Source organism: Momordica charantia, assembly GCF_013281855.1.
Source record: "Momordica charantia cultivar OHB3-1 chromosome 5 unlocalized genomic scaffold, Mcharantia_2.0 BLBB01000005.1, whole genome shotgun sequence".
Lineage (NCBI taxonomy): Eukaryota > Viridiplantae > Streptophyta > Magnoliopsida > Cucurbitales > Cucurbitaceae > Momordica > Momordica charantia.
This window is the reverse complement of record NW_028275163.1, coordinates 4,970,087-5,037,828: the sequence shown is the minus strand read 5'-3', so window position 1 is coordinate 5,037,828 and position 67,742 is coordinate 4,970,087. Positions and strand designations below refer to the sequence as shown.

At 33.7% G+C, this 67,742-nt stretch overlaps 8 protein-coding genes and 1 pseudogene across 13 annotated transcripts; 3 read left to right on the top strand and 6 right to left on the bottom strand.

Moving 5' to 3' along the window:
- Window positions 1–6,862: 6,862 nt before the first annotated feature.
- Window positions 6,863–10,073, top strand: LOC111009498 (COBRA-like protein 7). The gene is made up of 2 exons (XM_088124587.1): window positions 6,863–7,678; window positions 8,250–10,073. The coding sequence occupies exons 1-2, from the start codon at window positions 7,138–7,140 to the stop codon at window positions 9,671–9,673; spliced, it is 1,965 nt and encodes a 654-aa protein (XP_087980713.1). The 5' UTR covers window positions 6,863–7,137; the 3' UTR covers window positions 9,674–10,073.
- An 829-nt stretch (window positions 10,074–10,902) lies between these two features.
- Window positions 10,903–15,098, bottom strand: LOC111009269 (two-component response regulator ARR2). 3 transcript variants are annotated; one of them, XM_022282310.2, is made up of 7 exons: window positions 14,590–15,098; window positions 13,952–14,104; window positions 13,482–13,862; window positions 13,197–13,273; window positions 11,916–13,091; window positions 11,629–11,656; window positions 10,903–11,518 (listed from the first exon to the last, which is right to left on the bottom strand). In XM_022282310.2, exons 1-7 carry the CDS (start codon window positions 14,735–14,737, stop codon window positions 11,475–11,477), a joined length of 2,007 nt encoding a protein of 668 aa, XP_022138002.1. In that variant the 5' UTR covers window positions 14,738–15,098; the 3' UTR covers window positions 10,903–11,474. The 3 variants fall into 3 exon arrangements, with proteins under 3 accessions (XP_022138002.1, XP_087980326.1, XP_087980327.1); XM_088124200.1 differs by having other exon boundaries at window positions 10,903–11,656; window positions 14,590–15,090; XM_088124201.1 differs by lacking the exons at window positions 10,903–11,518; window positions 11,629–11,656 and having other exon boundaries at window positions 11,910–13,091; window positions 14,590–15,097.
- A 9,684-nt stretch (window positions 15,099–24,782) lies between these two features.
- On the bottom strand, window positions 24,783–29,079 carry LOC111009428 (heat shock protein, putative (DUF789)). Of its 2 annotated transcripts, none has more exons than XM_022282505.2 (6): window positions 28,451–29,079; window positions 27,708–27,919; window positions 26,309–26,582; window positions 26,137–26,222; window positions 25,963–26,054; window positions 24,783–25,504 (listed from the first exon to the last, which is right to left on the bottom strand). In XM_022282505.2, the coding sequence occupies exons 1-6, from the start codon at window positions 28,766–28,768 to the stop codon at window positions 25,245–25,247; spliced, it is 1,242 nt and encodes a 413-aa protein (XP_022138197.1). In that variant the 5' UTR covers window positions 28,769–29,079; the 3' UTR covers window positions 24,783–25,244. The 2 variants fall into 2 exon arrangements, with proteins under 2 accessions (XP_022138197.1, XP_022138198.1); XM_022282506.2 differs by having other exon boundaries at window positions 26,309–26,579.
- A 5,691-nt stretch (window positions 29,080–34,770) lies between these two features.
- LOC111009455 (major allergen Pru ar 1-like) lies at window positions 34,771–35,894 on the top strand (annotated as a pseudogene). Its single transcript, XR_002601224.2, has 2 exons — window positions 34,771–35,239; window positions 35,355–35,894. The product of XR_002601224.2 is annotated as a major allergen Pru ar 1-like (transcript).
- A 334-nt stretch (window positions 35,895–36,228) lies between these two features.
- LOC111009316 (major allergen Pru av 1-like) lies at window positions 36,229–38,571 on the bottom strand. The gene is made up of 2 exons (XM_088124644.1): window positions 37,551–38,571; window positions 36,229–36,701 (listed from the first exon to the last, which is right to left on the bottom strand). Exons 1-2 carry the CDS (start codon window positions 37,741–37,743, stop codon window positions 36,409–36,411), a joined length of 486 nt encoding a protein of 161 aa, XP_087980770.1. The 5' UTR covers window positions 37,744–38,571; the 3' UTR covers window positions 36,229–36,408.
- Window positions 38,572–39,046: 475 nt separating this feature from the next.
- LOC111009317 (uncharacterized) lies at window positions 39,047–41,166 on the top strand. Of its 2 annotated transcripts, none has more exons than XM_088124643.1 (4): window positions 39,047–39,192; window positions 39,260–39,344; window positions 39,424–39,785; window positions 39,986–41,166. In XM_088124643.1, exons 1-4 carry the CDS (start codon window positions 39,175–39,177, stop codon window positions 40,727–40,729), a joined length of 1,209 nt encoding a protein of 402 aa, XP_087980769.1. In that variant the 5' UTR covers window positions 39,047–39,174; the 3' UTR covers window positions 40,730–41,166. The 2 variants fall into 2 exon arrangements, with proteins under 2 accessions (XP_087980769.1, XP_087980768.1); XM_088124642.1 differs by having other exon boundaries at window positions 39,048–39,192; window positions 39,965–41,166.
- A 578-nt stretch (window positions 41,167–41,744) lies between these two features.
- LOC111009229 (Pectin lyase-like superfamily protein) lies at window positions 41,745–46,170 on the bottom strand. The gene is made up of 7 exons (XM_022282244.2): window positions 45,805–46,170; window positions 45,568–45,692; window positions 44,531–44,851; window positions 44,315–44,435; window positions 44,040–44,214; window positions 43,848–43,918; window positions 41,745–42,944 (listed from the first exon to the last, which is right to left on the bottom strand). The coding sequence occupies exons 2-7, from the start codon at window positions 45,577–45,579 to the stop codon at window positions 42,268–42,270; spliced, it is 1,377 nt and encodes a 458-aa protein (XP_022137936.1). The 5' UTR covers window positions 45,580–45,692; window positions 45,805–46,170; the 3' UTR covers window positions 41,745–42,267.
- Window positions 46,171–54,796: 8,626 nt separating this feature from the next.
- LOC111009220 (Chaperone DnaJ-domain superfamily protein) lies at window positions 54,797–56,629 on the bottom strand. Its single transcript, XM_088123640.1, has 4 exons — window positions 56,113–56,629; window positions 55,980–56,031; window positions 55,822–55,889; window positions 54,797–55,587 (listed from the first exon to the last, which is right to left on the bottom strand). Exons 1-4 carry the CDS (start codon window positions 56,248–56,250, stop codon window positions 55,036–55,038), a joined length of 810 nt encoding a protein of 269 aa, XP_087979766.1. The 5' UTR covers window positions 56,251–56,629; the 3' UTR covers window positions 54,797–55,035.
- A 9,179-nt stretch (window positions 56,630–65,808) lies between these two features.
- On the bottom strand, window positions 65,809–66,986 carry LOC111009221 (ethylene-responsive transcription factor RAP2-3). The gene is made up of 2 exons (XM_022282233.2): window positions 66,719–66,986; window positions 65,809–66,411 (listed from the first exon to the last, which is right to left on the bottom strand). Exons 1-2 carry the CDS (start codon window positions 66,900–66,902, stop codon window positions 65,966–65,968), a joined length of 630 nt encoding a protein of 209 aa, XP_022137925.1. The 5' UTR covers window positions 66,903–66,986; the 3' UTR covers window positions 65,809–65,965.
- Between the last annotated feature and the right edge of the window lie 756 nt (window positions 66,987–67,742).

Below are 67,742 nucleotides of genomic sequence, written 5' to 3'. Positions count from 1 at the left end.
TCTCCTCTTGGATTATATATTTGAATTCTATGTTTTTATTTGTACGATAGTAAGAAAAAGAAAAAACTCAAGTTTTTTTATACGCATATCTTAATTGTTAATACAAAATTTTCTGTTCAACTCAATATATTTTACTTTAAATATAAACCTTATTTTACTCTTTAAACTTTCATAATTTTATGTCAGTATCTAATACTTTTATTACATACAAATTTATTTTCATCTTTAATTACCATTTAATTTCTATAGCGTTTTTATGTAAAATATAATACGACATATCTTAATTTTTTTTGGTTTGCTATAAAAAATTATGACTGTTATGGGAAGATAAAAAGAGAAGAGACTAAACGACGGGAGGTCAAAGGAACCCGAGAAGAAAGCACGAGCCAGGAAAGGAGGCCGGCACCCGGCGACCTGAGCCGGCCCAGGCCGACCAGTGGCCGGCACCAAGAAGGTCTCGGCGCCGAGCCGTTCTCGACTACTCGACCGAGAACTATAACGGTACATCCGACTATTGCGCAGTTACACCCGTATTAACTCACCTTGATTCTCAATCCAACCGAAAACCGACAACGAGGTAACGGACCGAGAGATTTAAGATTTGGCTAGGGCAAATCTGGAGAGGATGGGGATTGGACAACTATAAGTCAGAGATGAACCAAACCCCAAAGGGTATGTTGGAACATCTTATTCTCCGCACTCGACTTCTGATACTAACTTAAGCATCAAAGCCCATGCGGTAAAGCCACACCGGTCCTAGTTTTCATCTGTTTTGCAGGTCAGGTTGATCTGTCGATCCCTTTTTGTATTTAGAGGATTGGTGTACATTTGGAGAGATCTCCGGAATTCAAATCTCTGCATCAACAATGACTATGATGGAGATTAAATTATCTTACGCAGATAATTAATATCTTATCCACTAAGCTATATTCGAATTGACAAAATTAATGATAATAGTACGAAGATATAAATTAAACAAAATTGCACTCTAAAAATCATAGCATAGTTCAACGAGCAAGACAACTACTCTTTCTCTGGGATTAAAGATTTAAATTTTCACACCCCAAATGTGTTGTAGTGAAAAAATTGGACTCTAAAAATATTTGAAAAGAAAATTGAAAATGAATTTAATAAAATAGAAAAGAAAAAAAGAGTAGATGCACTGTTAAAAGAAAAGAAAAGAAAAAACTCTCAGTTACTCTATTATTAATAAAGAAATTAACAGTTGTGTAATTAATTTAAATTAGAAAATGAACAAGAAATAGTAAGTTATGAACTATGATGATTTACTTGAATATTTATAAGTTTTGGTAGTGACAGGTGTTTAAATCCAACTGTATTGAGTTATTGCCATAGAGAATAAGCCAAAAAAAGAAAAGTTCCACGCATTATGTTGGAAAATAAAAACTCATTTAGATGTAATTATTAAAATTATCTAAAAAAATGTAATTATTAAAATTAGCTTGAGAAATTTTGTATTTTTGTATTTTTTTTTTCTCTAGGCTACATGCACTGTTTTCATTATTGTTTTGTGATTACAATTATTTCTCTAACACAACATAGAAAATTTTGGTGCATGATGAAAGAAATTATTTGATGGGATAATTAAAGAGATGACAAATGACAGGTTAGGGTCCCAAATCACCAACTTGATCTGTAGTTTTTAAAAGGACAATTTGGCAGAAAATGAAGGGAAAAAGGCTGAAAATCTGAGGAGTGATATGGGCTAGTTGGGACACGATATCCAAGCAACCGAAAACGGACTGTACCCGGAAGGTATGTGTATTGTCCTCATACCCGTACACATGCAAGGAGTGTTATTGTTTGAGATCCCAAGCCATCCAAACTATCTCTTGAAGACGAAAATTTCAAAATTGTTCAAATAAATACCTAAGCTCTAACCATATAACTTCAAATTATAATCATTCTAAACCTAATTTAACTCATTAAAGTATGTACCTCGGAACAAAAGGTTTTGTATTTGGACCCTAACTTCGGGTCGAGTGTACCTAATCTCGACTCGATTTGCACCGGGAGGACGGGGTGGGGCCCACTGCTTCCAAACAACAAAAGTGGGACCATTTCATCTATGGACTTGGTGGGCAGCCCTCCAATTCATTCCCCAATTGGCATGTTTATGGGTGTCTTATCTCATTATCTTTATCTACCCTCACATGCCCTAAAGGTAGAGTTGAATACCTTTTCACATTGCTTTGGGTAGAATGTTCTATGAACACCTCTCAAATGCCCACCATTGTTGAGAGCTTCAAAAAATAGAATAAAATCTCTATATTTCATATTTTTGATTTCTAAATTTTAAGGTTTTACATAATCTGCTCATTTAACTTTGAATACATGTCTATATTGACATTGTTTTACGAGGTAAAACTAAATTATACATATATCCAAATAAGTTTCAGTAAATAATTTATTGACAATTCAACAACAAAACTTAAAATGTTTTTTTTAGGCGAAGTTTAGAGATTAGAAAGGTGTGATATATATAGTTTAAAAGGGATTAAAATAAACATAAACATAAAAGTTGAAGAACCACTGAAGTAAGCTTTAAAACTCTGCTTTTATGTCTTTTTAGAAGTTTCTTGAAAATATATTTTTCTATTATTATTTTTGCCATCAAGACTTTTAAATATGAACTTCAATCTCATTCACTTAATCACACCTTAATTTGATTAACATGAGTTTAGTTGAACGGTAATTAACATTTGTCTCTAACCAACAGATCACGAGTTCGAATCCGCCACCTCTCCGTGTTGCCCTAAAAAGAATATTACATTTTAATTTGACTTAAATTTGCCCCTTTTTTTTCAGTTTTAAACGCAAACCATACAAATGGGCCGAAACTTGGCAGTGCCAACTTGGGCTTTCGTGTTGGGCTCAATTCGAATGAATAGGTCATTTGTTCCAAAGAATCATAATCATAAATATGTGGTACCAGCTTTTGGATTTACAAATATAATAAAATATTTAAATTTTGAAATTTAATTTTTTTAGTTATTCTGATCTTTTAACCCGTATATCAATGATATATGAATAATACACAAATTAAATTTATATTAGATATATAAGGTATATAGGTATATTGTTGGTATATAAGCACTTATAATTAGGTATATAAGTAATATATTAAATCAGGTATATAAATGACATATCAAATCTAGTGCTAATTATTCGGAATCCAGATTCGGCACCTCTTTGCGCTCCGAGTCAAGCACGCTTAATTTTAGAATTCTTACGATTGAGTTACCGAAAAGGAAGGTGCACCTTGTTGGTATATGTAGTAACTATCAATTCTTTTAAGCCTTTTTCTTAACCATGCTTCCATGGTCTCATGATCCCTCTCATTCGGATGTGGTATCGGTTCATTCATGTACCTCTCCTCTTTAGTCGGGCGTCACACTTCAGTAATAGAACAAATCAGGTATATCAGTAATATGTCAACATTATAAAAGTCAAATGTGATTTAGGTTATAAAAGATAGGTATTTCATCTAAATCTATAAATAAAAACAATATATTTCAATAAGAGAAACTAAACCTACACAATAAATATAAAGAAATATATCAAGTATATCAATGGTTTATTAGAACTCATAATTAGATATATAAATAATATATTAAATCAGGTATATTAAATGACATATCAAACCTAGTATATCAATGGTATATCAAATTAGACATATATATATCAAGTATATCATTGTTTGAGTTGTTTCGTGTTTGGTATATTAGATTTTTGCTTGCTTCCGAATGAGTTGTACTTCCAAATTTGCTAATTGAAAAGTGATTTCTACTTTTACAAATTCCTATTATTTTTTTATTGCTAATTTTGTAAGCTCCCTTTATATAAATACAGTGAATTAAAAATAACTTGTAATCCATATAAATAAAGGGTGAAATGTTTATTTGTTAATTTAAATATTTATTATGATTTTTTTTAATTTTTCAAAAAATATCTATCCACATTGACATTTGATCGAACTCACAACCTCATAATTGGAGATATATGTTAGTTACTGTTCAACTATGCTCACTTTGACTCGAACTTGATTTGCACTTTGACAGGAAATGCTATAATTTAGCATAAAATTATGAAATAAGACCTAACAAAAAATATTAGATATGAAAATTAGAGTTACAAATATGTAAAGAAGGTAGTTGCAAATTTACCTAAAATTTTGACTTTTTAGAAAATTGAATACACCAATTCTACTCTCAGACAATTTCAAGATGTCACTTTTAGATTGGTTTAGTAAACAATTTAATTCGGTGATTTTTCATTCCCCATCATGGGGCCAATTCCAATTTCATAAAATTACACTTATAATTTAAAAAGGCAACATTATTTTCAAAGTCAAATTAGAGAATAAAATAAAATCAAGACCAGCCAATAAAATATGAGCAATAATGGAAAAAAAGATATCTGGGGACATCCTATAATCACATACAAAAATGCTATCCTTCATCTTAGGGAATCTCGGACACTATGCGTCCCTTTATGTGATCCTATCGAGATAGATAGACTTACTTCTCTTTCGATTGATCTATTGATCAAAAACATCTAGAAACGTCACGTCAGTTTAGAATTCGATTCCCAAGGCCGACTTTATTGAGAAGATTACTTTTTTTAGGTCGAGACGATTCAAATTGTCTCAACATTTTTAGTACAGGTCAGAGTCAAATAGTAATTTTTAATTTCATAGAATTACAGCTTAAATATGAATAATTAAAAAGTTAACATCATTTTCAAAAGCTAAATTAGATAATAGATTAGAACTAAAACCAACAAATAAACCACTCAAAAGCTTACCACCAAAATGTTCAAAATCTAGTGGTAAAAAAATGACAAAACATTCAAAATCCAATGGTAAAAAAATGTTCAAACTTATAATCAGATAGCAAAAAAACACTCAAATCTACTATAAAAAAAATGTTCAAATCTAACCAAAACAATTTCTTGCTCTATTTTTTTTTTCTTTTTGAATGCGTAATCCAAAGAAAGTCCAAAGCCAACTTATAAAATAGGCTCATCCAATCACAATAGGACTTATATTATAATATGGAGAAATATTAATTTCAAACTCTTTTGAGTATATACGTTTAATTCCATTAAATGAACACCAAATTTAAAAGTTCATAAACTCAATACCAAATTGCTCAAATTCAAATAAAAAATTATCTAAGACAACAAAAAGAATCAATATCCACAACAATAACCTTAAATCACTCACAACTAGCCACAAATCTTCAAATTCCAACTAATAGGAGGCTATGTTAATTTCACTCCTTAAAAACAAAAACCAAAACATGTTTGGTAACTATTTTTAGTTTTTAGTTTTTAAAAAGTTAGAAAATTGAAAATACATATTAGAGAGAGAAAATTTTATGTAGGGTAGAGATGACAATGGTGTGGGTGCGAGTGAGGATGCTCTCCCCAATAATCGAGCTCGTGAAAATTTGTTGTCTCCGTCCCCACCTCGTTCTTGGGTCCAAGATGTTCTCGAGAAAAATTATCGGTTTTATAATTGTTTTTAATTATTTTTAGAATTTAAGCATAAAAAGTTTAATAAATATAAATTAATTATTTAAAAAATGAAATCGGGTTAGAAAAAAAGTAAAAATACAGGAAAATTTGGAAAGATACCAATTAAAATAAAATATTCAAAATATGAAAATTTTAGAGAGAGAAAAATAAAATTTGTAGAGAGAAATTTAGAAATAAAAAAATTTTAGAGTGAAAATTTTTTTTAAAGATAAATATGAAAAAAAAGTTGAGTATTAGAAGAAAAAAAATGAGATTTTGGAAAACAAAAACCTGTTTTTGAAAACTAATTTTTTTTTTAATTTACATAGAATTTCAAAATAATCGTTGAAAAACAAAAAATAGAAAATTGAATTAATTATCATATAACTCTATTTTTGAAAAACCAAAAACCAAAAACCAAAAATCAAAACTGTAAGATTAAATTTGACTTCTTCAATTGAGCAGATAAAAATTAAAATATTTTTGTAAATAGTTGAAAAGATATATCTTTGACCCTACGCTTAGTTTAATAAATTTATTTTAATTTTAAACCTTAATTTCATCCAACAAATCATGAACTTGAGTAGAATCAAACTAGTTAAAAGTGAGCCAATTAAATTGGTGAGAAATCAAAAAAAAATTCCCCTACTATTTATACCTTAGTGTTTCTTTTTTCTTTTTTCTTTCTAACAAATTTTTTGTTTTCTAGGGTTGTGAGATCCATTTCTTTTACAATATACACAACATTATTTTTAAAAAAAAACCCTCTTTTTAAGTTTTTGTCTTTTACGTTCATTTTTGTTCTGATGCTTTCAAAACATTTTGACATCTATACTTTTTGTTTTTATTTATTTAGTCTTGTATATTCAAAATGTTCATTTTTGTACGTGTAATTTTAAAAAGTGACCAATTTAGTCTTTATTTGCAAAATTTTAACACAAATTTCTATACACAATAAAAATAATTTAATACAAATCTCCGACTACTAATGAGTGAAGTGTTATGCTAAAAAAGTTCCTTTTTAATATTACATTAATTAAAGTGGACGTTTTGAAAATATATGGACTAAAATAATAAAATTAGAAATATAATAACTAAAATAAACATTTTGAAATTACATGAATCAAAATAAATCAAAATCAAAAGCAAAATGAATCAAAATAGTATTTAAACCAGTTGCTATTACGGGTGAAAAGAGTCCAATTGAGGGCTCTAAAATTATTCAAATAAAAGTAGCAGAAAAAAAAAAACAAAAACAAAAGATTTGGCCCACCAATAATCAAAATAAACATACAATGTAAGAAAGAACTCAAAAATCAAAATGATTCAACGGATAGTCTGCCTTTGCCGTTTGGCCAAGTCCTTATGAACAGCTCAAAGACGGCCATATAATATAATTCTTTTTTTCTTTCTTCTTCTGCTCTCTCTGCAAACAAATTCCCCAAACAAGGTGTTTTGAATTTCTTTCCCATCATTCTCACAGCTTCCCTTTCGCTGTTTCTGCTTTTCAACGCGTTTCCTCTCTCTAAAATCAGTATATTTGCTTTCGGACACTTTCAAAATTCAAACCCAGAGAACCCCAGAAGCCAAAAAGTCATGGCCATGGCCGCCGCCGCCGCCGATCTGGTCTTCTTCCTCATCTTCGCCTCTGTACCCTTTTCGATTTCTCAGCAAACCGGAGAAGCTCCGCCTCCGGTGGCCGATTCCTGCGATGGAATCTTCTTGTCCTACAGTTTCATCACTGGGAAGAAGCTTCCCCCAAATCTCCCTGATCCGGCTCGTCAGCCCTTCCGATTCGAGTCCACTCTCTCGATTATCAACAACGGCCTTCAGGAGCTCAAGGCTTGGAGGGTTTTTGTGGGGTTTCAGCACGATGAGTTCTTGGTCTCCGCCTCCGGCGCCGTCCTCGCCGATGGAAATACCATCCCTGGAAACGTTGGCAATGGGACGCTATTCGCTGGCTTTCCGATGACCGACCTCAAGACGGCGATTGAAACTGCCGGCGACTTGACCCAGATGCAGGTCCAGGTCAAATTACTCGGGACTCAATTCGGCGTCGCCCCGCCCAGCAGCCCCATGCCTTCCAATATATCTCTGGCCAATGATGGATATCGCTGCCCCAAGCCAGTTCTACAGGGTACTTCTCTCTCTCTCTCTCTCTAGATTCTGGTGCAATTTCTCTGCAGTTTCTGATCAGTTTCTCTATGGATAATCTTACAATCTGGGTTTATGCTTATTTTACATTTACCCTCTCTCTCTATACTCTCTGGTGATTTATTCCAATTTTTCTTGTTGATGATCAGTTTCTCAGTAGTTGGAAATCTTACAATCTGGTTTCTGCTTAGTTTACATTACCCCCCCTTTCTGGATTCTAGTGATTTATCCCTAATTTTCTGCTGTTACTGAACTGTTTCTCGGTAGTTGCAGCGTCTTACAATCTGGGTTTGTGCTTCTTTGCATTACCATCTCTCTCTCTGGACTCTCTTGTGATTTATCCCAATCTTTCTGTAGTTTCTGATTAGTTTCTCAGTAGTTGCAAAATCTTACAATCTGGGTTTCTGCTTATTTTACATTAACCCTTTTTTTTTTTTCCTTTATGATTGGGATTTCGATTAGGGGGCTTTCTTTCCCCTTTGATTCTATCTGCAATTTCTAGAGCTTAGTTTGAGTTTGAGTCTAAATTTGAATTTGATTTCTCAAAATATCAGGAAAGAGTGAGATGCACGTCTGTTGCACACCCGATCCACGCGTTAAAACAAACATCACAACCAGTGAAGAGTTCTTGCCACGTCAAAATGGCGATTTAACGATCATGTATGATGTAACAAGGACCTATGATTCAAGTTATTGGGCACAAGTCACAATCTCTAACCATAATCCTCTGGGTCGTCTTGACTATTGGCAATTGAGCTGGGATTGGATGAGGGATGAGTTTATCTATTCAATGAAAGGGGCCTATCCTTCTGTTGTTGATTCTACTGATTGCATTTTCGGTAGACAAGGCACTTATTATCGGGATCTAGACTTTGCCAATGTATTGAGTTGTGAGAGAAGACCGACAATTATTGATTTGCCTCCGACCAAGGCCAACGACACCACTCTTGGAATGATCCCTTTCTGCTGTCGAAATGGTACTATCTTGCCCTCTCATATGGACCCGACCAAGTCGGTTTCTGCGTTTCAGATGCAAGTGTTTAAAATGCCACCGGATCTCAATAGATCCCAGCTTACACCTCCCCAGAATTGGCAGATCAGTGGCATTCTCAACCCCACGTATAAATGTGGCCCTCCAGTGAGGGTAAGTCCTAGCCAGTCCGCTGATTCAAGTGGTTTACCATTGAATTCGACTGCAGTTGCTAGCTGGCAGGTTGTTTGTAATATAACACAGGTCAAGGGTGACAGCCCGAAGTGCTGTGTTTCGTTTTCGGCTTTCTACAACGATTCTGTCGTCCCATGCAGAACTTGTGCTTGTGGATGCTCGCATAACTCGGCCAATACTTGTAATGCAACCGCCCCTGCAATGCTCCTTCCACCTGATGCACTTCTTGTTCCTTTTGAGAATAGGACTGTCAAGGCTGTTGCTTGGGCTGGTCTTAAACATTTCCCAATTCCTAACCCGAAGCCTTGTGCGGATAACTGCGGTGTCAGTATTAATTGGCATTTATATACCGATTATAGAGATGGGTGGAGTGCGAGGATCACTCTCTTCAACTGGGACGAAGTGAATTTTGCAGATTGGTTTGCTGCAGTTGAGATGAACAAAGCAGCACCAGGTTTCCAGGCAATGTACTCGTTCAATGCAACCACCTTGGAATTGGATGGTTTCAACAATACAATCTTCATGCAGGGTAATCCTGGACTGAACTATCTCGTGGCCGAAGCGGACGGTGTTAACCCAGCGAAGGATCCGAGGGTACCTGGAAAACAACAATCCGTGATCTCATTTACAAAGAAGAACTTACCCGGTCTTAACATGGCTGCTGGAGATGGGTTCCCCACAAAAGTGTTCTTCAATGGGGAGGAATGTCTGCTTCCAAAACTACTCCCAGCCAACGACAGTCGTAGAAACATAGCTTCATTCATTCCGAGCATCCTAATTCTACTACTCGTGTTTGTGTTTATTCAGCAATAACCCGGGACGGACGAGACAGGATTACATGATCTTGTAGCTGCTGTTCATTTGTTTATTCTTTGAGGTATTGAAGAAGATATATGGAGTGATGAGATGATGAATACTCTTGCAAAGAAGCTACATGAAGAGAGTAAATCAAGAAATGTTTGTTATTAAATGTGATCATTGCTCTGCCAGTGCCAGCTCTCATGGCTTCTATTTTTGAGCTCTATACTTCTCTTTACAATATATTGTGATGAAGAAGAAGAAAGGGGTGTGTTCATGTAATTGTTTCTGAATGACTTTTGGTGGTCAACCACTTAAAATTTGTTGTGTAATTTCTGTTATTACAATGTTACCCTTACCCCTACTTTTTCCCTTTAATATATCAATTAGACATATTTCTTTGACACATTTAAAATTCTTTACTCTTGTGATGAATATTGACATGTTGCTACTTTCATGATTTTGTCCATTTGAGAATGTCGATGTAGGATTTGGATCAATTTCGACTAACACTTGCACACATAAGAGATCTGCATATCAGTATTAAACCCAACACATTTCCATGTCTAATTTAGATGTAGGGTTTAGCTGAGAGTAGCAAAAAGTAGAGTTGTGTAAGAATTGACCTGGACGGATTAGCTAGGTTGGGTCGAATCGGGTCTGTTTTGGTCATATGGTTCGATTGGATCGCCTTGACTCGAGTGGTTTGACTTACATCACTTCTTTTTGGTCATATGGTTCGATTCGATCGCATTGACTCGAGTGGTTTGACTTACATCGCTTCTTTTCGCACTTAAAGTGAACTCATGTTAGTGCCCATAACTTCTAAATTTCATTGAAGAAGTTTTCTTACTCATTGTTATTAAATTTTTATGTAACATTTAATAGAACTTTTATGTCTTTCTCAGCCACATATCTCTGGAATCAAATTTAAAATTCTAGTGGTTTAAGATTTTTATTATATACAATATACAAATTTAACTATAAGGGGCAAAAATAAATATGAGGAAAGTTTAAGAGAACGAAATATTACACCAATATTGGAAAAAAGAAAAGTGGAATAAGTGTGAAAATTAAACCAACCTCCTTTCACATAATCTCTTATGAATTGCTTGCAAAATTTTCAAGAACAAATTTTGAGCCAATATTAGTACTGCAATTTCTTCATTTCCTTTTCCATTAGAATATATCCAAACTAAAGATGCCTTGTCAATCAATCACATTAGACTCGAAAACAAGGAAACTAGCGGATAATATAACAACTTCATTGCTTTAATATATTGTGAACATGAGAATCACCATCTTCTATGAAGCTTATGTACCTTAGAAACAGAGACAAAAATGGCTGAAACTGAAAATCAATATCTAAGGCAACAACAAAACGGTATTAACGACAATCTCAAAATTTTACGAGTACAAAAAAGGATAACCGAGTGTTTCCTAGACTTGTGTCTTGAACCATCCAACAGAATATATACATGAAAAGTGAACTGCAATTGCTTTGAACATAGGAAGAGCATTATTTCAGTAGGTTATTGGAGTCGTAGACAGGGTTTCCTAAAACCTGCAATTGCGTCAAAAATCTCGATTCCAGGCATCGTCAAGAGCACTGCAGTGATGGCCGATTCCACAAGCAGACTCAAGTTAGTCTCTCTGTGGAAGCGGTCGAAAGAATCTGCACATATGCAAATTTGCATAGTATGCTTTTGTGCTAATCCAGCTTCAGAATATTACAGCTTAAATGATCTGTCTAATATGGTCTCCCCTGCTGAATCGAAAGGTCAATCCCCGTCTAAATCAGCAAGATTACGCCTTTTCACATGCTCTCTCTGCTTACCAAACCAAAGTGATCGACCCCGTCTGATTGCATAAAGATTAGATTATGTTCAGCAGCCATGAGCATCGAAAACTGCAAGCTACAGAGCAAGTAAACAGGGAGTACTATGCATGAAATACCCATTCCAACTCACTTTCAGCTGTTCCAATGCTTCCCTGTTGCTGAGAAATAAAAGATTTACCACATTTGTTAGCAATAACCATGGTAAACTTATATCGCAAGTTCCATATTTTATCCTTCTTTCTTTCTCCATAAGAACTTTTCTTCCAAAATAAAAATTTCCCCTTTTTGGGGGTGTTTGTTAAAAGCAAAGTCATAGGTGTTACTAGTTTAGTCTGTTAACTTTCAATTTTAATTCCAACAGGCCTAAAAGTTTTCGATTTAACTCAAAATGATTCAAAGAAGGTATTGCATTCAAACCTGCTTAAGAAGTGCACTCATTAGATCCTCCTGACCAAAGTGTTCGGGAAAAAGGTCAGTTTGACTGCCGGTATCAGGAGCTACCCTTTCAACTTTAACTCTAACGGAACCATCGACGAAAATAGAGTTGAGTTGTTGACCCATATTTTGTGAATTCCCATTGCCAGTTTCTTCTTCCAACAAGAACATGGCCTTGCCAGCAGTAGCTGCATTCCTGTTTTGTCCGTTTTGTTGGCTAGAGGCATACCCTTGATGAGCAAAAGCTGACGGAGGAATGTCGAGTGCGAGACTACCTTGAGATGCATCGAAGGTCACACCTACGTGTTGCAAGTCCCAATCATGGGGCTTCTGAGGATGCAGATCCCTAAACATTTCGTAGCTTGGCACGAAACCTTCGGATCCTTTAATGTCTGAGTTAACCCCATCCGAGAATCTTCCCTTCTGTACTATACTTGACATCCCTGGGGTACTTTGAAGAGGAAAACTGTTACCCGGCAACTCTGCAGTTTGGTTCATGGGAAAATTTATCATTGTTGAGGCTGGTGTAACTAGATTGTACCCTCCACCTCTACTGTTATTGGTGAATTCATTCCTTGCCAAAACCCCACCGGTGGTTCCGTTTGGCAAAATCGACTGCTGTATTGTTGGTGGAAGCCTCGTTACACTAGTTGAGGTACTTTCGTTAAGGATCTGTGCTCGAGCTTGTGGTTGAGGTGTCTGCATGAGTTGAGAGCTACTTTGGCCTACTTGAGCATTAGCTTGCATTGTCATGTTCCCATGAGATTGTGCAGAATGCTGTAGATTAGCGAGCTGTTTTGGCTCCATTGTTGTTGGAATTCCATGAAGTAGGTTCACCGGTTTACTACTGTTCAGATGTTGCTGTTGCCCGTCACCGAATCTCAACTTCGGATTTTCAAAGCTAAAGATGTGATTCCTTTGATCAACAAGAGGCATGGGCAAGCCCGATTTTGCGGTAGGCCTACCAAATCCAGCTGCTTGGAGTGTAGCAAGGCTTTGTGGCTGGAGTTGACTGGCAGCAGCGAGAGTTTGGAGATCGAGTCCATTCAGGGACGACATTGGCCCAAATGTTGCTTCTTGGGCACTCATGAATGTGTTGTTCAAATTACTCTGGTGTTGTGTGATTCCACTAAGCCTTCTCAGATACAAGCGATATTTCTATGCATAAAAGGGTGCAGCATATTTAGAATCCAATAGGAAAATTTTGAGCCTGGGATAGACAAGCCCTCATGAAAATGAACAACATACTCGTTCGGTCCTTACCTGAAGGTGACTGGCGACGTTTTCTCTAGTGAGTCCAGGAACATTCATCAACTCCAGAATCTTCTTGGGAACAGCCTCTGTAAGAGAAACGTTAAAAGAGAAGGCATACCACAAATGTTAAAAGAATTACTAAAATATATGCTTAAACAAACTCATGATATCTAAAATCATGCTAGAACTCGAAAGAAAAGTTTACAAAAGCCAAATACGGAATTTGATTTATGGAAGTCAATGCTAGAACTCCAAATGGTATTGAGTCTAAAAAGAAGAGAGGAAAATCCATACTATCAATTCCTAGTTGATTAACAGCAGCCACAAACTGTTGATGCAGCTCAACGGACCAAACGACCCTTGGTTTCTTTAGGGTCGATGAATCGTCTCTCTCTTCGGCATCTTCTACATCATCCTTCCTCCTCTTTGAGTTCCTCCAACTCCCTTCATTAGCTGATGACGAATAATCTGCATCTTCATTCGTTTTTTGCTGCCGATCTACATCATCCACACATCCAGATTGCTCCAAATCCTTCCATTCATTCTTTCGCTTGCGAACAACATGCTGCCATATGTTCTTCAATGCTTCAATTCGAACTGGTTTAATTAGATAGTCACAAGCACCGTGAGTCACTCCCTTCATGACGACGTTTTTCCCATCGTCAACCGACATCACTACACAAATCCATGTATCAGAAATAAGTTCATCAAGCCACATCATTCACTATTAGAAACTTCAAATTCATGAAATATGTATTTCTTACTGATAACAGGCAAGTCCATTTCCAATCCAATGTATTCCAGAAGCTTGAATCCATCCATGTCGGGCATGTGGACGTCGCTCAGAACAATATCGAACCCATTTTTATACCGTCTGAGAAGAGACAGCGCATCCTCTGCTCGACTACATTTTGTTACTGCAACACCCAAAAACAAGACAACTTCTCCATTAATGGTTTCCAATTTACATGAGAACAGAACCTCTGGTGTCGGAAAAAGACCACAACCAAATGATAGACATGTTCCCTAATCCACAGATGGGCAACTCAGAAGAGAGATTTTGGATACAAACGAGTCAAAATTAGAGGAAACTCAGAATCTTTAAAGCAACTCACGATCTCAAATCAAGAAAATTTGTAAAGATGGGGGAAAAACAACAAAACCCTGTATCCAAATCCCCAAGCTCAAAATAGACTCTCAAATCCCAAATTGAAACTCGAGGCACAGAAAAAACACAAGAAATAGCAACAGACGTGAGAGTAATTTCACTTTGTACACCCACGAAACCATCCATATCGCATTTGGGTATGCAAAAAACGAAGCGAATAACACAGATTTGAGAGATTCCATGAACAACGAAACAAGAAGCACAATACATGTCACTTGGAATTGAAAAGGGTACCTTCGTAGCGGCAAATACGAAGCATCTTCTCCAAGATCATAAGGCAGGTCGGATCATCATCGACAACCAGGACACGGAGGCCGGCCGGAAACTGGTCGGGGACAGCTTCGGCGGCTTTCCTGACAGAGCTCGAACTGGCCGTAGACATCGATCCCCTCCACTTGATTCAGATTTACCCCTCAGTAGACCAAATCTCAGACCAGCGAAATCAATAGAAACGCCAAAAATTGAGATGGCTGCATTTCATACTGAACTTTTGACCCCAAAAGTGGGAAAATTAAGAGAACCCATCTGGGGTGAGGCGAAATCAGAGAGAAAGAGGGGAAGGAAGTGGGAGTTCGAGAGAGAAATTTTTATATACAGCACACTTTGGGAGACTGGAGGAGAACGGTTGAAGGACCCTGTTCCTGCTTGGAGCTCGATTTCTCTGTTTATTTAGGGGCTTGTTGTTCATTGGTTTATCATAATATTTTATTCAAAGTGGGTCACTCTTGGGAGAGTGGATCCAGCTCACACAGGATTAAGATTAACTAACCCACACACCCAAAATCCCAAAATCTACTCTTAAACATTCAAATCTCGTACAGTGTTTTTCACTTTTCATTTCCCTTTTACAAATATGGTAGAGTAGAACAAAATTGCCACGAAACTGGAACAACAAACAAACGTACTGTGGTGTTGAGATGAGTCCATTCTAAAAGGAAGCATCTTTGACCCATAAGCGTAGTTCTCTCCTCCTATTGCTTGGAGGGAGCATGCTTCTAATTTTACTACCATCATATGGTAGCCATGTGTTTAATGATCTTTTGTATTTGAAGAGAATTTGTCTTCATTTAACAGGATATGATTCTCGATTTTATAGTTATGTCAATTTCATCTTTTTATCGAGAAGGTCATCATATTGAACATGTGATTTTGAATTCTTACATTAATAGTTGCTGAGGTGGAATTAGCTGAAAGATAAGCATTGAGGTTTTATTTATATGCTTCCTTATCCCTTTTCTGAGCAAGACAAGTTTATAATTCTTTCAGATTCACCAGTTTTTGCCGAATCATATTTTTAGACTGGATGCTCATTTGAGCTTTTTAGACTATGATATTATATTAATATTTATAAGAAGTTCTACGTCAAAACTAATTGGTAATGAGAGAAGTAACTCAATTATATTATAAACTTTTTGTTAAGTCTCATACTTAATTACTTGTTGGTAATAATTTGATCTTTCTTAAATGGGAGATCATATGATAATTTAAGACGGCATAGATTAACTGTGTTAATAATTCAGGAGTGAATTAAAGACAAGATGCATCTACTAAAATAAATAGTCTTTATTTATTATTTATATTTAGATAATATACAATTAGATTAAAAAGTTTAGCTCACGTGAACACATAGCTTGGCTGGTTAAGGTACGTGCTAACGATCCAATATTCGAGTCTCCACCTCATATTGTACTTGAATTGAAAAGAAAAATTACAATTAGGTGTAAAGTCCAAACCGTGACAATATCCCACTAGTACTAAAGTTAATAAGACATGAGTCACATGACCTCGGACATATACTCTATACTCAATAATATTCTCTCATTTATCTCCGAAAAGACGAGACATATGTATATGTTGTTATACTAAACTTTCTACATTGTCTTCAAACTCTTTATTCGTGAGAGAGTATTTGTAAACGATCACCAATATTTTCAGTAGAGCCCATCATTACAGCAACCTTGCAAATTCAAATTTGAGCTTGAAATTTTGATATAAATTCTTATATTCTTTAGATTTTCTTGGAAACCTATTCTGGACCATTAAATTCTATATGTCATAATAGATTTCAACCATAATAATGGTCAAATCTATATGTCAACAAAGCTCCTACATATCCACATAATTTTTCAAAGCTTTTTTTCCCTAAATAAAATTTGTATATGTTTTTTGTAGGACAAAAGTTCAAAAGAAACCCTATGCTTCTAATTAATTATAGATCAAGTTCCTAGAAATATACATAACATGATTCATAAAGGAATAATAATTTCATATGATCTTTTGAAAAGAGCAAGATGCAGTCATAAGGAAGAACTTTTCTTGACCAAGTTATTAAGTTAAATTATCACCAAACTTTTCTTGAACTAACTCATACATTTCATCAAACTTATAAAACTTAGTGTGGAACATGCAAACCTAGTACAAATGGGACAATATTTGTGACCTTAGGAGAGTTTGAAACATCCTAAAGAGAGATTGGGGTTGACCCAAAAGGTCAAATAGTGGGGAAATACAATAATGCCATTATTGCAAGAAAGGGGTGTTGGATTTGTCTGCTTCAAAAGAAGAGAGTTTCAATGGTTGAAGTTCTGAAATCTCCTCCCTTTTTTTAAAGTTGCAGAGGGAAGTGCAGAAAGCTTAATAGATAAATAATAATATATCCTATGTTATTGTTTATATTGGGAGATGGGAAAACTCTTGTGAGTGATAATACCAACAAAACCAAAACCAGAATCCCAACTCTATCCTCTCCCTTTTCAGTTGCACGCTCTGCTTTTGAAGTCCCTTTTTGCCCTTTTTGTGTGTTTTCTTAGTGCCACGTCATCTCCCTTTCGCCCACTCGTAGAGTTACACGTGGGAGTTGCGGTAAACAGTAAATGGAAGGAGTATCCTACTTTTGCGGTATTGAAAAATGAATTTTTTTTATCAAATGGGTGTGATGGGAAAATTTGTGATACCTTTTTTGGTTATTTGGGAGTTTGAAAATTCAAACCAAAGGGAGAGAAAAGGAGAAATCCCCACTTGGGTATTTGTTTATTATTGTATTGGAGTTGAATTGCAAGAAAAGAAGTGAGCTTTTGGTAAAGTTTTCAATTTTTTTTTTTTGTTTGGGAGAATTATGCTGCAAACGTATATTCCTTTTTCTTTTCCTCTGCCCCCTCTTACGATGAATATGTGCATGCCATAAGTCCTCTGTCAAAATCAAGTAAACTTAAGAGAGAGGGAAAAAAAATCCTCCAAACTCACTTTTTTTTTTATTTTGTGTGTAAAAAGAATCGAAATTGTAACAAGTTTTGGTTGACTCAATTGTGTTATTCTATGAATTTTATACCGATAATGTTGTTAAATTTATACGGCGTGACAAATAGATGACATAAGGAGGAAGTGGTTAATTATACCGAAGAATAAGGTATCATATATACGAAACCACATATATACTCTTTTAAGGAATATATTAAGTGTTATTATGAATTGTCATTCAATTTAGTTAACTATTTATTTTATTCTACCATTTGTTTTGTTGTTTCGTACCAAATTAGGCAGAAGTTTGTCAAGTATGTCACACATCATTGTTTAGTTAATAGTATTCCCAACAAAAATCGTAATTAAAAGTTTTTTTTCCATAAATACAATTAAAAGATTAAATCCATGATATAACCTAAAAAATCGAGTACTTAGGTTAAGTTACAATTTTCGTCGATGAGAATTTTCATAGTTTTATGTATCTAATAAGTCATTGAATTTTAAAAAGTGTGTAATATAGATTTTTAAATTTAGTCATTGAATGTTAAAAAGTGTGTAATAGGTTTCTAAATTTTTAGTGTTACATAAAACAAGTCTCTCAACTTTAGAATTCTAAAATGTATTTAAACTTTCAATACTTCTAATGTACCAAATACTTTTAAAATTTTAAAAGATACAAAATTAAAGTGCAAGACACAAAATTGCTATATTAAAAACCTCATTAAATATAAAATTAAAAGTTTGAATATCTAAATAAGTCTAGAAACTTATACAAGACACAAACATGAACATTCAAGAAACAAACTCTAGTTAATTTAACTAATAACTAATAAACTTAAATTCTATTTTTATTGGTTTCGGACTATGCAAATTTGATTTGATGATTATGCATGTTTGACATGTGGTATGACATTGAATTGGAGTAATTTTTTTTCATTCAAATATTATTTTGGTCTATTTATTAATATTTATTTTAATCCTTTTTATACAATAGAAACTACAACCCTAAAATCTATATCAATTATCGTTGAAGTATTTGACCAGTGAACTATGAGGAGTATCACTGAGAAAAAAAAATAAATAAAGGAATAGAAAAATGGTTGTGCTTTTGAGAAGGGAAGAGCCACGCGCGGGCGCGAGTATTAAAGAAAGTGGGTGGAAGGTGGCGTGCTTTTGATTGCCACGTGGCGACTGCTGGAGCTTTGACAAAAACTCCAAATTTACTTTTTTTCTGCTCTCAAACTTACCTGCATTGCATTCTCCCACCCCTATCAATATCATTATCTACTAACCATTTACCCCAATAATAATAATAATAATAATAATAATAAATAATTTGTTTCCGTTTAATATCTAAATCTTATAAATTTTTAGTTGATTTTCAATTACGATTCTATGTAGTTTCTATCCTTAACGGAATAAATGGAAGATTCGATGTATTGCTTTAAAAATGTAATAATTGTGTTGGCTAAGTCTATTATATTTACTTTTTTTGAGTTTTAATTATATGTTCATAAACTTTGAATTAGATGATGCACGTGACATATAACTAAATAAATTTTGGTTGATTTGACATGACCAGTAAATAAATGATAGAGAAGTGAACTTTGTTTTGCTTTATTGGGGTGGTAAATGAAAAATATTTGAAAAGAGGTATGTCTTATATGCCATTTATTTTGTCTAGCTATTTACTTAGTTTTGTCATTGATATGTTACGTGTCATTTTATTTTATCCAGTTATTTATTTATGATTGTCATTTATATGTCATATCATACTAGAATCAATCAATACTTGTATTGAATCGATTGTTATTTGTCAATATGAGTTTAGTTCAATCATAATTGGTACCTATTAGTGTATGTATAATCAATGAACCTTTGATGTATAGATTTAGATTTTTATTTATCTAATGTAGAGTTAAGTTCGTTAAAGCTTGATTTATGCACTAATTTGTTAATTATTATTTCATTTTATGGTTAAACTTAAGCGAGGCTTTTAAAATTCTGACATTAACTTCAGCTGATGAAGGTAAAACAAAAATTAACCCACATTACCTAGTAAAAATTAGATTTTTTTTTTAATTTTAAGATTTATTTTCTTATAAATATAAAATTATTTAGAGGTGGCGTGTGGGACGATACAAAACGGGCAGGGAGGGCAGATGGCAACGCGTACGACAGGGAAAAGAGTGGGCCAAAGGGAACTATTTGGGCTGGGCTCCGCCGTCTTACATCAAATTCAGGCCCACTTCTGCCGCACGTGCGCCCACGACGCGGTCGTGTCTATTTCATTTTTCTTTTTCTTTTTCTTTTTTTTATCAAATCTGGAAAATAGTACAGTAGGGGCTTGCCATCTACGGCCGGAAGCCGTTAAAACCAAGTCGGTGCAGCTGGAAGGGCCCAAAAATTGTTATTATTTGAAAAATAAAAACAATTTGTTTTATAATGAGAGGCAGGTGAGGTGAGTAAAATGACAATTTAGTACTTTTGTTGGAATCACAGCCGTCCATCTGGAAAGTACTTGAAAGTGGGACCCACACGTCAATGAAATAGAACCCACCGTGTGAGCTTTTGATTTTAATCCATATATCCATACTTTATCATCCCATTCCTCATTCTCTTTAATTTTTAAATCTAATCATTTTCCTTCTTTTTATATATTTATTTATTTAGAGCGGTATAATTCAAATCTCTAGCCTTTAAGGAGGTAAGATATTTAACTTCCGTCAACATATTGTATTTCTGTATGTTCCTAGATTCGATATTGATAATCGAGACGGAAAACGAATCAACATTTATATAGTATTACACGAAACATGAAAAAATTATATGTCAATAAAATATCTATAGTATTAATATTATTAATTTTTTTAACTAATTCTAAAAAAAAAATTGAAGATAAGTAATGTAGTCATGTTCATGTCGGCTTGTGTCTTTCTCTGATGATGGTTTGTTTTAATGATTGGATAGACATAGAAGCGGTAGGAGTATAATTTACTATTAATTATTCTTTTTGCATGAATTATTAACTTTTTACTATTGTTGGAGTTGAGATTTGAACTGGTTAATGATATATGATTTTACATTTATTTATATAATTTCGAAACTTTTTATTTAATAACTTTATTTTTGGGTGTGACTTAAATCTAAATTAGTTAAAATTTGTTTAGTAGTATTTGAAACTTTAAAATAAGATTAGTTTGTGTATGTTATATTTAATTTGTAGAAAAGAAAAATCTATCTCAGAGTCATTTTCTCTTTCTCATTATGCTTGCTATTATAATTTATCTTGTTATATTCCACTATTGTTAATGGTAAAATATTTCACTCTTAATAATTTTGGTTTTAGTTTTCTATCTTAAAAAGTTATGTTTGGTTCTTAATAATATCTCTGGTATGATTTTTACATTTACTAAAACCTACATGATTTCTTAGCTATATTTCAAAATGAAAACAAGTTTTTTAAAAACTATTTTATTTTAGTTTTCAAAGTAATTTGAAAATATTTGTAAAATTAGAGGATGAGAAACAAGTAACACATCCATTAAATGATATTTATAACTTATAAGTTGACTTTTAAAACGAGTTATAAACTTATAAGGGTTATATAAGAGGAAAGAGATGTATCTTACCTTGAGGTCATGGCGATCGTTGAGGGTTTGAAAGCACTTTGAGAAGCTCATTGTCGACCGATTCATGTAGAATCCAATTCCAATTTGAATCCAATTGAATCCAATTTGACTTTTGAGTTTGACAGAGTCTCAATACGTTTTATGGGTCAGTTAGATTTTAGTCTGGATGAGTCAAAAAAAGAAAAATTGACCATAAGTTAGATTGTAGCTACCAAATCTCTAAATCGTTTAACCGACATCCTACTCAAATCAAACAAACACAATGTAAATGACTTTTTAATCACGCTAAAAAGTCTCGCTTCTAACAAATTTAACCCAAACACTGAAAAATATAAAAGAAACAAACTTGGATACTTAGATTGCAAAAACCCAACCATCCTAGATTCCTAGGCTTGATAGAGTGCCACTAGGTTGTAAAAAAAACAAAGTAGAAAGAAAGAAAAGGCAAAGTATAATTGAGCACGTGAGATTATCATGAACATAAGGAAAAAAAAAAGTATAGTTTTTTTTTAGGAGAATAATTGAAAGAGAGATTGGAAACAACGTGTGAAGTAAGAAAGGGAAGAGGAGGGGCCCTATGGCATCAAAATGGACGTCTTCATCCACAAAACTCCACACCCATTTGCCAACCAAAAACCAAAACTTCATAACTAATTCCTCTTTTTTCTTACACTTTTTGTCTCAATTCACACATTTCTTTGAGCTTTGTTTTTGCTTTTAGGTTTTGGATTACCCAAAAAAAAAAAAAAAACCACTAAACTCCTCAGTCCTTTGCCTCCTTCCTCGCCGGCACGCCTTGCCATATAATTGCCATTTGTGGCTTATGGCCCTTCTCATTGCTTCCAATTAGCTTTTGCCTTCTTTTTAGTTTCATTATAAATAGCCCGAAATGTCGTGTTTCCATTACCTCGTTGGTCGAGAATTAATAGAAAACATCTCCATTTGTATGAGCTCTTTTGTATAGAGTAGGTTGAAAATAAATTCATATAGATTTAAACCCCAGACATACGTACGACTACGAGAGATTTTCTTGTCTCCTAACACAAGAAGTGTGAGATCATCCTCTCACCCATGATTTCCAAAAATAAGTTGTCAAATCTCTCATAGTGGTGTGAAAGAGTTGACTTTTTGCGCATATATTCCTATGCTTTTTTAGAAGCTGATGTCGTGGTACCTATGAAAATAAATATAATCCATCTTTTTATCTTGGTCTAAATAATTGAATAACTTTATATACTCATGTGATGTTAAGGGGGTGCGACCATAATCCGACATCGAGTAAAAGGATGAAATAGACAACAACGTCTCGAATATCGTGGAACGATCATGGGAGGCACCCATGCAAAAATGAGGATTGTTGGAGGGGTTATGATTGGAGTGATTGGGTTGCCATGCACTCTCTCATATGTTACAAAGATCAAGAGGGATTTGGGGAATCTTTCATGAATCATAAAATGTGAAAGCCAATGGTTTCTTAGTTGTAATGTGTGTTCATAATTCTCTGAATTACCCTTCACCTCAATTATTAATTTTTTGGATATTCTCATCATTGCATGATGCTGATCTGTCATTTAAGATAAATAAATAATATATAAATATATTGTCGACTTATGTCATTGTTCGTTGACCATGCCTCGGCTAAAATTCTACCTTGTTGGTTTAGATTTTGTGGGCTGATCTTAGCCCAAGTTACTTTGTGTTTAGGTTTGGCCCATTTTATTAGTGGGCTTGGGCCTGGCTTAAAGTATACACGGAAAATTTTGTAAAAAATTTGTAGGATAAAACTGATCTCGTTGAGAGTCGAACTCAAGACCTCCCGCTTACTAAGCGGGGGCTCTAACCAACTGCGCTACGAAAGCTACGCATGAAGAGTCTGAACTTTAATTTTATAATCCATTCTGTATTTGTAGTTTACGACAATAACATGTATGCTACATACGACGTAGAGAGATAACAAATTTGTTAATTAGTTTTAGTAATGGGTTTTTTGTGTTAAATATAAATAGAGATGTTATGCCTTCCTGTTGATACTTTTTCGATGAATTATGGATTTAGATATTAGGTTTGTAGGTATCATAGTATTCTCTCAGAAAAATCATGATGAAATCTAAACTTTTGTAAATGAGTTTGTGATAACCAATGGTTCATAAAAGTATAATCCTAAGTTCACAATAAATAGGCTTAAATTTTGATATATATATTACATTGAAAATGCATACCTCTAATAATTATGAAGACCTCAATTTGTGGATTGGGGTTTTTATTTTTATTTTTTGCAAGGACTATTGTGCCTTTGAGCAAAATTATGCCATTCAGTGTGTTCCAGCGATAGACAAATTTACCCTGTAATGCTTATTGTCACGTGATCATTCTACAAGAGTTCGACAAAAAATGCTTCTATGTAATTAAATTTCCTATTGTCCTTTAATATGATTATATAATGGGCCATCAAAAAGGCCCAATCCAAGAAGCCCTGACACAGTCCACTTGTGTAATTAGATTTCATGTTGGTTACTAAATCTTTGAAAAAGTATGAATTACATGAAGTGTGTTGAGAAGTGAGGTAGAATTAGTGATTTCGAAAAAAGAGATAAGTATAATTAATTTTTCAAAATCATCTCCAAATAATACCTTAAAAATCAATTTAAAGTGATTTTCAATTTTCCTAAACTCAATTTTTAATTTGCTAAACATCGTCCATGGAAAGAAAAGTAACTGACAATGGCAACTCCCAAACATACCTTAAGAATTAACATTGATTCACGACTCAGCCTAACACAACTCCTTAACCGCCCTGTAGGACCAAGGGACCCTAAGTTATCTTAATGAGCTGCAGTCACCTTCACTATTGCAATTTTTTTTGTTCCTGCAAATTAAATTTACCCGACACAACGTAAAGCAGAGTTGAGACCTTCACCCAACTAACTCAACCAGCACTAGTAATCTCTCTGAAGGTCGAAAGTTCGTGAAATATCAATCTGAAAATTAAAACTACTCTGCTTATAAAACATCCCATAAATGACACCATGAATGGTGGTTAATCTATCAGTTTGGCTATCGGTTCTCTTAAAATTACGGAGGAAAAGAAAATACTAAAGTACTCATTTGATAAGGTTCTCGTTAAAGAAACATATAATTACATTTGATAACTATTTTTTTTTTTCATTTTTTCTAATTGAATAAAGAAGGAAACTTGATTAAAAGCAGAAACAAAAAATAAAAAAAACTGGCTTTTTATGTTTTCAAAATTTCAAAACAATAGCAAAAGGTTTCTAAAAAAATGAGAAATAAGAAACATAAATAATTGTCCAATACTAAAGTAACTTGAAAAAAGAAACAAAAAACATCATCTTTCTTAGCGAATAAAAATATCAACTATGAAGGGAATCCCAAATAAAAAGAATGAAATGACATGACAATACAGAACAAATGCACATAGAAAATGTTGACGATTTGATCACAATAGCAAGTCATACAGAGCAGAAAGATGGTATTCAAAACACTTAAAACCCAGCAGTAAATAAATTATCACATCAACTGTTAAATACGGCGAGATTGTAGTTAACACACTAGATTTACTTTTCATCATTATCGAGGTGCCAGTGAAAGTTACAAATCTAATCCACAATTTAAAGTAAAAAGAAAAAAAAAAGGCGGTGTTGTTATTGGCAGCAGTTTCTCTGCTCGTCCACAACCGCCCTATTCCCATCACCACTCACTCATATCTCAACACATGGAAGAATAGACTAACACCATAGGGGATTGGCCGCTCCCAGAATAACTACTATCCTAAAACCCAATCCCCATGTCAACCGTAAAATATTACTATCAACATCATTCTCCCTGTACAAAACCCTTTATATGGTCAAACGTACAAATTCAAAGAAAAAAAAAAAAGCTAAAGATGCCATATAAATTTTCACAACATTCAGGAGAACCGAGTTTCTTAGGAATTAGATCCTCCTCTTAAGACACTGTAATCCCACATTTAAGAAATCATGCATACTACCCTTGTTATCATCTCCAGAATGAATTGTGAGATGCGAAAAATCTATAATCAGGATGGTTTACGTTTAATAACCTGAGCCAGTTGTCAGCAGCTTGCCACAAAGAGTTGGCCTTCGGACATTCCTCCGCACCAGTCGAATTCCAAAAAGGAATTTTGAACTTATAGGAAGCAAGTCCAAATATTGGCAACTGCAATTTGAGGGGGCAATCAGCAGTGTACACCTCTCTAGCTCTTGACCAATGGAACTGCAAACCATCGGTGCCAATGCCTGTTCCAAACAAAAGCTATGATGCCCCCATTCGGAAATGTTTTTCCTGAACGTCTTTCTTATATATGCAATTTATGAAAATCTTAAACAACATAATCAAATTGTAAACTATGAGCTGATATATTATAGGCATCATACGGCCATACCTGAACAAATAAACACTATCTTAAAAAGTTTTCTACAAAAGTATTTAATACTCAATTCTCCATTTTTTCAAATGAAAAATACTCAGAATCTTTATGTCACAGCTGATGTTTTCCCATATTACAGCTACTACAGGTGATCAAAACTACAACAATACCAAACTACACTTGACTGTAGCCCTTGAGAACATTTTTTCCAAAAAGCAATCCACTCCAACTTTATACCAAAAGGAAAAAATGGCATGCAGAATATACACTGGCATGGAGATTGATTGATGACATATATATTCATAAAAATATGAGATAAGGAAATACCTTGAAATGCTGTTGACAGAGAATGGAAGGTCAAGAAACAAGCATCTAGACTTTGTAGAGTCGGACCCGTTGGAATCCGATAGATTGGATACCTTCGTAGAGAAATTTACTATGTCAGAGTAACAGATTAGGATCATAGTAGTATGGAATCCAGAGGAGGCAAAACAAACATACCATGCCACAGAAATCCAACTGGAAGGAGATAAATCACAGCTCCTATGTGTCTTCAATTCAGGAAAACGCGATGCAAGGATAGTGATCTGTTGAATGCAAGTTAATGTTAGCTAAGATGAAGAGGGAGGGTGTAATAACCCCCACGGACAACAGCCAAATAAAATGCACCAACCTTATCAGTCAATGGTTCACGACAAAATGGTGGATCTCGCTCCAAGTATTCAAACACAAGCTGACCATGAGGGTAGCAAGAGTCACTTTCATCACTTGATGACTCAGCAGAAGGAACATTCATTTGAACTCTTTGTGACCCCAGAATAGTGGAGTGATGGATCCACTCATCTTGAAGAACGGCCTTCATCTTCTTTTCTGTTCCACAATTACTGCTTCCATCACTGCTTGTTTCCTTTGAGGACTCAGCATCACTATCCACACTACACCTTCTACTACAAAATACAATATCAAATTACAACTTCCCTTACTAATCCCATGTACCCAATTTCTGACAGCACTTCAAGTCTTCATGTAAATAGAACACTTATATAATACCAATTTAGAATATCCAGAAACCCATTACCTTGCCATGTTTGCTAGCTAAGAAAATAATAATACAACTCGATCATGATTCTTTTCCATATTAATAATCATATGACACAAATAATGTAGAATAGGCATTTTTGAAAAAGAAAATGCAAATGGCATAACCTAGAAGATATTAACTTCACTAATAAGGAAAAAGCCCACTGAAAAGGAAAAAGCTTAATGCATGCAGCTCATAAGGAAAGATGAATGAGATGGTGAAATAATTAACATAACATGGGTTAGTGTTAGGGGCAAATGATGCCACAGCTTAAGGCCTGTTACTGTTATCTTTTAAATCACAAATGATGGTCATCAGAATTATTGTGCAAAGACACTAAAATTATATGAAAGGGAGGAAAATGAACAGCCAACAAAGCCAAGCCATGTTATGCATATATTGACAAGACCCAAGTGGATATGTTCAAAAAGTCAGCAACCACATAAGATGAGCAATACATGCCTAATCATTACCCAAGAAAACAGGTATATCACCTTTCAACACAATTGAAAATCAAAGGGCAATAGCGCCCTTACAAACTGAATATTTCAATGAACTGCAGATTGCAGATGAATCATGAACAATAATACATAGACCCTCAAACATGAAAATATCAGTAACATGGGACTGCTCGAATCAATCAACATATTTTTAAAAGGCTAAGAAATTGGTACCAAATGAAGACAGTCACACGTATAACTTATCAAGATTAGGATAAAATGTAGCTGGCATTCCAACCGGTATAATCTAATTCCTATGTATTTAAATAAAATAAAAAAAGTTAAACAAATCCTCAGATTTCAATGAAATTGATAGAGTCAGCCAATCAGGCAAAAACTTATTTCTAAACCAACAGATATAGACACGTAATTATCAAATTTAATCAACCGAAAAGGTTGGCTCGGAAATAAAAAGAGCAGAGGAAAAAACAAAACATGTTGCAAATACTGAATAAGAAACAAGAACAGGGTGACCAATAAAGAATCCTCACCTTATAACAGAGGACTTAGATGGATCTATATAGAGTTGAATGCCAGACAGATAGGGAACGTAGTACTGTACCACAGAGTCGCTACCATTTAACAAAAGAGGGACACCCGTTCCATATGCACTCCATTCCTTGAAAGATTCCCAGAGATCACCAAGCACAAAATAAGGAGGCGCCTCTGTGACTTCACGAGTCCTCCAACCCCTCAGGCTCGTCTGTTGAACGTCCAGAAGACCAATTTTAGGAATTAGGAGCAACTCAATGATTTGGAAAATTACTTGAATTCAGATATTTAGAGAAAGAAACTTAAGCTAAGATCCACATTAAACAGGTCATAGAAAAAATAGAGAAGCAAAAAATGGTAAAGTAAAAAAAGAAACTCAAACTAAAGTGTTCATAGATAAAATAGAGAAGCAAAAATGAGGGAAATCCAAAGAAGAAACTAAGATTAAGATTCCAACAGTTATAGATACAATGTAGAAGCACAAAAGGGGAGGGGAAAAGACCTTAAAAATAATACGGTAGAAATGTAAGGTTAATTAACTGAAGTACAACATCGGGAAGCTAATAATCACAAGAATCGTTCTTGATTGCTCTCTACGCACATCACATAAGTTAATTCGCAAAGGATAATCTTTACACAAATATCTTCGGTTACCATCATAATGAGGCACTACTTTGAAGTTAACCGAAAAAACAAAACGACGAGCACAGCAAGAGGAAACACTAGTTTGGGGAATGAATACCTTAGGAATACATTGAGCCGGAACGAGGGGAGTAGTATGCTCCAAGAAGCGATCCAAATTAGTAGAATCAGCAAGTGTTCGATCCGAAACGGAGCAATCAGAGCGAGTGGACCAAGAACGACACTCATCGAACTCAGTCCTCTTGTCCAACTCATCGATCCTAGTAGAAGAAGCAACCTCCTTAGAATTAGAATCCAAGGCGTTCTGCTTCTGCTGCTGCTGCTGCTGCTGCTGCAAACGTCGCCGCATCGCAGGTGGATGGTAGAACCGATTCTCGCCACGGATTCTGGCAATCGAAACCCCACCGGAGACTGACATTGCAACAAACGATAGGGCACCGTGGGAGGGGAAAAAGGAGCCTAGGTTTTGTTTGAATATACAGTGGGAAGAAGAAGAAGAAGAAGAAGAAGAAGGAGAAGGAGAAACTAGGGTTTTGTAAAATCTAGTGAGAAGATAACTAACTGAAAGATTTGGGAAAATTTGTGCCCTATTTTGTGGAATTAGGAAAAAGGAAGGGAGATTTTAGGGAAGAGGGTGAGGTCAGAGGAGGACGAGAAGCGTCCAGAATGATAATTTTGAGCGCCTTTTTAGTCATCTTCCCCACCAATCTCCGTATCCTTGCGTAATGGCTGTGTGGTATCTGCCACTGAAAGTACCATTTCGACCTTCCATCTTTTCTCTTAATGACCGATCTATCCTTCCTCGAATCTGGATCTTTGGAGTTTCGATTCCACGAATCTTCTCTCCTGACGGCTGCCTGGACTGATTACGGGCTCATTGGGCTCAAAGGCGGCCCATTTTCACGGCCCAATTTAGATATATGGGCTCTCACACTTCGTCATCCCAACCATCAAATCTCCCGTGAAACCATTCTACAAAGTTTAAATACTATTTTGGTCCACTTTATTTCGTTAGTTGTAGTACATTTCGTTTATATTTTTAATAGTTTTAATTCATGTACCTTTATAGGCATATTTTAATTCAAGTACTTTTAAAGGTGACTGTTTTGGTTCTTTTGTTTCTTTTTTTTATCTCGTTTTTTTCGATCATAGTTTTAGTATGATATTTCGTTAACTAAATTTCTTGAAATGTTGTCATAGATTTGTATTGAAAGATTTTCATTGTGTTAAAATTTTACAAATAGGGATCAAATTGGTGATTTTTTAAAATTACAGAGACCAAAATGGATATTTTGAAAATACAATGACTAAAATGAACAAATGTTGCAAGTATGGGGACAAAATTGAATGTTTTTAAACTGCATTAACCAAAATGACGGGACCGAAAGTATTAGGACCAAAATAATATTTAAACATTTACTTTAATGATAACAAATGAATCATATATTTTGCTTGAAGATAATAAAAGAATCATATCTTTCGATTGGTTTTTAGTAAAAAAGTGGGATGATTCGAATTCACTATCTTTCTATCAGAAGTAGTATCTAAACTAGATGAGTTATATTCAAGTTCCTAATAATATATTCACATTATCAATGGTGTGCACAATATTGAATCTCGATTTGCAAGTATATTTTAAATTTTGACCATGAAGGGTTTTCTTTTTAAAATTTTCAAATTCATCTAATGATGCCACGTGCCCAACAAAAAGCTACTAAATTAAAAGAATAATTGTGAAAGTTTCTTGTGTGTATTGATTGAAATATACTATGCACACATACACCAACTAATTTTCTTGTAATTAAAACTTCCATCAATAAGAGTACTATGAATAGGCATCTATTTGAATTTGATGATGGAAAGAATTACATCCAAAATCAATTTATGTGTGTAACCAAACTATTAATTCTCAAATAAATTATAGTTTTCTAATTAAAACTTCATTTCACGTAAATTCAAAAGTTGTTTTGACTTGATATTTTAACTTTGTTTATGCAAGTAAATGAACAAGGTCAAATCTTGGTCAAGGTCGACCTCGGCCCTGGCTCTGACTTCAAGCACGATGGAAATGTCTGCACAAGAAGGCAAAATCTCAGATGCTCAAGTCAGTAATTAGCTCAGACTTAATAATAGGTTCGATGAGAAATTTGATACCTGAGGTTGAAATGAAGCCATCTATTTATAAGTGTTGAATCAGACCTCGCGACAGGGGGTTACCTTAGTCGGAGTGAAGGTCGAACCTATTGGATCTTTTAGATCGAACCTGGGAGGTTTAATACGGACGATGTCAATCAATGAGGGAAGAATGACTAAGTTCTCCACCTCAAAAGGTTCGAGGTGGAGCTGGCTAAATAACTTATGTTTTATTTCTTGGCATATCGATGTCCTCCACCTGACACACCCAATCAAACTTCTACAACCACACCCACTAAAAGCTAAATAAGACATCTTTTTTGCTTACTTTTGTTTAAGGTTGAATCCCAATTCATTTAACCTCAAGTTACACTATTTGGCTTTGAAAACTATTGATTGGAAATTTGGCTACAAGTAGAGATTGCAACCATTGATGACCTTTTCTTGAAGAAAATGAGACATAATGGCTTCATGACAATTAAAGCTATACTAGATCAATTAATAACTGAGTAGTAGGCTTTCAAATGATAGGGAAAAAAAGGATAGCCCTAACAACCAAAAGAAAGGAAAAAAAATGGTAAAATAGATTACAATGTAACTGGTTACAAATAATTACAGAATTTGACAACTCGATAAACAATAAAACTTAATGAGTTCAGTTGAAGCAGGCTTCAATATCGCTAGCCTGAAGACAAATATTCGCTTTGTATCACAAGTTGCTAGCAGATTATAGCAATTGTCTCAATAAGATACAACAATTAACTCCAGCAGAATGATAATCTTGAACTACTCAGATCTCACTGAACTTTTAGACACTTGTTCTCAACATAAACATCAACAAAAAAAAAAAAAAAATGATTCTTTAAGAGGAAGAAAAACTTAAATAAGAATAGAAAAGTACAACTATATATAGTTGCATAAATAAGTAACTCCTCACAAAAAAAAATATTTAACTTTACACATCCGTAACTTTAACTTTAACACTGAGGTAAGTTTAACAAAATAAAAAAAAAACTAACTTCTTATTTAAAGATATAACTTCAATTTTAATAAAATGAATAAACATAACAACTAAATAATAATATTCAAATTCTCAATACAAGAATTTAACTTTCGGATGTTAAATTTGGTATACTCAACCGATTTTCAATATTTTCAAACACCACTTTCTTTCCCACATTAAAAATACAACATAAATCAAGTAAGTGGAGAGACCCGTCAATATTAGCATTAACTCTAACTCACAAGATGGTTATCAGATTTCACCTACTTTCATTTTTAAAACCATTTCGTAATATTATGAATTTGAAAAACTATAATAAAAAATGACTAAATTTTAGATAAGCTAACTAATCTGATCTAATTGGAGTTGCGTGAATGCCAAGAAAACTCCATGTGATTGTAGCTCTATAGCTCTACTTTTATCAAATTCATTCACCAAATGCATTACAAAATAGATTACAACCAATTAAAAAAATTTCACATTCATCAATCTTTTATCTAAGTTGCCTTCTTAATATTGAAGCATGATTTTGATCTCATCAATTTTTCTTAAAAAGAAAAAATAAACAATAACCTTAAAGAATTCAAGAAACTGAATTCCACCTCAATATTTACTATTTTCACCAAGGAAAGTTCATCCACTGGCCGCCCAAATAAAACAATGTTTTTAAATAATATGTTTTGAAATTTTTTAGGCCAATGGAAGTTGGCCACAAGAAAACAAATATATTTCTTGTGAAAACAACATGAGAGCAGACTCCCTATTTTGACCAATTTCCTCACCCACTGCCAAAAATTTATGTAAATTTGTCTTTTATTCTAGAATGATTAGCTAAATCCCATTATAATTGCAACTTAATTACACCTACTTTTTAGATTATGGGTTTTTGGAATTTATCAAGCATATTCTTTGTTACTTAATTTTAATTCAATCACTACCTGTACAACCTAAGAATAGTTGAATTGGTTAAGATATATATTTTGATCCATAGGTTGAAGGTTTGAATTCTCACCACCAATAGTTGAAATTAAAGAAATGTATATTAAATTTTTTTACAAATTGTTCTAACGTTAATGTTTTTGAAATTTTACGAGGTGTCTTGATGACTACCAAAAGTGAAGGATGTCTATAAGATTTTTATTTTGGTAGAAGAGTAATTGTTCGACACATTAGAAAAGTACAAGGAAGAGGGGTGTTCTCCAGTTGGTTCATGTTTTTGTTGAGTTCTATCCATTGAAATATTTTAAGTCTGGTATATCAAATATGGCAAAATATTTAAATTTTTATTTTCGGAATTTTTATTATTCCAGTTTTACCCTTATGATATCTGATATACACCCGATGTATATCTTATATACGTCTGATGGATGTATATCTGATATACGTCCGATAGATGTATATCTGATATACGTCCAATTGATCTCTGATATATTTTCGATCTACATCTGATATAAATCTGATGTACCTCTAATTTTGTAATGATATACCTATGTATATCTTGTATGATATATATCTGATGTATCTTTGATGTACATTTGATGTACATCTGATGTATATCGGTGACATACAAAATATATTTGTAATATCAATAATATATTAGAGATGCATAGTATGCCACTAATATACATCAGATATAGATCACAAATGCATCAATGTTAGATATCAGTAGATATCATGGTTATATCAATGGTAAATTGGAGATATATTAAATATATATCATAGATGCATCAAAGTTATATTAGTGGTAAATCGTATGATCATATGAGAAGTTATATTAGTAGATATCATAGTTATATAAGAAGTAATTTAAAAACATATCAAGTATACATCACAGATATACAAGTGTTATATCAGCATGGTAAACCAATAATAAATTATATAATCATATAATAATTTATATCAGTAGAAATCATAGTTATATCATACGTATATCAGTGATAAACCATATTAGAAATTATATTGGTAGATATCATAGATATATCAGAAGTAAATCAATGGTATATCAGTATTATATCAATGGTATATCAAAGATATATCAATAATATAGTGGTAAATTAATAAATAGTAAATAATATAATTATATAAGAAGTTATATCAATGATATATCAGTATATATATATCAGTGTTATATCAATGGTATATCAATGCTACGAGGGTAAATTTGACATTTTATTATTAGACCTCCGTTTTTTCTAAAAATTTTGCTATATTTGCAAATCTAAAATGTAGATCCTAAATTTGTTATTTCCTTAAAATTTTTTATCATATTTGTAACTATCCCTGTCTAACTGGGTCGGAGAGAATTCTTTTTAATTTATCAATTGTTTTTGTTTATTATTTGCATGCGATGGATGTATGAGATTTTTTCCATCACCTCCCTCTCTTTCGGTGATTTTGAGTCAGCAATTTTTAAAAGTAACAATTTGCTATAGTTTGGTTTTGAAAATTTTGTTGGTTAAAAACAATAGCGAGCTATTAAACTTTAATATAATAAAATAAAACATTTGGAGTTTTAATCAATAATGTGGTGTGATGCATCGTCAAATAGGGTATAATTTAATTCATCGCCAAAATCAATTGACCTTATAAATCATAAAAATAAATCCAAAGTTTTGTTAAAATAATCAATACCACGCTTACTCTTAAAAAATATTATCAATTAGTCCAAACACACACTGATTTATTAAAGTTTTGTTAAGATAATCAATACAACGCTTACTCTTAAAAAATATTATCAATTAGTCCAAGCACACATTGATTTATTTACAACTCCAAAAGCTAAATGCTATTTGTAGATATATATAGATTTTTTATTTACATTTATTAGAAGTAATATATTTAAGTCTTCTTTCATATGTTAATAATATAATTTAGTATGACAAATTTTAAGATATAAGAATGCTAAAACTTAGAAAGAAAATGTTGAATAATAACTTGACTCATCGAGATGAACAAAAAAAAAAGAATTTTCTCGTAGAATTTATAAATATAGTATATATTTTTATAGGTATAATAAATATAATATCTCCTTTCTTTTGAGTTAAGGAGGATGTACCAGATCAATCACAACTTCTTATTAAACTATATATTCTATTAAGTTATACAATATGTCATGTTTTTTTTTTCTTGACAGATATACAATATGCCATGTTGTATGTTCAATCAACTCGATACAAGAAAATTACATATCAAATTTAATTTAACAAATTATTTAATCGAACATGTCACTGTATGATCAAATCAAACCTACTATTTTTACATGAATATGTGTGGGTTTACCCAATCCACTGACCCCCTTAAAACTATTCGCCTCACCTAAATCCATATTTACAAAGCCTTATTATTTGTGACCTTCGCCTTAATTAGTTGCACTTGCCAAGAAAAGGGAAAGGCCATGGCATTGATTTTGAAACCCCAAAATGCACTTTCACGAGTAGCCAAAAGCCTAATTCATGCTAAGACTATAAATAGCACCTCATCTTCCACACACCTCTCACATTTTCATATTATCTCCTCTCTAATCTCTACTTATTCATTTCATCTCCTTCAGCTTCAAAAGCTTTTCCAATCATGGGTGTTCAAGAATACGCCTCAGAAATCGTCTCCGCCATCCCCGCAGCCAAGGCATTCAAGGCCTTCGTCCTCGATTCGGACACCCCATCCCCAAGGTTGTTCCTCAGGCTATACACAGCATCGAGCTCCTTGAAGGTGATGGTGGCCCTGGCTCCTTGAAACAGATCAACTTCGGTCCAAGTGAATAACAATTCTTCTGCAAAAAAAAACTTTCTTTAAACTCAACTAGTCAAAACATTACTTGTTTCAGAGTACTGTATCTTAAGTGGTGAAAGTATTTGGTTGGATTGGGCAGGGAGCAAATACAAGTTTGTGAAGCACAAAGTTTTGGCACTAGACAAAGAGAAGTTGAGGTATAAGTATGCCATAATCGAAGGGGACGTGATCGGAGGGGCGATAGAGAAGACAGAGGCGGAGATAACAGTCGAGGCATCAGCGGAGGGCAGGTCGATCCTCAGGAGCAACAACAAATACTACACCAAAGAGGATGTGGAGTTGAACCCAGAGGAGATTAAAGTGGCCAAGGACAAATCCGCAGGCCTTTTCAAGGCCATCGAGGCCTATCTCTTGGCCAACCCCGATGCCTAAACTTCTTCTAATTCACTACATATGCTTCTGGGTGTTGCTCTTTCTTTTTATTTTTTTATTTTTTATTTTTTTTGTATTTGTTCTTTTTCCATTTTTATTGCCTAATATCAAAACCGCAACGTTTTGATTTTTAAAAATGTGCCTTTATTTTTCTATTTGCAATGAAGACACATTTCATCCCTAGTTTTTGCGACGAAAACATTCTTTGTCGCTTCAATTAATGAAGAAATAATTTTCATCTCTTAAACTCCCTTTTCTTTTTAATAGTTGTAAATTATAATGTTTGCTGTTTTCAAAATAAATAATACATACTTATATTTTTTACTTTAGTTTATTTTGATTCTTATACTCTTGAAATAGACATTCTTATCTAATTGAATTATGCTCTAAATTCTATTTCACCTACCAATAGGTGTAGTAAGAAATAATTGAAAAAGACTTAACAAACCTCCAAAGACTTAATAAATCCAAACCCTACTCAAATCTACTCAATAAACCCGCTTTAAATTATTTAGTTCACCGCTCCCTCACACCAAATATATACAATACAGTTATTCCAAAGTTCCAAACACGCCAAACAATTCCATGAAAATGATCTTTCAAAGATCGATTCGATATCAACTCTCAAAACCACTTAATGAAGACGGAATTGGAATTTTTTCATTGAGAGGATGAGTTGATGAGTAACAAGAAACATGTATAGTTTGAAAGTTTTTTAACCAACATTGAAATTGAAAATAATTAGCAAAAGCATAGGTGGGTTAATGTGGGTTTGTGTGGATGAGATAGGCTTCAATGACCTTGAAAATGGCCTTGGCCTTGGCCTCCTCGGCCCTGATCTCTTCCTCTGTAACCTCTGCTCCAGGCTTCGGCAGGTAACGGGCGATGGTGGTGCCTTTGGTTCCCCCATTGGTGCTTCCCTCGAACTTCACCTCGTAACAGATGGACTCAACCTTGTCTCCTAGACCCACTCCCTCGATCACACTGTACCCATACTTCAACTTCTCTTCATCCACTTCGTCCACTCTGTGGATCACAATTTTTGTCTCGCTGCCTGCCATAAATGATAAATCACCACTTTAATTTAATGAATCATGAATTAAATTTACCAAATCTTAAATTTACCAAATCTATTGGTTCGTACAAGTTTTTGAGTTGAGTGATGGTTTGTTTATCTCCAATATTGGTATTAGACAAGAGTAGGAAGTATCTCCTATGTTTGAATTTGAACTCATACAGTATTATTTTCCTCTATTTATTATGATTTTCACGTGTTGAATTTGGATTTGGTTCTAATTTTTAAAACCTAAGGGAGTATTAGGGATGTTCATTTTTCCTATGGGTCCATCCCTATGGGGACCCGGGTCGAGAATCCTCGTTCAAATTCCTCGTGGGACGGGATGGGGAATACGTTTTGCGTCGCTCATCATTTATATATATACACTTAATTAGTTATATTATTTCTTTATCCATAGATGTATAAAAAGAAATTTCATTCTTTTACTAAATATATACTAAAATAACTATATCATCTTCTTTACACGTACCTATGCTAAAAAAATTCAGAAAAATCCATGTATTCTTCTTTACCGTTGCCAATATATATATGTGCGAGAATTAGACGATAGAAACTGGACAATTAAATAAAAAATTATTTTAAAAAAATATTTATTGAAAAAAAATTTACAAAGTAAAAGAAGAAATGGGGAACTCGATCCACGAATTCCCCGCAAGAAATTTCCACTACCCCTGTAAAATTTAATTTTGTGGAGAATTTTACAGGATGAAAAACTAAATGGGTAGAGATTGGGACGAAAATCCATCGATTTAAACTTTTGATTTCAGCAGTGATTTATTGTCCGAAAAGCATAAACAAATATAAAGCAGGGGAAGGGAGGCTGGCCTTGGGCGAGGGTGATCTTCTTGATGGTGCCAGGGCCGCCGTGGCCTTGCAAGAGCTCGATGCTTTTGACGGCCTGAGGGAGCAGCTGAGGAATCAGGTGGTCCGCCTCCACGATCATCGCCCTGAACAGCCGCGCCGCCGCCACCGGGCTGATGAACTCCTCACTGTAACTAATCGCACCGCCACCCGCCATTTTTACTTCTAATTTCGCTGCACAATCACTCCAGTTTTATAGCAACATCAGAACAGTTGAGAATTTAATTGGGTTTTTGATTTTAGTGTATGCCAATTGCGATGCGCGGCAGCTTCCAGTTCCACCACCTGGAGGAGCCGCAGCTTTTAGCGACAGCCGGAGCCACCCCCGGATTTTGCCCATAATCGCATTAATTCAATACTACTTTCAACTAGAAACAATCAATTTCAAACGTCAAGAATGGAAGCGGTGGTGGCTGTATTGAAATGAGGAGAGGGAAAAGAATGTGTCAGCAGTCCGTTCACCTGTGAGGATACGCTTCATCAAATCCTACCTAGTGAACCTACCGTTACAAAAACTAGATGTAGTCCCGAGTTTGGAACTAACCAAGATAAACTAAACTCCTATCTTTTGTTTCTTTTTATTATTACTTATCTATAATTTGCTTCGTCCTACGGGACGAGAACTTGTTATATTACGTTAGGTTAGAGGATTATTTCCCAACACAAGTCCGGTTTGGTTCTCAATTTGTAAAAGTCCATCACGTACTTTCAACATGTTTTTGGTAAAATCTTCAGACTTCAACAATATTCCAAACTTACTCATTCACGAACATGGGTTTTATAAACTCAAGTTTCTTAAATTCTCCCCACTCAAAGCTAGAGCTAATCCAACGCTCGAAATACCACTGTTTCTTTTTGTTAGAATTGGAAGGTGGAACTCATCAGCTTTGGCCCCAATGCCAAGAGTTTTTAGTATTAAGCTCATCAGAATATTCGAATTTAAACCTTTAAACCATTATGACCAAAAGACTCTAAATCCTTGTCAATTGGACCGTTCCTTAAGACTAAATGCATGAGTCAAAAGAACTCGTCTTTTGGGTTTGAGCGTCTCTCCATCAAAAGGGCTCAAAAAAGATTATATATATATATATATATATATATATATATATATATTGTGTAGATTCCAAGTCCAGAGTGGCAGAGACGAATGGTAAAGATTGAAAGGTAGGAGGAAGGCAAGCCAGAAGGCATGGATTAGGCAGAATAATGTAAAGTAAACTAAAGCAGCTGTGTGCAACTTTTTATCACCCAAAAAACAGAGCCATTAATCTCCAAAATACTCGATTCATCACATTTCACATTTGTTTTACAATGTGGACAGACACCACGAACATTGCATATGCAAAATCCAAACCCAAACGCCCCACCCTCTTCTTTCCTTTATATTCTTTCCAAAATGGTCGGTTTCAATTCATTTTTCTCTCTTCCAACAAAGATTCCTTGCATGTCCCACACCCTTTTAAATATTCCCTCTCTTCTTCTTTCCCCCCTCTCTATTCTGATTCTTCGTTTATAATCTCTCCACCCTCCACATAATCTCTCTGTCTTCCCATTTTCCTTTCCTCCTTCTCTCTCTACTCTCTCCCTCATGATTCCAGAGCTCGAGGTAAAATCCTTCTTCTTCATCTTCCTCTGCATCTCATCGTTTGCCTAAAATGCTTTGATTTCTGCAGAAACCCAAGATCACTGAGATCAAGGTCCGGATGGACTGTAATGGGTGTGTTCAAAAGATCAAGAAAGCATTATATGGGATCAATGGTGAGCTAATATATATTTGTTTGAAATGTTGCTTCTTCTTCCTCTCTTATTCACTCCCTTGTTCTTTCTTCTTTTGCAGGCATTTACGATCTCTACATAGACTTTCCTCAGCAGAAATTGACCATCATTGGTTGGGCTGATCCTGACAAGATCATGAAAGCTATTAAGAAAACCAGGAAGATTGCCACCATCTGTTCCGATCCCGAACAGCCCACGGATCCTCATGCTGCTGCCCAACCGCCGGATCATCATCCGCCGCAGCATCACGGTGGCGAAACGGCCAATATTCCATCGCACGAGGTGGTGGTTGTGGGTGGGTCCAATGGAAATTCACACACTGAAATAACACCAGGGCACGTGGTCGTCCACGAAACGCATTCGGGCTCACACTCTGATCCGACCGTCATGACCCAGCCTCATGGGTTGCATGAGACTGGACAGGTATGTTAATTATCACTCAATTCAAAAGTTAAAAAGCTAATATATTACAATATCATTCTTCATTCCCATCATTTAACCTTATATTAATGAGAATAAAATTTGAGATTATAACAAAAATTCAAAATTTTAAGCAAATAGGTTTAGATATTTTTAATTATTTCATTTATATTCTTAACAAGGTCCATGTCACCCACCATCAGCCACCAGAACACGGCCATGTCACTGTCCACCAAGCACCCGAACACGGCCACGTCACCTACCATCATGCACCTGAACACGGCCACGTCGTCCACCATACCTCTGAGCCTGGCCACGTCGTCCACCAACATACCTCTGAGTCTGGCCACGTCGTCCAACATAATGTCCCAGAGCATGGCCACGTTGTCCACCACCAAGCCCCAGAGCACGGCCATGTCGTCCACCACCAAGCACCGGAGCACGGCCAAGTAATCCACCACCAAGCGCCACAGCACGGCCAAGTCATCGACCACCAAGCGCCACAGCACGGCCACGTCGTCCACCACCAAGCGCCTGAGCACGGCCAAGTAATCCACCACCAAGCACCAGAGCACGGCCACGTCGTCCACCATCGACCATCAGAAAACGGCCACGTCATCCACCACCAACCAACCGAACACGGCCACGGACACAGCACCAGCAGCAGCTACCACCACAACATTCAAGGAGCGGCACCGGTTACAGTGACACACAGCTACAATACACACAAGCCGTCGCCGTACGTGACAGAGTACATCCGGCCACTGACGAGCCACAAGCCCTCACCAAACGCCTACGAACATACGCCGCAGCAGCCCACCCATTACAGTCCAAAGATAATTGACCGTTACAGTGAAGAGTATTATAACACAGGCACAAGCAATAACAATGGAAACATCACATCAATATTCAGCGATGAGAATCCAAACGCCTGTACCTTAATGTGAGAACCAGAATACCACACTCGGTTTTCCCAGAAAAATTGTTCCTTTTTTCCTTTTCTTTTTCCTTTTTCTCGGGAAAGTAAACAGACCCATCTGGTAAAAATCTACAGTTCACTGTTCAGTGGGGGAAGGGATTAATGTACAAGACATTTTGATGGGCACGCAAGAAAAACGAATGAGATTCCAAACGTGGGAAGTGCTGGAAGAATCAGAATCAGAATCAGATCCCAAATTCCACTTCTTTTTGTGATAGATAGATAGATGATAATCGCCTGGAGAACATTCTTGTAAAAGGTGAGACGTGGGAATCTTGTAAAGTTGTAAACATTTTATGGCTTCAATCCAATGGCTTCGAAATGTTACAGAAACAATAAAGTTCCAATATTTACTCAAAAACAGCAAGCGATCCGATCAGACAGAATGAAATGAATTTCTGGTCTTCCAGATATTGAATCTTCAGATCTAATTCTGCAGCTCATTTAACCATTGAATCAAAAAGAACCCATTGACCAAAACTGAGAACCCAAACGACAAATGTCCCAAACCAATCAAAAGATCAGAATCTAGAATCAAATTCAGGCAATGTTTCCAGCCGGAGCTGCACCAATATAAAATGTTAAAAAGGACAAGAAGACATTCAGTCTTTTACATTACAGCAGAAGCTGTCGGATTCCATACTAAATTTAGAACAAAACCAATCGATCATGTCAATAATGTTTGAATAATTCAAGATAATTTAATGTGGGATGCAAAAGCACATGTGAAAGGACAGTGAAAGATAAGACCCAAGAAACGCTGATGGAATAATGCAGGTAGATGTATAGTATAGCTGACCAGACCAGTCTGCTAACCATTCAGTCATCAGTGAGAGACAGACCAGTAATTAGTTGACATGTGGCAGCCTGTTTGCATACATTGTGAGAATAGAATCTATGGAAGAAAATGTTGAGAAAGGATGATCCATTACTAAACAAAACAGGAAGAGAAGAGAACGACTAAGTGAAATGTATACTTGAAATGGAAAAAAAAAACACCCAGCTTAAATTACTTAACAATTTCACAAGCAGTAGAGTGTCACCAAGATCCCTTTATTCCAATCACTTGGCTCCACGTGAATTGCTTTTCACATCAACTAGTTTTTATCCTTTCAGCCCTTCACAACAAATGAACAATTTACAGTGAAATTACAATGCACAAAGCTCTTTAGATGGGGAAGGAGGGAGAGAGGGGGAATAATTTAAAGAAAAACAACACCGACGATACCGAAAGACCTGTAAAAATCACTACCAAAAATTTCCTTACACGTGAATGAAGAAATGAAGCTGTACAAATAAATCTGCAGACCGCAACATCGGAAGAAAAGCAAATCTAAGGGAATGAAGAAAACAAGTAATCTAGACATGTGATTTTTATTTGAAAGAATCTGGCTTGACTTGGAGAAGGCAATGATTGAAAGTTTTGGTTTCTTTTTTTTTTTCCCTCGTTTAGAATGGTGGTTGAAATATATATTCTTGTAGCTTGGGTTGGATGGAAAGGGTTTTTCATAAGACAGCAGTTTTTCCACTTGAATTGACAAGGGAAGAGGCTGCTGCTGAGGAAGAAATTGAAAATGGAGTACTGAGATCAGAACAGGGGGGTGGGATCACGGAATCCGAAAACCCAGAAACATCTGAACAGATCCAAGAAGTGGAAGAAGATGAATTGATTGAAAAGGTAATGTTGGATAAATAGATTGAAGTGAAGGGAGATTCCTGGATCCCAGAAAAGTTTCCAGCAATTTGAATGTTTGTGCCTCTCACATTCTGCAAGGTTATGTCCTGGACAATTGGAAGAGCATTAGGGTCAAACTCATCGTCCGGATGCAACCCGAAGTGACCCGAGGCACTGAATGCTGTGGCTATGTTTTCCATTTCAACATCTGAAATGACTATTCCTTTAATGAAACCCCCTCTTCCCTTGGCAGTTCTAAATTGAACGCCACTAGATGAATTGTACAGGTGCACATGCTCCACAAGAACACTAGAGATCCCACCAGACATCTCACTACCAAAGGCAATGGAAGAACCTGAAGATGACTGAAGGTGGACCCTTCTGATGTGTATGTTTCTAGATGGTCTGCCATAGGCAATACCATACTGATCCCAACCACTCTTCAAGGCAATGGCATCATATCCTGTGGCAATGTTGCAGCCCTCTATGCATACATGATCAGAAGAATCTGAAAGCACCAATCAAAACTTTCTTTAGAAAAGACATGCCCCTCTTCACCATATTAATCATAAACAAGAAAGAATTAGGTCTTAGAAGCACTTGAATTCTGGGATTGATCATCATTATTGAAATTCATGTATGTGTAAATTGTGTCCCACCATAAATCTTTTTGACCTCCTAACAACTCCTACTCTAAATACAGTCCAACTCGTTGCCATTTAATCATAACTTAGTTTCTTATGTTTTATTGTAAAAATAGATATTACCACAGAGCACAGCCCTAAAACACAAAAACACAATAACTTGGTGAATTTGGAGCCCGTTTGATAACCATTTTGTTTTTTATTTTCTATTTTTAAGAATTAAGTTTATAATCACTACTTACCACATATGTGTTTCTTTGTAATGTTATCTACATTTCAAAATATAAACCAAACTTTGAAAACTAAAACAAGTAGTTTTTTAAAAAACTGGTGTTTGTTTTTGAAAGTTAGCTACAAATTCAAATGTGTTTTAAGAGAGTTGATAAACATACCAAAGAAACTATAAAGAAGCAAGCATAATTACTATGATACAAAAACTAAAAACAAAATTACTATCAAATGGGACCTTGGTAAAGCGCCATCATACAAGGTGTTGGTATTAGAATATCTGCTAACAAACAGCTACTCTTGATAGCATCTTTTTCTAAGCACTAAATGTTGTGTGTGTGTGTGTGTGTGTGTGTGTGTTTGAGAGAGGGAGAGTGAGAGAGATTCTTCAATGGTGCTCAAGCCATTCAGCCATAGGATGTGTCACATCACTATAAGGCAGAGAGAAAGAAGAGAGAGAGAGAGAGAGAGTGAGCACATCACCAATATACTCGCACAAAATGTTCAAACAATGAGGAAGCTGAAAAAGCATCACAAACCTGGAACAATTCCAACTGTGTAAGGAGATTCAGGAGGTGCAGAGACAGAGATATTGTAAACATAGACATCACTGCACATGAAAAACGTATAATTTAATGCACGTTCTTTCACAAACAACAGATAGACATAAATCAGAAATGTGAGCAGAACCAGCATCGGCAGCAGAAACTAGGAGGCTTTTCCCAACATACCTACAGTAGACTGGATGGATGTTATATGCAGGAGTGTTCAAGAAAGTAAGGTTTGAAACAACCACATATTTAGAATCCTCAAATTCCACAAGGTGCGGGCGGCTGTAATTTAAGGAATGAGAGCTGTACCAATCCCACCAAACTGAGCCCTGTCCATCAACGACCCCATCATCACCTAGCACAATCCAAAATCAACATTGTAACATTTGTTAATAGAAACCAATCGAGTTTCCCACAAACGAGATTCTAAATCAAGGGTTAGAAGAGTGACAAACCTGTTATTACCACATCTTGCAAATTGTACCCATTTATCAAGCTCCTGTATCGTTTCCCTGGAACTTCAATGCCTCTACCGTATGAAGGTAAGGGGTCAACAAGTTCCCAATGGGACGGATCCTGTTTAATAGAAAGATCAATGTGTCAAAAACAAATGTCTAGAAACAAAAACTTGTTTGCAGACGACTTTGTTCATCCATAAAGGGAGAGCATACCTGAGAGCCAAGAATCACAGCACCTTTTTCCAAGAAGAGAGTAAGGTGGCTGGTAAGATTAATGCTTCCAGTGAGCCATTTTCCCGGTGGAACATAAAGCTGAGCTCCACCCTTATCAGCAAAGGATTTGAGATAGAAAATGGCATTTTGGAAGGCAATGGTGTTGAGAGTTTTGCCATCTCCAACAGCACCAAACTCCAAAATAGACACACTGTGTGGTCTTGGATCTAATGTCGGTTTCGAATCGCACTGTCCACCGTTGAGTTCTTCACCGATTATTCTCGCAGCATTGCTCAATTGTAGCAACAAAAGCAATGCCACCTAGAGAGAGAACCAGAAGAAAGTTATAAATAAAACATGAATTGATTGAATCAACCAACTAAAGCAGATAACAAGACAACAGCAATGGTAGAAAAGTAGGGGGGCCAAAAATGAATAGAAACATTAGTGCATTGATGAAAATGTTCACAAATCGCCCAAAATTGCTGATTCAAGTAGATAGCGGATGCAAATTGTTAAAGCACGAGAGAAAAATCGGCAATGGAAGTATGAAACTAATGCAAGAAGAAAAAACAGCAGATCAAAGAGAGATTGAAGCATCAAATTCGGAAATCAATGGGGTCAAACTATCCGAATGTAGAAGCACATCAAATCTGGAAAATTGGAACCTGAAGGAAAATCAACATCAAGGAAATGTTTATGGCGAGAGAGGGGAAAAAGTAGAGGAAGAGAAGGAATACAAATCACGAAAAGTCAAAAAGGGTTTCTGGACCATCTGGAAAGAAACAGAGATAACAGAGCAAAAAGAGAGAACCCGAGGTAAACTGATGCTGAAAAAACATTGAAAAAAAAAAACTAAATCATCCAAAAAAACGAAAAGGGGTTTCACACAAATCTTCAGAGCAGCATTCATTTGGGGGCAAAAAAAAATCCGAGAGCACCCAAAACCAAACTAAACTAAACAATCAACAATCAACAATCAGGAAGTGCAAAAGAATTGAAAGCAAACATTCCCAGATAAAAAGAAACGTACTTACTAGCATCTTCATCGGTCAAAGCCGGTAGACGACAATGACCAAAGGAAAAGAAAACGAGATGAAGAATCCACAACACCGAGAGAGAGAGAGACCAAACAGCAGCAAAAGAGGCGAGGCAGAGCGAGCTGAAGCAGGAAAAAAAGAGAACAAAAAAGGGGTGAGAGTAGTGAACAAATCAAATGGGTATTCGCAAACAAGCATTAATGATATAAATGCAGAAGAAAATCAATAACTTACAAAAGGGAAATTGTGGGGGAAGGAAGGAGAGACAGTATAGGATGTAGGAATGACAGCTTTCCAAATGCACACAAAGAGAGAAGAGATTATAGAGAGAGAGAGAGATGAAAAGAAGAAGTTGGGGGAAGAAATTGTGGGTTGTTCTTCTTCCTCCTCCTCCTTGCTTGGTAGAATAGGATTGAAATTAAAAACAAAAGAAGGAAAATTCATTAAGAATATTAATTGCCACTAATTGGCAATTACCCTCTTTGTGAATATGATTAATAACGTCTCTCGCCGACAAAATTGTTTGAAACGGCCCTCCATCAGGGGAAGATTAGAAAGAAAGAAAGAAAGAAAGGGTGTGTTGTGTCTGTGTAATGTAATGTACTTCCCTTCTGCGGGAGTAAAATTTGAGCGTGGGGACTCTCCTGGCATTTCTGTAAACCTAGGGGTAAAAGGAGGAAAAATGGGAGGAAAAATGGGCAATACTAAGACGACACATAGGGAGCGGTGAGGTTGTGTGAAACCTTGACACGTGGACGGGTGATAGTGGGGGAGTTGACTGTCAGACTGACACGTGGACCGTGTGAAAGGTGGTATGGAAAGTGTGTGACTCGTGAATGGAGGATGAATTGAACAAAATGTAGAATTCTCCCAAAAATATATATATATATATATATCTACTAAATAAATAAAAATAAGTATAACTCAGTTAATTCACGTATATGACTGACAAAAAAAAAAGTCCACATATTGTACTGAAAAATAAATAAATTAAAATAATTTTCAAATTCATAGAGATATAAAAAATTGAGACACCGTAAATTCGACCGGGAGAAATTAAGAAAAATAAGGGAAAGAAAAAAGAAGAGAGAGAGAGAGAGAGAAAATAGGTTTGGAGGAGTGCATGGGGCAATGAGACCGCATGTGGGTTGACAGAAGAGAGAGGGGGGAAATGGGACCCAGAATCAATGATGGCGGAGATGCCAGGCTGGCATCAATCAGTTGACAGAACAACAACAACAACATCACCCAAACAAACACAACGCATCGCACAAAACGGAAACACACTAACAAAGAAAGACTGAGACACACCAACATCAACATCTATTCTATTTCACACCTCATTCTCCCTTTAATTACTACACTCCTCTTTTCTTCTTCCTTTTTTTTTTCCAAAAAAAAATTACTACATCTCCCCGATATAATAAGTAGGTATCTTTATCATTGAGCTATGTATAGTATACCCTTTTGCTCGTTTGCGAGTGTTTAAAATAGCCGATAATGAATTTACGACTTACACGACATGATATTTAGTGGGTGAGTTGATAGGAATTTATGAGAGAAGACAATTTGTGATTTTAAAAAAGTGGTGGAAATTGTGATGTTTTGCGATTATGATTTTTTAGTTCAAGGAATATTAGTGTGAGAGATAAAAACTTTTAACTTTGGGGAAAAATGTTATTGATGTTTCTATCCACCAAAGTGTGCTCAAATTGACTGTAATTGCTAATGTTGCTAACTTGAGTATAATTCGAAAAAATCTTGAATTTAGGTTCAAACCTTCCTATTACCTTGTTTGTTATAATGTATTACTCTAAATAAACAAAATGTTGAAGATTGAAATTTACCCTTGTGAATGAAGTTACTATTTTTATTATTTTTCGTTTAATTATTAATGTTTCATCATGCTCCGTCTCAAGTTCCTGAGAACTAGAACATTTGGAAAATGTATATAGGAAGTCAAAGGAGATGGATTAGAATTATATTTTAAATTTGTGTGAATTTAGGACATAAATGAGTAATAATTCAAAAAATATATACATATATTTGCATCAATTAATGATGCTTTTGACAAAATGATTGAGAAGGAGGAATTTATTTTCATGACTACATATATATATACTCACACATATTTATACGTTTTGTGAAGGTCCTATGAACAAAGAAAATACATTTCAATCAAAAAAAAAATGAAAATCATGTCTATCTATTTTTCTAATTTCATTCTATTCAATAAATACTAAAATTTGCAAAAAAAAAAAAAAAAATCATTGAAACCAACTCATTGATGTATCATCTTTTTCATTATTTTGTTTTATATGATCAACAAAAAGAAAACCATATAATTCAATACATATAGAGATTTATTAAAAAAGAAACCTCTAAAGTATTAAAAAAAACACATACACATACATACACATATTCAAACATACTCGAAATTAGTAGAATCAATATTAACATTCAAATTCGAGTAATCGAGACACCCAAATGCCTAAAGCAAAGGAAAAAAGAAAAAAAAAAGTTTGGTTAGGTAATTGAAATGTGAAATTACCCAAAAGAAAAATTGTTAACAAAAAATAAAGTGGGAGAAAATAAAGAAGGAATTGAGATTAGAGTGTGCTTTAGGGGGCATGGTATCAAATGTTAAGATTTATAGAAATGGTCTGAATTATTTTTTGTCCATATTTGGGCTCCATTCCTTTGTCTCTTTCTGAATTTTTCTTTTTTAAATATTTTTTTTCTGACCCATCCAGCTATGTGAACCTCATATCCACCTAATTATTTTTCCCCCATTTTTTTAAAATTTAATGAGACGAGTCCAAGCGATTAATTTAATAAATCCCCAAAGTAAACCTAAGTTTTCTTTAATAAAGTTTAATTATACTTGTAATTGGGGTATTGTATTCTACCACATTCTCTATAGATTCTTTAGAGCGGCCGAATGTTGGGTTTAGAAAAATATGAAAAAGAAAAAAAAATAATAATTAAAATTTGGTCCGCCGGGAAGTTGGCCGTTGTGATTCCGATGTGTGGTGGTGACGGCGGCGGCGGTGGGTGGCTGATGAATCGGACCACAGGCTGTCAAACACATCAGCACATGCACATTTATAGAGTGGCATTTTTTTTTTCTTTTTTGGATTTTTCTTGGATGCCCTTTGCCGTTATAGGTTTGCAATTATATTTTTGACTAAACATATTGATTGGTGTTTAATGTTAATAGTATGTTTTTCGAAACTAAAAATTTGATTGAGAAAATCAGATATATTTGTTTCCAATAATACAACGGTAAAAGTAATAGCAAGGGGCAGTGTAAGAGATTTCAATCAATAAAATAATATTGTTAATATTGTTAATACTTTGTCTAGTTAAGTTATGTTCATTTGAGTCGGAAGAAGAGATATTGTTACGTAGTTTGTTTTAGATTTGATACCTTACTCTCGTCTTATTGTACATTTTAATCTTACTCAATCATGATTTGCGTCATTTTATCTATCTCCATCACTCACTCACATAATCTCTTTTACACTTTCTCTCACTCGATCTGTTTGATTTTCACTAAATTTTATCTCTCACTATCCTTTGATCTCTCTCCTTTATCGCTAATCTCTCTCGTTTCTTTGACATGTATCATTCCACTCTAAGATCGGTAAAATAGAAACAATAAAGTTTGATTTGAACTGACAAAGAAAATGGAAAAAACCAACTAAAATCATCCCAACTATTCTTATTACAAAATAAGGAAATACAAGAATGGATAGGATTGTCCCCTTCTCATAGCCTTTTCTTGTTTGTCTTCAATTCTCAACCAAAGAGAGTGTCAAGACCCTTCTAGGGGCAAAATTGGAATGGGTCTCTAGTCCCTTTCCAAATTTTTTTTTTTATACTTAAATCTAATATTATTTAGCTATTGATCAGGTTATTTTACAATTTGGATGAAAATTTTATTAATTGCTTGATGCCTAATATATCTTAGTATAATCTTTAACCATGGTTTAAAAGCTAACATAAGCATAGCTCACCAATTAAGACATTTTTCTCATTTCTTAGAGATCGGAGGTTCAATCTTCCGTCTCCACATTTGTTATACTAAAGAACGTCATTGTTTTTTTAGTTCAACCAACATACAAGCGAGGATCAAAATTTTAATATCGTGGAAGACAATATGTATTTGATCCACTAAAATATGCTCAGATAAGCTTCATCTAGAACTATTCTTGCTCTGTCGTCATATAAAGGATGGCAGGATCGAACAGAAAATTGATGAAATAGATAATTCCCATCTATGATTTTTGCTCCGTCGTTATGAAGGAAGGGGGCAGGACCAAACTAACTGTAGAGACAGTCAAAAGAAAAGAAAAGGGAAGAAGGATGAAAGTTTAGACAAAAATAGAAAAGAGAGGGGAAAGGAATAGGGAATATATGTAGATTTGAGAAGTGAAATAATAAAGGCTATTAATTAAGGAACAAACTGATGGAAATAAAATAAAAGACCTAATTTATGAATGTGAGAGATTTTTTTTTTTTTTTTTTTTTTTTTTTTTTTTGCAGCCATGTTTGAATAGAAGAATAATAATTGAGTGAAGAAATAAATAGCGTTGTATTGTTGGTGTGGGGAATTAGAAGGGGTGAAAAGAATTGACCAATGCACTCAAAGCTCATTCACAGACAGACAATTCCCATTGCAGGGCGCTTCCCCAGTCACAGACACACCCACATGTTGCCACAGCAACTCTAAATTGCTAGCAAAAAAAAAAAAAATTACATATTGTCAACTCGAGCTCGATTCTATTTAGTGACGTTCCTGTTTATTGTTTTTATTTTTTCGTTTATAAAAAAGAAAAATGAATTGCAAAATTCCAACATCCATAAATTATACTTTGGAACGATCATTTTATTTATGCTTTGGAACAAAGTGGAAATTGGAACAGGAAAGAAAAAACTTGTTTTGGTTGTTTTTAAAATTTTTATACAATTTTGAGAATGTTTTCAAAAAATGAGAAACAAGAAACATAGTTAGTTGCAAAAGGCTTAGATTTCTTAAGAAAATTGAGAATGAGAAACAAAAAACAGGAATAGTACCAAACAGGTTTTTAAGTGATCGATTCAATAACATTAATACTGTATTTCAAATGTTGGGATTTTCGTAAAATATTAGAACAATAAAAATCCCACGTCAAAAATGTATATGAAGTGATATGCTCTGAGTACTGTAAAATGGATTTGTGAACTTTGTTCATTTCAGGTAGGAAGACTTAACTCTGATATACTAATTCTAGTAATTATGTAAGTTTTGAGAGTATTTTTTTTTGTAAGTAGGGTTGGAGAGAGAATTCAGAGTTTTTGTAATACTTTTTTATTCAGCAATGAACGGTGATTTTTTTCTCCATTAATTTTCTATTTATTCCCACGATAGAAATGAGATTTTTTTTTTCCATCATAAAAGTCGTAGTCTTAAACATGAGTGGAGGCAAAACTCATCTTCTTGAACTTATATATAATCTTTCCATTATTCTAAAACTTTAGGGGTAAGTTAGAGAAAAATCATAAAACTTTCAGTGTTTAATATAATTTTTTGGATTATGATAAAGTAAGAGTATCAAGGAGTAATTGTCATCTCTTCACTCCAACTCTGCTCTTAAATCTTTACTCATTTGTAATTAGTTTTTTTTTTCCTTTTTTCTTTTTAAGCTGTGGGTTATGAAATAAATAAAAGATTAAGAGTTTTTGTTTCTAATTTTTATGTCCCTTTTTAATTTTCTTTTTTATCTAAAAAACTTAATAAAAAGTTATTTAATATCGCTCGTTTTATAACTACTTCATTTTCTATTTTCTGTTTTTTAAAATAAAGCTTAGAAATTGTTTATTTGTTTTCTTAACAACATTTTAAGTACATTTTTGGAGGTCAGAATTTGGAAAAAAAAAAAGTAACTATTAAAAACTTGTTATTGTTTTTTTTTTAATGTGAAAAATATAATACGTAAATGGTAAGAAATCAAACATAATTTCTAAAAGTTAAAAGCGAAATTACCATGAATTTGAAAAAAAATTATACATGATTCCAGTTTCTCGACATCTCACACTAATTTGAAAAAAAATTGAAAATTCAAACTCTCATATCCCTAATTTGTTTGTACTAAAAAAGAGAAGAAGATGGAAGAACTCATCTTGAACGGTACTAATAAAATAAACGTCTTTTTTTTTCTTGTTTTGGGAGAGAAAGTAAGTAAGAAGTTGAAAAGGAAAAAAGAAAGAAAAGAAAATTGGAATTATGGAGAAATGTTGGGGTTAAAAATGGAAATGGGGAAGAGAGAGATATTTTAGGTGATGGGGATTGTGGAACAATCAAAGGCCATAGCAAAATTTGGTATGTGATTTTTTATTGTCTTCATTTGGAAAACTTCACTATCTTAGCTTTCAAATTGGAATCTCTCTCTATCTCTCTCTCTATTCTCCATTTTGTGTGTGTTGTTTCATGTGCTGGTTTGGGTTCCCCCATGTTCATGTTCTCTTCAAACATGAACATCAATTCCCAATGGGACCATTCAATTTTCAGACACAAATTTTTTTTGCAAATTTTGAGGTCACAAAATAAAACAAACTACTACCATCCTTATCAATTCTCCATAATTGGTGTTTGCATTTTTATTTTGCCCAAGAGTTTCAGTTGCTCTTTTAACTCTCGATTTTGATGATAACAAATATGACTTCTGCACCACTAAAAAGTGTTTTTACTCGATTAATGAGGGAGGAGGACGTCGATCTAACAGAAAATATTTGGCTTGTTGAGAAAGTTGCGGAATTAACGGAAGCGAGAGGAGTTGTTTCGATCGTCCACATCAACAGATGGAAGAATTTAGTGGTCCACGAATTGGCGAGGAGAGCGACGCACAACGATGGGGAAGAAGGATGAATTTCTAACTTTCCTGCTTGGATTCAAGATGTAGTTGCAAGTGACTTTTCTTCGTTTTAGTTTTATTAAGGCTTATTTCAAAAAAAAAAAAGTGTTTTTACCCTGTGAGTTTGTGATGACTTTTAATTAAATTAAAATGGTATCGGTTAGATAATTAAGAGTGATTTTGTAAATTCTAGAAATGCTATGATGGGTATGTATGAGATAGCCCAAATCAATTTTGACTTTTCTAAAATCATTAGTATATCTTTGTAAAATATTGCTATTTTAAATGGGAGTGGTTTTGGATAAAAACAACTTGGTGCTTGTAAGAAAAATACTTGGCATCAGCGGAGTTAACAAAATCTTGTTCATTTCCTAAAGGCCGTCAAATGGTTGAATCATCCATTCTCACATTGCTGTACTAAAAAAATACACTTAATTAGTAAGGGTTGAATGATTTAATGAAAATATAATTGTATTACATGTGTTTGGTAACAGATTTAAAATTGAATTTCAATTTAAAAGAAACGAATTTGGTAAGCCATTGGTTACCAACTAAATATTTAGTTTAATCAAAATATTATTAATCAATTAATTAACATAAATGTTATAAATTCTATTAGAGTCATATTTTACATTTTATATTATATAATTTATAATATATTACATTTTATATTTTTCAATTTTAACAAAAATGATGAGATGTGTTTATAAAATAAATATTGTATTAACAAAAGTTTTAATATTAAATTTCCCCTATTTGGATTACTTTGAATTCTCTACCAAACCGGGCATAATTCTTCCAACAGTGCCAAAGAAGTATTTTTTACCCTAAAATATTTCTTTTGATCAAAAGCCATCTCAAAAATTCATTCTAAATCCAAATCATGAATACCTTTATCCAAATATTCACGCAATATGTTGATTGGACAAAATAGCGACGATGAGACAAAAAATAATAGGCTAACGAAATAAAATAAGATGGACTAGTAAAAAATTGAATGAGAGGAGTGGGTACAACACATCTTAAACCAAAATTTTTAACCAAAATTTTTATGTCACTTTAAAAGGAAGTTTATAAATGAGGAGAGATATGATGAAAGTTAAAAAAAAAAAAAGAAAAAAAAAAAACCAATTGGCAATTGGCAATTGGCTTGACCATTGATCTGCATCAATCACAATCAAAAGCGCAGCCAAATTGGAAGCAATTTTGTAGCTTACAAGTTATAATTACCATTCTTAATAATTTTGGATCCCATTTTCAAGCAATCTGAAGAAGAACCTAAAAAAAAAACATCCTTAAGATTTCTCCAAATCAAGGCTTCAATTCCAGAATTGGGATTTCATTTTGTCTCTCATTGAGTGTATTTCTGGCAGCTTCTTTGTCTATCACAATCTCATACCATAACATTCCTTTCACACCCAACTCCATCAAATTTTTAGCAGAATAGCAACAAACAAATATGTCTTGTCCAGTTTTCGACATAAACCATTCATCAAATCCATCGTTTCAATCAACAACAAAAAGATGATATGTAATTAATATTAGAATAGGCTCTGTTTAGTCTTTAAATTAAGATGATGAAATTGTGGGATAATTATTCGTTTCGTATAATTGTTATAGTGTTTCAATAGGTAATGTCAAAATATTAAAAATATGTAAATGTTTATAGGCAAGGGATACTACGAATACACTTCCATAAACTTTAGCAATGTTGTTGATCAATTTACTGTTTTACTCACTCCAACCTTTCTGAATAGTCCTATTTTTCATATCGTAATATTGAAAAATTGTGTTGTGGAGCATGACGCAGTGTAGAACCGATGCATTCTTTGTTTTACACAACATTCTTGCACTACAACACGAGCATAAATCCAAATCTATATATAGACATCTTATCACTTGATTTGATCTATATGTAAATAAATATATAAGACATTCAAATAAGTGCAGCTATATATATTTTTTTTTAATTTCGTAATAAAATTTTCAAAGTACATAATCGAAAATAAACCATATAAATTTCGACACGATCTTTTTTTTTTTCCCACAAGTTAGGCAAAAAAGAAGAAAAAAATTTGAGCGCCACAAGATTATTTTCTGAGCTGAAATTATTCTAAATATTGATTGGCTCATAAAATCCAATAAAAAAAAAAAAGAAGATGATTCCACTTTGGGTTCCATCATCAAGTGGCTCAGAAAATACCCCACCCATCACTTTTTCCAGACCCATCTAAAAACTCCTGCATCACATTGACTCGACTCCTCCATCAAAAACATAATTCAGAGTAAATCCACATGATTAAATTAAACAAACCCAAGTTCCCAAAAGAAAGAAGAAAATTTCGTAGCCAACTTTATTCAAGATTTGAATTAATCATCATCGTAACACATTGCCACTCTTTTTCCTCATTTCTTTTTGTTGTTCAAAAGGGTTTCCCTCCAATTAATTCAAAACACAGAGGGAACTACTTTAATTTGAAAAGAAATTTTGATTTTGGAAGAATGCATTTGGTTGCCCAAGAGGAAGAAGAAGAAAAGAAATCTAATCAATGGCAGTCATCTCATCAACTCACCAATGTGATCTGTTGACATTTGAAGAACAAAAAAAAGCAGATTGTTTCTGTAAAAGAAAGCTTTCTGATCTAACCTCAAAAACTGGTTGCTCATACTTCCCTCTAGCCTGTTCATACTTGAGCGTGTTCCCGGTTCTAAAACACCGAAAACTCTGCGGTTTCGAGTGGATTCGGGTCCGGAAATGGGGGTAGCCTTGGCATACATAATCAGAAGGGTTGAAAATTGGGGTTTCTTTGAGGTTTCTGTGGTGAAACCAAGCTCCTGGTGGTGGGTTGAAGATTGATGAAGAAGAAGAAGTAGTTTCTGTGGTTGCTGATGAATTAGAAGTATTATTATTATTAGCTCTCAAACAATTCTCAATCACACTTGCCTCCTCTTTCAATCTCTCTTTCATAACTTTCAAAGCTCCTAATACATTCAAGGGATTCAACTTTCTAGCAGAGCTCAGATTTCTGTAAGGGATTGTCTTGCAATCTGGGCAGAATTTCTTCTTCCTATCCAAATCAAACGCCCTTCTCTTCACATTGTCACTTAAACACGCATATCCCTACAAATACACAACAATCACTCACTCACTCACAAACTTCTCTGTACTGTATCTACCTCTCAATTTATTTTCATTAAACTGAAATCAGAGCATTCATCAAGATCACGAGTACTATATGATTGAAGAACTTAAATGCACAAGCAGTTGCAGAACAACAGTGATCGGTGAAACGCATAATGAATTTTTGCAGCCATGGATTTAGATTCCCAAAGAAGAGAAATGAAAGAATCGAACCTCAGAGACAAGCTTGAAGGCGATTTCGGCCTTGGGGTGCGAGTTTTTGTCTGGATGAAGTTGCAGAGCTGCAAAAGAAACAAAAAACCAAGCGCATTTCAAAATTCCAATAAAAAAAAATCAAAATCGCAATGGAGAGAGTAAAATGGAAACCCCACCAAGCTTAAGATACGCCCTCCGAATAACATCGATTCCTGAATCTTCTTCGACCTATTAGGTTCCCATTAACAAAGAAACAAAGAAAAAAAAACAAAACCCAGAGAGGAAATGGGGGGAAAACCCAAAACGTACCCCGAGAAGACGATACCAATCGATGAAAGGGGAGGGGATAGAGGGGCAGTAATGGCGGTGAGGGCAGGCGACGGTGCGGGCAGAGATGGAGCAGATTTCTGAGGCCAAATGGGATTTGAAATCGGATTCGCGACCCATCAAAAGAGAGAGAGAAATGGGAATGGGGGAATTTTGAATTTGATATTGGTGTTCTTGGAGAGTGATGGAGGAGAAGAAGAGGGAGCGGTTAAGATGGGAAAAAGGAGAAGGAAGAGGCAACACTTGCGGGAGATTTAATTAAATTTCTTTCAAGTGGATTCAGTTGGTAATATGGTATTGGTATTGGTAAAAGCAACAATGCTAAAAACTATACCAAAAGCAAAACAACCAAGTGGAGCCACTCTCGATTCGACACGTGGTGTTTTGGCTAATGATGTCTCGACTGTTGATGGAAGGTTGTGGTTCGATCCAACGGTCTCTACCAAAACATAAACGTTAGAAGTCTAGAATACTTGTCAAAATCCGAACATAATTAAGTGGGTATGATAACAATTATCTTCTTTGAAGTTAGATTATTTAATGTAACCTTTCATTGAACTTTGTTGTACCAAAGAAAACTTACGCAGTTGTTTTGTTTTGATTCATAAACTTTCAATTGTCTTATTTTAGTCACTGAAATTTGAATATAACTTAAGATATCTGTAATTTTCCTTGAAAGTCCTAAGTTTTGAATCTCAACCATCAATTTTGAAAAGAAACAAAGAAACTATCTTGTTCTTTCAGTAGATTTTTCATTAATTTTTTTGGGAAAAAAAAGTTTCATCTTGTTTGTAAGCCTAATATCAAACCTACAATATGTGGTTTCAGAATAACAATGATAGACTAATGATTTTGTAAATAAAGTTCAGTAAAATATTGGGAATACGACCAAAAATTTTACATTGATCCTGTCATAAAAAGATTATGATTATGTAAGTGAGAACAACATCTCTATAGATACTAAACCTTTTGAGTGAAATCAAAAATAAAACACAGTGTTCAAAATAGACAATATCATATTTCATAAAAATAAAATGTAAACACTTTTATAGGTTTTTTTTTTTTTTGGGAATGTCAAATGGGAAGCTTTTTTTTTTTTTTTTTGGGTTTGTGAGGTGAGAAAAACTAACCCTAAACTTTCTTTTTGTTTGTACCAAACCATTAGGAAACATTGAAGAGAAAGTGGGAATGTGGGGGTTCAGCTTATTCCTCTACAAGTTCATATAAGATTTCACTTTTGGCCATACCAAAATTCCTCCACCTTTTATTTCTTCATTCTCTCATATTTGGACTAACAATTCCATCTTCCACAAAAGATACGAGAGTTTCAAACTCCAAAAGTGTGAAAAAGACATTCTTAGAGTGTGTAGCCATGGAAAATCAAATTTATCAAGATACAAACAAGACCATACATATAAACATTCTAAACATGGTAAATTCAGATATCTTAAAGGACACAAATTGGTACATGGACGTCTTCCTTTTTTCCCTCTTTTTTGAGTCTAAGAAAGGATGGGAGGATTCAAATCTTCAACCTTTAGAAAGTTGGTAAGTAATGTTTTGATTAATTGAACTATGTTCATGTCAGCGGTTATGAATTGTGTTTGTATAAATTAGAATAGTGGAGTTTAGATTTAAGTAGGTGGCTTTACATATCTTTTAGTTAAGATTTTGCTAACATTATTCTAAACATAGTAAATTTAGATATTCTCAAGGACACAATCTAATTCATGGGCATCTTTTTCTTTTTCAAGTTTAACAAAGGGCGGGAGGATTCAAATCTTGGATCTGTAGGGAGGTAAGTAATGTCTTGACCAATTGAATTATATTCATATCAGTCTTGTGCTTGTATGTCACAATTTAGGTTTAAGTACGTAGATTTATATATTTTTAGCTAATTAAGATTTTGCTAACATTAATTACAATTACATACATCTAGGTTTCTAAAACTCATCCCTCTTGACTTTTACAAAATCACATGAACCAACAAAACCAAGCAAATACACATAACCAAACTTCTAAAAAACTTATGCTTCTCTATTCTATCCAAAGACAAACTTAGACTTCTCAATATCAAGCTAACGTCGTTATTTGTAAAAGTCAAATAATACCCGATATATAAAAGATACATTTGATGAACTTAGATTTATAAACAAATTCACGTATTAAATATAGACGAATGACACAAATCCTAATCCATGAGCTAAACATTTCTTTATACTTGAGAAACAAAGCAAACAAATGAAAACAAAAAAGTGAGGTTGAGGATGGGCAACTGCTGCAGAAATGACAATAAGTCAGTATAATGTAGGTAGCAATAATTCATTTGGGTACCAACTGAAGCCAATAAGAACAACAGCTGAACTATAGACCAGAAATTTTTTTTTTCTTTTTTCTTTTTTTTTTTTTAAAAAAATTGGGTATGACCCACAAAAACAATATAGCCAGTTGAAATATAAAGGTGAAAAGGGCAAAAGAGTAGGTGAAATTGAAACCCCAAATGTGTAATGTTTAATTTTATCCAACAATAAGATCCAAAGATGCCTTTTACAAGAAATTGGGTCCACTGTCTGTTGAAAAATATTGATTGCTGAATAATTGTGCAGCTGATTTCCTTGGGAGACTTTATGGTTAAATTTGAATATATCCCAAAGTTCAAAAAAAGAAATTAAAAAATAAAAAGTTTGGTTTATGTATAGAGAAGGGTATGAGAGAGGAGGGTGAATTGAGGGCAGTTGGAATTCAAATTGCAAAGCAAAATCCATGGGATAATGGGTGGAGGGAAGTTTTGTTTTTAAATTTGATTTGAATTGAATGAGTTTTTTTTTTCTTTTCTTTTTTTACCAATTCAATGCAAATTATGCAATGTTTAAATTCATTGGAGAGAGTAAAATATAGGATTGCAAAGTTTGTCCATTTGCTCAAATCCAAGAGTGAATGATATTAGATCAATACAACTCCTGTGAGATATTTGATGTGGGCAAAGTCCAACAAGCATTGGATAGAATTTAATGATTTTGGTTTTTATATCTATATATATTTTAAGGTTCCAACTTAAAAAAATAACAGGAATGGCATGTATTTTTAACTAAAAGGTCATAAGTTCGAATCAAATTATAGGTAAATAATTATTAAAAAAATCATTTTAATATATTCAGTGTATTACTCACTTGTCACAAAGCTTTTTTAAGGACATTTTTATCTAAAATTTCTTCCAAATTGAGTATTCTTAGCTTTGAAATTCCGACTAAATCGGTCAACAAAAATAAAAATGTAGTTTACACCTTTCATTTGATCATTAATAAAATTTCCTTTGTTTTTATTTGTTATGGCCCAAGCTCAAGATTTAGAGTTCGAGTCTTCCATCAAAATAGGAATTGATCCAAAGCCTCTCACCAATTTTTCTAATAAGGCATGTTTATTGTTTGATAAAATAAATATTAAGAAAAGAACTACCATATTAACTTAGTTCAAATTAACTTAACATGAAACCTATTACTTCAAAAGCGGGAAGAATTCGTTTCATACAGGATTGGAGAGAGACAAAACTTGACATTTTCAATTGAGATGTATGGATCCATGGACTTATGTATCTATATAGATCTTGTTCATGAATTAAGGAAATGTTTCTACAACTTTTTTTTTTTTGTTTGTCCAATACTCAAAAGATTTGACCCATATAACCAAATTTGAGTAAAAATATTAAATTTTATTTAAAATATCTCAATTTTTATCGTAAATTTTCAATTTCATTAAATTGCAGTAATACTTAATTTAAATTTAAAAACTGTTACTAATTTAAGTCTCTATACTTTCAAAAATTTTTGACATAACAAATGGATATGTGTTTTCGAATGGATTACAATTTAGTCATAAAGATAAACAAAACTTAACTATCAAAAAAAACATTACAAACTTTAAATTATATAAACTAAAACTTAACTATCAAAAAAAACATTACAAACTAATTACAAACTTTAAATTATACAAACTAAAACTTAACTATAAAAAAAACATTACAAACTAATTACAAACTTTAAATTATACAAACTAAAACTTAACTATCAAAAAAACATGACAAACTAATTACAAACTTTAAATTATATAAACTAGAAACGTTAGCAACGAATTACCCACTAAAATTAAGCAACAAAATCATTAGCAATTTAAAAACATCATGACTAAAGTAATCCAATTATTGGACCAACGTTCAAATTTCTTCTACTCCAAGAAGAAATTGGGGAATTGTGGTGGGGGGGAAAAGTATAAGTAGAAAGGGATTAAATGGTAAAATTTGAGAAGCCCCACCGTGAGGGGGAGGGCTTTCCAAAAATTGACGGGCAAGCCCCCACCTAAAGTAGGGTGGGCGCTCGCTCGCCTCATGTACCGTGTGTTCGTACTGGTAGGTGTCGGCACGACCAGCCGTCTCTATGCGATCATTGACCAGTCGCCTCTCACCCCCTGACAGGTCGGGTTAATTTCCCTATCCCTCCCCCAGTACTCCTATTTATAGCTCCCCGCTCTCCTCCCAATCTTCAGAACTTCCGATGTGGGACTGGGATTCCCAAATCTTTTACTTTTCTTTTCTTTCCTTTTAACCTTGCCCATTGCCGCCCCGGCCCAACCCACCTATAATTATCTTTATTCCGCTGCATTTTTTGTTCTTATATAAAATGACAATATCATCAATTTCACCCCTAAATTATTTGGATCGACTTGTTATAATCACACTATCAGACTCCAAACTTACAAAATTCTTGCACAATTAAACCCTTCAATATTGTAAAATGCTTGAACTACAAGGAGTCTTGCAACAAAACTCAAATTATTCCAATTTAACCCAAGTCTTTTTTTTTTCTTTTTAATTCTGTAAAATTTGAAAACTATAATATTAACCTATGAAAATTTTGGCTTTTAGATTGATACTGAGTCAATTCATCTCGATTAAGAAAATAAAAGCTTGATGTAAAAAAAAAAGGATTTAATTATTGTAATAGTTCCATAATTCGAGAGTTTGATTGTCACAGATACTTATATAGTTTAGGATAATTGGTACGGCTTGCAATATTTAAGAATTTAATGCTAACAATTTAGCAAGATTAGGAGGTTTATGATGATATAAAAAATTTCAAAGATTTTTCAATTTTTCAGTCAAAGATGAGGTGGGAAAGTATTTGATTTAGATTAGTGAACAAACTTTACTTGGCATTGTTTCTGTTTTCGTCTCCAAATTGGTCACTAGATGATACTGAAAAAAGGGCACCAGTTTCCCAACAAAGTCCAATACCTTGAAATATTTTGCTTCAACAAATTAGGCAAGACCAAAGAAAACCTCGAATATTTTCTTTTGACCCATTTCGTTTAATACCTCTCTTGAAAAGTCTCGTATCAATGGAGATATTACGCTACCTCGTGTTCTAAGAAAACGATGAAAACTCAACTAAATAGAAAATTAAGAACATGATTGGGCTTGGACTTGGCGTATGATGATGATAGACATGTCATACAAACAAATATTATAAGTTCGAAGATAAGATGATGTTTAGTTCTGATGCCATGTCAATTAAACAGAACTAATTTTGATAGGTTAAACTTGAAGAAATGTAGAATTTTGGTAGGTTTAGGGAGAAAAATATTTGACTGGTTTGGAGTTTGCCCATAGATTAATTGGGTTTTGGAGAGACACAAAGAGAAGTCAGGTCAAAGGGGTTTGGTTTCTGAAATGCATAAAATTTATGATACCATTTTCCATCTAACACGTTTTAGTATTGCTCTACCAAAGCTGTCTTCCATGCATGATTTCTGACTTTCGATGTCTTTCAGGAATCAATGCCTTTAACCGACAAAAGTGCTTTCTATCTTCTATCTCAAACATTTATGTTTGGCTTATCTTTTTTATCTCAAATATTTATTTTCGGTTAAATAGTGGTGATTTCGAATCCTCGAAAAAGTATTTAAAATTTTTAAAACTCTAAAGAAATTAGTTGCTTTATATTTTAACACCTCCCAAACTCATCCTAGAATGTTTAGAAATACTACTAAGAAATATACTTAACACCGGATAAATATTGTTTTAGATGTGTTTGAGAGTAGTTTTTTGGATCAGTCGTAAATATAGCAAAAATATTTAGTAAAATAAGCAAAATAGCAATCACATTTAGTTTTTTCAAATATAGTATTTTTTAAACAAAAAACGAAGGTCCAATTTTAAAATTACAACTTTACCCTGAAATATATTTGATATACATCTGTAATATATCTACAATATATATGTCTCTGATATACTACTAATATAATAATGAAATATAATTGATTTACTTCTGATATTTACTGAACTTCTAACATGACTTACCACTGATATACGTATGATAACCATTAATTTACCACGTCGAACATTTATATATATGTGATATATACTTGATATGTCTCTAATTTACCATTGATGTACAAATGATATACCACCGATATAATTATGATCTCTACTTATATAACTTCTTGTATATGATTATATGATTTACCATTAACATAATATTGATATATATTTGATATATACTTAATATGCTTCTAATTTACTATTGATATACCTCTAATTTAACCATGATATCTATTAATACTATTATATCTACTATTTTTTCATATGAAAATAATGACGCAAAAAAAAACCAATTTGAAATGTCGTTGTTGTATAAAAGGTTTATGTGGATCATGCACGTCAAAAAAAGAAGTTAGAAATCTAATATACTTTATAAATTTAAACCGTTGATATCTTTTATATTTAGTACCTAATTAATATATATATATATATATATATATAGAATAAATAGTAGCAGTAATCAACATTAGTATATCAAATCAACAAATTGAAATAGTAAACTAGAATTTAAACAGCTTATATACCACTAAAAATTAAACATTTGATATACCTTATATTTAGCATATCAGTTACAAATATATTTAGTATACTATAAATTAGAGGTACATTAGATATATATATAATATAAACATCTGATAATGTATATCATGAATATATCTGATAATGTATATCAACAGTACATTAGATGTATATCAGAAGTATATCAAAGGTACATCGGATGTATATCAGATATAGATTGGATGTATATCATATACAGATATACATTGGATTTATATCAGATACATATATACATTGATGTATATTAGATATCATAAGGGTAAAATCAAAATAATAAAAATTCCGAAAATAAAAAATTCAAATATTTTGCTATATTTGAAATTTTGAAAAGCTGGTGACATTTTTTGAAATACATGAATTATTTTTGCTACCTACTACGATTACTCTAGTTTTTAAATAGTGACTTTAATTGTAAAAGTATTGCGAGCATTATAATCACCTTTAGTAAAAAGTAATTAACAAATATGAAAATGTACTTTTAAGTTCAATTGCTTTCCTAACAAATGATTATGCCCAGTCCATTGTAGGATACATTATCACAAGTTATTTTAAATGTGTCAAAACGACCATAGTTCAGCGATAATTGATATATATTTTCGATCAAGAAGTTTTTGAGTTCGATCTTCCACCCTCACATGTTGTATTAAACTATGTCGTGCCTCCCTTGTAATTTCTCTCGTTAACTTTTTTCTACACGTGTTTCTCATTTATTTCTCTTTTTCACACTTTTTCTCTCGCTTTCTACTAATTTTTTTATCATTAATTTCTCTCACTATATTTACAATATATGTCTCACTGATCTCTCTCTATGCATATTTTCTTCCACTTATTTAATTTTTTTTATAACTTTAATTGCCTATTATTTTTTACAAATTCAATTATTTCACTTTAATGATTTTTCAATTCTAAAGATATTTTTAAGGAAATACTGTTACTTCAAAAATATTTTTAATTCGATTAAATGCATTTTTAAAATATTAAAACAAAACAAAAAATATTATATCATCAAACACTTTTTATAAAAAAAAATATTTATTAATAAGAACGCTTCTATAAATATTTCAAACTCTCACTCCTTGAAATGATGTCTTGGGATTGGTTTGATTTATGAACATTAAAATTAGATTTATTAGATCAAATTCATTTCATACTTAATTATTAGTTAAAAGAAATCTCTTTTTAATTATGATAAAAACTTACTCTCGAATATATTTTTTATAATTCAATTTATCGACAAACCTTTTTCTAAAATTCTATTTTATTCTTTACAATTTCTAGAAGTAGAACCTAGTTTGAAGTATTTGAATTTCGAATCTTTTTAGATAAAATAAAATAGCATATACATTGAATTACTATCTTAAATTAAATTAATATAAATAGAAAGCTGACCCTTACTATATATTATTATATCATTTCACTAGTTTTTTAAAAGGAAAACAAACAACCCAAAAATGCATGCTAACCTAGTTGAAATATCAAATAAAGCTTTTTTTTCGGCTAAAAAATACTTTTGGTCCCATACTTTCCCTAATAATTTAGTCCCTGAACTTTAGTCTGTAATAATTTAGTCATTGTAATTTGAAATTTGTTTTATCGTGAATTTTTTTATATTAAGTTTCTTATATATATTTATATAAACTAAATATGACCAAATATGTTTATAAGTTAGGAAGATTAGATTGTTATATGATAACATTAATTTGATACTTAATTTGAATTAAATCGTTACAAACTAAAATTTAGAGACTAAATCGTTAGTTTAGTGAAAGTACAATGACCAAATGATTAGATTGTTAGGTGAGAGCACGAATAGTCTATAGTACAACATGTGGAGGTAGGGGATCGAATTCACAACCTTATGGTTGGAGGTATATGTCAATTACTACTGAGCTGTGCTCGCTTTGGCAATCAAAATTTCAGAGTTGCTACACCTTATTTAATCATAAGAATTTAGAATAAAAAATAGAATATAAACATATCAAATAAATTGAACGCTAAGTGGAACAATGAAATAGAATCTCAAAACTAACTCCAAAATGTATTGAATTAAAACTTTGGAAAGCACACTGTTTATAGTTTGACATTATTTAGGAATACAGCCAGGGGGATTTGTCGTTTTCATATAATTTTTGTAATTAACAGTATAATTAATCCGCAGCCGGAGAGGTTCATGAACCAAATCCATCCCACTTGCATTAAATTTCTTTACAAGATTATAATCCCAATCATTATTCTCTAATTATCATCTTAATTGGTTTTCTTTTTATTTAATTTCTAGTGGGCCATTATCAAATCCCTTCCCAAATCTAACGTTAATAACGACAACACAGCTTAAAATACCTTAAAACATTTATGAACTTTTGTCTCATCCACAATCACAATCACTCACAAGTCGCAACAACACTCAACTAGAGGGAAGACAGAGGATCCGAAGTCCCTCTGTTTTTTTTTCTTCTAATTTAGTCAATATTATTTAGATTAAATTTTCTCATATTTTTAACTTTAATTTAGATTATGAATATTAAAATTATTTAATGATAAATTTTTATAACTTAATATTCAGTGAATTGGTAGAAATTCAGAGTAGCTGGAAACACATAGGATTTAATTCCTGAAGCATCAGGAAACCCATTCATTCTCTTTCCCCCTCGAATCAATGAGTCTGATTTTTGATGAGTGAATTTTAACATTAAAATTTAAAAATTAAAATATAAGAAACTAATTTGAAACTTTTTAGACGAGTCAAATGAGAGTAAACACGACATAAATCAAATATCATAAAATACCCCTCCTAAAAATTTTAGATGTATTTAGCTTGATTCTTCTTCTTCTTTCTTTTCTTTCTTATTGATTTACATGATTTAACAGAAGTTGAAGTTCGGAACCCATTTTGCAATTCCTCTTTCAAAAGGGGAGGGGGAGATTTTGGTGGTGATATGTGAGAAGGTCATCGGCCCACCAGAGGTCGGCCATGGGCTCCACCGGCGGCGGCGAGGGGTCCAGGCCCAGAAAGGATTCCAGGCTTGAGAGTTGGACGGCGGGCGGCGGCGGAGGAGACGGCGGTGGGTGGGTGAAGTTGAGTTTGGCCTTTTTTCCTCTGATTCGTATGGCGGCTTGGTCGTAAGCTGCGGCTGCTTCTTCGGCGGTGTTGAAGGTTCCGAGCCAGACGCGGAGTCCTTTTTGTGGGTCTCGAATCTCCGCCGCCCATTTCCCCCATGGCCGCTGCCGGATTCCTCTGTATTTGCTCTTCCGAACTCTCTGTTTCTGCGGTCGTTTCTTCATCTCCTCTGCCACTGCCTCTGCAACTTCCCCTCCTGCTTCCTCACATTCTTCTTTCTTCTCACTTTTCACTGGAATGTTATTTCAAAATTACTAATTTTACCATCGCTCTCGAACACGCACTAACTGGATACTAGAAAATTCGTGCTTAAAAGAGATTTTAGTGATGGGTAGTAAGAAATATTGTTCATTTTTCGCCCAATTAGTTCTTGTTGAGTTTTGTGTTGACAGCGAGAGTTAAAAGAGAATATAAGGTTTTAGAAAATTAGATATATATTTATAATTTATTGTTAATGAAAGTTTGACGTGATATCAAGGGAGATAAAATTAAAAAGAAAATTTAAATGAAGAGGAATTAAGGAGGGAATGATAGTGTACCGTGAGAATGTTGTTGGAGGTTGTTGTTGGTCGGAGAGTTGTTGAAAAGGTAGTTTCCAGTCGAGGCGTCGAGACCGAGGAGCTCGGAGAAGGTGTCGAACTCAGGCCAGAGGTTATCGTCCACGACTGGGCTCTGATGGCAGGTCGTATCAACGAAATCGGAGATGATGGCTCCGCCGCACATCTTCTTCAACTAAAAGAAGGGAGAAAAAGAGAGGAAAGAAAGAAAAGAGAGAGAGAGAGAGAGAGAGGCGTGTGGTGAGAAGTATGAGTAGTGAAGAGTGGAATGAAAGAGTATTTATAATGGAAGGAAGCTGACGGTTATAACGTAAAAAGAAGTTACCAAGAAATAGACAAATTGGCATCAGATTTTTTGACCCTATATTATTATTAAATTCTCTCTCTCTCTCTCTCTCTCTCTCTCTTTTTTTTTAAATTTTACTAAAAAATATATATTGTCCGTTTTTTTAAGCTGAATAATTGTGGGGTGGGGATTCCACAAACCTCCAAAATAATAATAAATGCTACATGGGTTTTTATCTTCTTTATTTCTTCGCTAGTTTTTAGTTTTTTTTTTTTTAAGAATTTTGATATATGTCTTGATCTATTTTTATATACTTTTATAATTATGTTTGAGCGTTTTGTAGTTTGGAATTTTTTGGAAATTTTTTGGTTTATTTATGGAGGTATATATTAATTATATAATTAGTATTAGGTATCTTATAAATAATTAAATTTATCTTAACTGATCAACTTAAACATCTTTTGAGTTTTTTTTTTTGTGATTTAATTATATTTAAGATCATGATAACAGTGCAGGTGGTCTTGTCTTTGAACTCTTGTATTGTCTTTTCGTTAAAACGATCATAATTCAACATTAATTAGCATATATCTCAAATCAAGAGGTTGTGAGTTTGGTCTTCATCCCTACATGTTGTACTAAAAAATAAAGAATAAATTGGGTCATTTAGTATAACATTTTACTATTATGCCCTTATAATTTAGCATGATATTATATTAATAA

Excerpts from the sequence above, each read along its gene's own strand:
- LOC111009220 (XM_088123640.1), bottom strand. The coding sequence starts at position 56,250 with ATGGGTCGCGAATCCGATTTCAAATCCCATTTGGCCTCAGAAATCTGC. Across the intron at positions 55,890-55,979 it reads GAGGGCGTATCTTAAGCTTG|CTCTGCAACTTCATCCAGAC; the intron begins GTGGGGTTTCCA and ends TTTCTTTTGCAG. Across the intron at positions 55,588-55,821 it reads CCTTCAAGCTTGTCTCTGAG|GGATATGCGTGTTTAAGTGA; the intron begins GTTCGATTCTTT and ends GTGTATTTGTAG.
- LOC111009498 (XM_088124587.1), top strand. The coding sequence starts at position 7,138 with ATGGCCATGGCCGCCGCCGCCGCCGATCTGGTCTTCTTCCTCATCTTC. Across the intron at positions 7,679-8,249 it reads CCCCAAGCCAGTTCTACAGG|GAAAGAGTGAGATGCACGTC; the intron begins GTACTTCTCTCT and ends TCAAAATATCAG.
- LOC111009316 (XM_088124644.1), bottom strand. The coding sequence starts at position 37,743 with ATGGCGGGTGGCGGTGCGATTAGTTACAGTGAGGAGTTCATCAGCCCG. Across the intron at positions 36,702-37,550 it reads GAAGATCACCCTCGCCCAAG|GCAGCGAGACAAAAATTGTG; the intron begins GCCAGCCTCCCT and ends CATTTATGGCAG.
- LOC111009428 (XM_022282505.2), bottom strand. The coding sequence starts at position 28,768 with ATGTCAGTCTCCGGTGGGGTTTCGATTGCCAGAATCCGTGGCGAGAAT. Across the intron at positions 26,223-26,308 it reads GTGAACCATTGACTGATAAG|ATCACTATCCTTGCATCGCG; the intron begins GTTGGTGCATTT and ends TGCATTCAACAG. Across the intron at positions 25,505-25,962 it reads TCTGTCAACAGCATTTCAAG|GCATTGGCACCGATGGTTTG; the intron begins GTATTTCCTTAT and ends TGTTTGGAACAG.
- LOC111009221 (XM_022282233.2), bottom strand. The coding sequence starts at position 66,902 with ATGTGCGGCGGAGCCATCATCTCCGATTTCGTTGATACGACCTGCCAT. Across the intron at positions 66,412-66,718 it reads CCTCCAACAACATTCTCACG|TGAAAAGTGAGAAGAAAGAA; the intron begins GTACACTATCAT and ends ATAACATTCCAG.
- LOC111009269 (XM_022282310.2), bottom strand. The coding sequence starts at position 14,737 with ATGTCTACGGCCAGTTCGAGCTCTGTCAGGAAAGCCGCCGAAGCTGTC. Across the intron at positions 11,657-11,915 it reads TGAGTGCACTTCTTAAGCAG|CAACAGGGAAGCATTGGAAC; the intron begins GTTTGAATGCAA and ends TTTATTTCTCAG. Across the intron at positions 11,519-11,628 it reads AAGCATTGGAACAGCTGAAA|ACGGGGTCGATCACTTTGGT; the intron begins GTGAGTTGGAAT and ends TTATGCAATCAG.
- LOC111009229 (XM_022282244.2), bottom strand. Across the intron at positions 44,215-44,314 it reads GCAAGATGTGGTAATAACAG|GTGATGATGGGGTCGTTGAT; the intron begins GTTTGTCACTCT and ends GGATTGTGCTAG. Across the intron at positions 42,945-43,847 it reads CACAGTTGGAATTGTTCCAG|ATTCTTCTGATCATGTATGC; the intron begins GTTTGTGATGCT and ends TGGTGCTTTCAG.
- LOC111009317 (XM_088124642.1), top strand. Across the intron at positions 39,345-39,423 it reads AGCATTATATGGGATCAATG|GCATTTACGATCTCTACATA; the intron begins GTGAGCTAATAT and ends CTTCTTTTGCAG. Across the intron at positions 39,786-39,964 it reads GGTTGCATGAGACTGGACAG|GTCCATGTCACCCACCATCA; the intron begins GTATGTTAATTA and ends ATTCTTAACAAG.